At 37.3% G+C, this 72089-nt stretch overlaps 2 protein-coding genes and 1 non-coding gene across 3 annotated transcripts; 2 read left to right on the top strand and 1 right to left on the bottom strand.

Annotated features, from left to right (window-relative positions):
* Window positions 1–4169: 4169 nt before the first annotated feature.
* On the top strand, window positions 4170–4277 carry LOC148546381 (small nucleolar RNA R71). Its single transcript, XR_015902055.1, has one exon. It is a non-coding gene; the product is annotated as a small nucleolar RNA R71 (small nucleolar RNA).
* Window positions 4278–46648: 42371 nt separating this feature from the next.
* On the top strand, window positions 46649–48556 carry LOC107615905 (uncharacterized). The gene has a single exon (XM_016317923.1). It carries the CDS (start codon window positions 46649–46651, stop codon window positions 48554–48556), a length of 1908 nt encoding a protein of 635 aa, XP_016173409.1.
* A 14586-nt stretch (window positions 48557–63142) lies between these two features.
* On the bottom strand, window positions 63143–69872 carry LOC107617707 (uncharacterized). The gene is made up of 24 exons (XM_016319546.3): window positions 69699–69872; window positions 68935–69152; window positions 68662–68767; window positions 68460–68564; window positions 68294–68353; window positions 68106–68184; window positions 67842–67989; window positions 67580–67703; window positions 67272–67452; window positions 67019–67047; window positions 66703–66851; window positions 66384–66486; window positions 66181–66276; window positions 66028–66089; window positions 65826–65949; window positions 65452–65514; window positions 65273–65332; window positions 65021–65182; window positions 64791–64864; window positions 64608–64701; window positions 64371–64507; window positions 64196–64276; window positions 63933–64038; window positions 63143–63405 (listed from the first exon to the last, which is right to left on the bottom strand). Exons 1-24 carry the CDS (start codon window positions 69870–69872, stop codon window positions 63334–63336), a joined length of 2607 nt encoding a protein of 868 aa, XP_016175032.1. The 3' UTR covers window positions 63143–63333.
* Window positions 69873–72089: the final 2217 nt, after the last annotated feature.

Raw genomic sequence — 72089 nt, 5'->3', positions numbered from 1 at the left:
TGGTTTAAAGGGGTATTGGCTTTTTCTGCTTGCTTTTTTTTTTTTGCAAGCTTTTCACTGCTTTTTCTTGCTTCAAGAATCAATTTTATGATTTTTCAGATCATCAGATAACATTTCTCCTTTTCCTTTCATTCTTTCAAGAGCCAACAATTTTAACATTCATAAACAATCAAATTAAAAAATATGCACTGTTCAAGCATTCATTTAGAAAAACAATAGCATTGCCACCACATCAAAATAATTAAACTGTTTTAAAATTTGAAATTCATGCACTTCTTTTTCTTTTTCAATTAAAAACATTTTTCATTTAAGAAAGGTGATGGATTTATTTTCATAGCTTTAAGGCATAGACACTTAGACACTAATGATCATGTAATAAAGACACAAACATAAATAAACATAAAGCACAATTTTCGAAAAACAGGAAAATAAAGAACAAGAAAATTAAAGAACGGGTCCACCTTAGTGATGGCGGCTTGTTCTTCCTCTTGAAGATCTTATGGAGTGCTTGAGCTCCTCAATGTCTCTTCCTTGCCTTTGTTGCTCCTCTCTCATGGTTCTTTGATCTTCTCTAATTTCATGGAGGAGGATGGAATGCTCTTGGTGCTCCACCCTTAGTTGTCCCATGTTGGAACTTAATTCTCCTAGGGAGGTGTTGATTTGCTCCCAATAGTTTTGTGGAGAAAAATACATCCCTTGAGGTATCTCAGGGATTTCATGATGAGGAAATTCCTCATGCTCTTGTCCATGAGTGGGATCTCTTGTTTGCTCCATCCTTTTCTTAGTGATGGGCTTGTCCTCATCAATGAGGATGTCTTCCTCTATGTCAATTCCAACCGAATTGCAAAGGTAACAAATGAGATGAGGGAAGGCTAACCTTGCCAAAGGAGAGGACTTGTCCGCCACCTTGTAGAGTTCTTGGGATATAACCTCATGAACTTCCACTTCCTCTCCAATCATGATACTATGTATCATGATAGCCCGGTCTATAGTAGCTTCGAACCGGTTGCTAGTGAGAATGATTGAGCGTTGGATGAACTCCAACCATCCCCTAGCCACGGGCTTGAGGTCATGCCTTCTTAGTTGAACCGGCTTCCCTCTTGAATCTCTCTTCCATTGAGCGCCCTCTTCACATATGTCCATGAGGACTTGGTCCAACCTTTGATCAAAGTTGACCCTTCTTGTGTAGGGGTGTGCATCTCCTTGCATCATGGGTAAGTTGAATGCCAACCTTACATTTTCCGGACTAAAATCTAAGTATTTTCCTCGGACCATTGTAAGCCAATTCTTAGGGTCCGGGTTCACACTTTGATCATGGTTCTTGGTGATCCATGCATTTGCATAGAACTCTTGAACCATTAAGATTCCGACTTGTTGAATGGGGTTGGTGAGAACTTCCCAACCTCTTCTTCGGATCTCATGTCGGATCTCCGGATATTCGCCCTTTTTGAGCTTAAAAGGGACCTCGGGGATCACCTTCTTCTTGGCCACAACTTCATAGAAGTGGTCTTGATGCACCCTTGAGAGGAATCTCTCCATCTCCCATGACTCGGAGGTGGAAGCTTTTGCCTTCCCTTTCCTTTTTCTAGAGGTTTTTCCGGCCTTTGGTGCCATAAATGGTTATGGAAAAACAAAAAGCTTTAGCTTTTACCACACCAAACTTAGAAGGTTGCTCATCTTCGAGCAAAAGAAGAAAGAAGAGAGTAGAAGAAGAAGAAATAGAGGAGATGGAGTGGGCTCTGTGTTTCGGCCAAGGGGGAGAATTGGTGTTTAGGTTGTGTGAAAATGAAGGAGTGAAGATGGGTTTATATAGGGGTGAGAGGGGGGGTGTATGGTTCGGCTATAAAAGGTGGATTTGGGAGGGAAAGTGGTTTGAATTTGGATGGTGAGGTAGGTGGGGTTTTATGAAGGATGGATGTGAGTGGTGAAGAGAATGGTGGGATTTGATAGGTGAGGAGTTTTTGGGGAAGAGGTATTGAGGTGATTGGTGAATGGGTGAAGAAGAGAGAGAGTGGTGGGGTAGGTGGGGATCCTGTGGGGTCCACAGATCCTGAGGTGTCAAGGATATCTCATCCCTGCACCAAATGGCGTGCAAAACGCCTCTTTCTGCCAATCCTGGCGTTAAACGCCAGGCTGCTACCCATTTCTGGCGTTTAACGCCAGCTTCTTGCCCATTTCTGGCGTTAAACGCCAGCTTCTTGCCCATTCCTGGCGTTAAACGCCAGTCTGGTGCCTTTTTCTGGCGTTAAACGCCCAGAATGGTGCCAGACTGGGCGTTTAACGCCCATTCTGCTACCTTTACTGGCGTTTAAACGCCAGTAACTGTCTCCTCCAGGGTGTTCTATTTTTCATTCTGTTTTTCACTTTGTTTTTGCTTTTTCAATTATTTTTGTGACTTCACATGATCATCAACCTACAGAAAATATAAAATAATAATAGAAAATAGAAAATTATCATAGAATAGTAACGATTGGGTTGCCTCCCAACAAGCGCTTCTTTAATGTCAATAGCTTGACAGTGGGCTCTCATGGAGCCTCACAGATGTTCAGAGCAATGTTGGAACCTCCCAACACCAAACTTAGAGTTTGACTATGGGGGCTCTGTTTGACTCTATATTGAGAGAAGCTCTTCGTGCTTCCTCTCCATGGTGACAGAGGGATATCCTTGAGCTTTAAACACAAGGGAGTCTCCATTCACTTGAATGATCAATTCTCCTCTGTCAACATCAATCACAGTTTTTTTGCTGTGGCTAGGAAGGGTCTGCCAAGGATGATGGATTCATCCATACACTTCCCAGTTTCTAGGATTATTAAATTAGCAGGGATGTAATGGTCTTCAACCTTTACCAAGACATCCTCTACAAGTCCATAAGCCTGTTTCTTTGAATTGTCTACCATCTCTAGTGAGATTCTTGTAGCTTGTACCTCAATGATCCCTAGCTTCTCCATTACAGAGAGAGGCATAAGGTTTATGCTTGACCCTAGGTCGCACAGAGCCTTCTCAAAGGTCATGGTGTCTATGGTACAAGGGATTGAGAACTTTCCATGATCCTGTCTCTTTTGAAGTAATCTCTGCCTAGTCAAGTCATCCAGTTCTTTGATGAGCAATGGAGGTTCATTCTCTCAAGTCTCATTACCAAATAACTTGGCATTTAGCTTCATGATTGCTCCAAGCTACTTAGCAACTTGCTCTTCAGTGACATCTTCATCCTCTTCAGAGGAAGAATACTCATCAGAGCTCATGAATGGCAAAAGTAGATTTAATGGAATCTCTATGGTCTCAGTGTGAGCCTCAGATTCCCATGGTTCCTCATTAGGGAACTCCATGGAGGCCAGTGGACGTCCATTGAGATCTTTCTCAGTGGAGATCACTGCCTCTTCCTCCTCTCCAGGTTCGGCCATGTGAGATGTGGTTATGGCCTTGCACTCTCTTTTTGGATTCTCTTCTGTATTGTTAGGGAGAGTGCTAGGAGGGAGTTCAGTAATTTTCTTACTCAGCTGACCCAATTGTGCCTCCAAATTTCTAATGGAGGACCTTGTTTCAGTCATGAAACTTTGAGTGGTTTTGATTAGATCAGAGACAATGGTTGCTAAGTCAGAGTGGCTTTGCTTAGCATTCTCTGTCTGTTGCTGAGAAGATGATGGAAAAGGCTTGCTATTGCTAAACCTGTTTCTTCCACCATTGTTGTTGTTGAAACCTTGTTGAGGTCTCTGTTGATCCTTCCATGAGAGATTTGGATGATTTCTCCATGAAGGATTATAGGTGTTTCCATAGGGTTCTCCCATGTAATTCACCTCTTCCATTGCTGGGTTCTCAGGATCATAAGCTTCTTCTTCAGAGGAAGCTTCCTTAGTACTGCCTGTTGCTGCTTGCATTTCAGATAGACTCTGAAAAATCATATTGACTTGTTGGGTCAATATTTTATTCTGAGCTAATATGGCATTCAGAGTATCAATCTCAAGAACTCCTTTCTTCTGATTTGTCCCATTATTCACAGGATTTCTTTCAGAAGTGTACATGAATTGGTTATTTGCAACCATTTCAATGAGTTCTTGAGCTTCTGCAGGCGTCTTCTTTAGATGAAGAGATCCTCCAGCAGAGCTATCCAATGACATCTTGGATAGTTCAGACAGACCATCATAGAAGATTCCTATGATGCTCTATTCTGAAAGCATGTCAGAAGGGCACCTTCTGATCAATTGCTTGTATCTCTCCCAAGCTTCATAGAGGGACTCACCATCCTTCTGTCTAAAGGTTTGGACTTCCACTCTAAGCTTGCTCAATTTTTGAGGTGGAAAGAACTTTGCCAAGAAGGCATTGACTAGCTTTTCCCAAGAGTTCAGGATTTCCTTAGGTTGTGAATCCAACCATGTTCTAGCTCTGTCTCTTACAGCAAAAGGAAAAAGCATAAGTCTGTAGACTTCAGGGTCAACCCCATTGGTCTTGACAGTGCCACAGATTTGCAAGAACTCAGCTAAGAACTGATGAGGATCTTCCAATGGAAGTCCATGAAACTTGCAATTCTATTGCATTAGAGAAACTAATTGAGGCTTAAGCTCAAAGTTGTTTGCTCCAATGGCAGGGATAGAGATGCTTCTCCCATAGAAATCAGGAGTAGGTGCAGTAAAGTCACCAAGCACCTTCCTTGCATTGTTGGCATTGTTGTTTTCGGCTGCCATGGTTTCTTCTTCTTTGAAGAGTTCTGTTAGGCCCTCTAGAGAAAATTGTTCTTTAGCTTCTCTTAGCTTTCTCTTCAAGGTTCTTTCAGGTTCAGGATCAGCTTGAACAAGTATGCCTTTATCTTTGTTCCTGCTCATATGAAAGAGAAGAGAACAAGAAAGTAGAAAATCCTCTATGTCACAGTATAGAGATTCCTTGAGGTGTCAAAGGAAAAGAAGAATAGAAGGAGGAGGTGGAGAAGAGGGAATTCGAACTTATCAAGAGGGATAGAGTTCGAATTGCACCTTGATGAGGAGTCTTAGTCCTTTAAATAGAAGGATGTGAAAAGAGGGGAAGAATTTTCAAAAATTAATTAAAATATTTAAAAAAAGAAATTTGAAAATTTGATTGAGATTTTCGAAAACTAAGATTGGGAAAGAAATAAAGTGATTTTTGAAAAAGATTTTGAAATTAGAAAAAGATATGATTGAAAAAAAATTAATTTTGAAAAAGATGTGATTGAAAAGATATGTTTGAAAAGATATGATTGAAAATCAATTTAGAAAAAGAAGAATTTTTTAAAATTAAAGTTGATTACTTGACTATCAAGAAATTAAAAGATATGATTTTAAAATTTAAAGTTTGATCCTTTCTTAATAGGCAAGTAACAACTTGAAAGTTTTGAAGTAAATCTTTAATTGAAGCAAGGATTTTTGAAAATAGCAAAAATAAATATAAAATGGAAAGAAATTTATTTTGAAAGAGATATGATTGAAAAGATATGATTTGAAAAAGATTTGATTTTGAAAAATTATGAAAACTTGAAAAAAATGTGAATTAAAAACAAAATCTTCCCTCTAGTGTCATCCTGGCGTTAAACGCCCAGAATGGTGCCCATTCTGGCGTTTAACGCCAAAATCTCTACCTTTTTGGGTGTTAAACGCCCAGCCAGGTACCCTGGCTGGCGTTTAAATGCCAGTTTTCCTTCCTCACTGGGCGTTTTGAACGCCCAGCTTTTTCTGTTTGATTCCTCTGCTGAATGTTCTGAATCTTCAATTCTCTGTATTATTGACTTGAAAATATTTTTGAACTTTTAATGATGAGAAACAATAAGAATGCAACTAAGATAAAATAAACAATGCATGCAGGACACCAAACTTAAAAATTCTCATATAAAAGACACTAATAAATTGAGAATGCATATGAGAAACAACAAAACACACAAAACAAGAGAATTTAAAGATCAGAGCAATGAAATCATCAAGAACAACTTGAAGATCAATGAAGAACATGCATGAATTCGAAAAATGCAAGAAGAACAGAAACATGCAATTGACACCAAACTTAAAATTAGACAATAGACTCAAACAAGAAACATAAAATATTTTTGATTTTTATGGTTTTATAAATTTTTTTGTGATTTTCGAAAATTATATGGAAAAGAAAATAAAGAGAATCAAAACTTTTAATGAGAATTCCAGGAATCATGCAATGTTAGTCTAAAGCTTCAGTCTAAAAAGATTAGACATGTTTGGCCAAGCTTCAGCAAGACATTACATTGAATAGCTAAATTGATGGGAATCAATCAGCTTTTGTGATGGTAAGAACATCACCTTGAAACTCTAGAATTCATTCTTAAAAATTCTGAAAAGTACCTAATCTAAGCAACAAAATGAACCGTTAGTTGTCCAAACTCGAACAATCCCCGGCAACGGCGCCAAAAACTTGGTGCACGAAATTGTGATCATCAACAATGGCGCCAAAGACTTGGAGCTCTCAAATGTGAATCACACTTTGTCATAATTCCACACAACTAACCAGCAAGTGCACTGGGTCGTCTAAGTAATAAACCTTACGTGAGTAAGAGTCGATCCCACGGAGATTGTCGGCTTGAAGCAAGCTATGGTCATCTTGTAAATCTCAGTCAGGCAGATTCAAATGGTGATGGAGGGTTGATAATTAAAAGATGAATAAAACATAAAATAAAGATAGAGATACTTATGTAATTCATTGGTGGATTTCAGATAAGCGTATGAAGATGCTTTGTTCCCCTTGAACCTCTGCTTTCCTATTGCCTTCTTCCAATCATTCATACTCCTTTCCATGGCAAGCTTTATGTTGGGCATCACCGTTGTCAATGGCTACATCCCGTCCTCTTAGTGAAAATGGTCCTGATGCTCTGTCACAACATCGGCTAATCAGCTGCCGGTTCTCGATCATGTCGGAATAGGATCCATTGATCCTTTTGCGTCTGTCAAACGCCCCACAATCGCGAGTTTGAAGCTCGTCACAGTCATCCCTTCTCAGATCCTACTTGGAATACCACAGACAAGGTTTAGACTTTCTGGATCTCAGGAACGGCCGCCAATAATTCTAGCCTATACCACGAAGGTTCCAGTCTTAGATCAGAAACCCAAGAGATACACACTCAATCGAAGGTAGAACGGAGGTGGTTGTCAGGCACACATTCATAGGTGAGAATGATGATGAGTGTCACGGATCATCACATTCATCAAGTTGAAGAACAAGTGATATCTTAGAGAAGAAGTAGGCGTGAATTGATTAGAAAAACAGTAGTAATTGCATTAATTCATGAAGAACAGCAGAGCTCCACACCTTAATCTATGGTGTGTAGAAACTCCACCATTGAAAATACATAAGAACAAGGTTCAGGCATGGCTGTGAGGCCAGCCCCCAAACGTGAAAAGGTCTATGAAAGTATATGAAAAGTGTGTAAAAGAGATGAAAATACAATAGCAAAAGGTCCTATTTATAGAAAACTAGTAGCCTAGGGTTACAGAAATAGGTAATTAATGCAGAAATCTTCTTTCGGGCCCACTTGGTGTGTGCTTGGGCTGAGCATTGAAGCATTTTTGTGTAGAGACTTTTCTTGGAGTTAAACGCCAGCTTTTGTGCCAGTTTGGGCGTTTAACTCCAGCTTTTGTGCCAGTTTTAGAGTTAAACGCCAGAATTCTTGAGCTGACTTGGAACACCTATTTGGGCCATCAAATCTCGGGCAAAGTATGGACTATTATATATTGCTGGAAAGTCCAGGATGTCTACTTTCCAACGCAATTGAGTGCAGGGAGGTCAGAATCCAACAACATCTGCAGTCCTTTTTCAGCCTCTGAATCAAATTTTTACTCAGGTCCCTCAATTTCAGCCAGAAAATACCTGAAATCATAGAAAAACACACAAACTCATAGTAAAGTCCAGAAGAGTGATTTTTATAAAAAAACTAATAAAAATATAATAAAAACTAATTAAAATATACTAAAAACATACTAAAAATAATGCCAAAAAGCGTATACATTATCCGCTCATCATCTTTCATGTCTTCAAAGATATACATTCAGCAGGTGAAGAAGAGAGGTGCATGCAGACTGAGCCTATTGATCCAAACCTTCAAGAACCCCCTGATGATGTACAACAGAATCTGCAGCTCAAACCTCCTTTGGTGACAATCAATAAAGTTCCTCCTGACATCAAACCTAAGTTTGGTGTCGGGAATGCATCATCCACCAAGGAGGAGGTTCGCAAAAAGAAAAAAGTACCCAGAGGATGGAGAAACAAAAAGATTCCCACTGAAGGCTTCTCCCCAGGAATGAAGGTGGTGTTGACTAGCAATTCAGCGTTCACTTATACAGTAAACAGAATCCTCTCTCTGGAGCATATTGAGCTACTTTATGGGGACACAGGGAGAAGATTCACAGTAAGGGATGAAGAGCTAAGCCCCTATGATCCTCCTCCTTAGAGGAGCTGATCATCAAGCTAGTGACAGCAAAGAAGCGCTTGTCAGGAGACAACCCGATATTTTCGTATCCTTTAGTTTGATTTCTGTTGGTTTGATTTTGTTATTTATTTGGTTTCAGTTAAATTTTTATTATTTTTCTTTTGTTTTACGTATATTTAGATCATGCAAATTTATTAAAACAGAAACAAGTTCCTGAATACACAGTTATGGACGCGAAGCGAAAAATTTTGCATTGAAGGGTTTGCGCCTAACTTGAGGAATCTCAAGTTAGGCACCGTAGGTTACTCATCAAAGACTATTTCACTCGGGAGGGTCTGCGCTAACCTCAAGTTAGGCGCAAGCTGTGAAGATCCAATACAAGTCAAGCGCAGGAAGAAGCAAGTTAGGCGCTGTATGTGTGGAATAGGCCATCATGTTAGGCACACAAATACACAAGTTAGACGCACCAATTATTCCAAAACCGTGACCCCACCCCATTCTCCCCCCCCCCCACCACAATTCCTTTTACATACATTAACCCCCACCCCATTATATATATATAATCCGTTCCCCTCCCCCCTTATATATATATATAAATAAATAAATCAATAAATAAATACCTATATAAAAAAAATATAAAATAAAATAAAATAAAAAACCTAAAAATAAAAATTAATACAATACAAATATATATATATTTTAATTATGTTAACCTCTCTTGTCCTTTTATCATTTTATTATTCTTTTGCATTAATATTTATTTTTACTTCTCCATATATCTTTTTATGTCCCTTTCTGTTTTCAGTTTTTCTTTGCTTGAGGACAAGCAAACTTTTAAGTTTGGTGTTGTCGCTTCGCTTGTGGCTTTTCTGTTTACTTTAATGGCACCAAAGGAAGGCGAATAATCTTCACGGAGGGGCACAACCTAAAGAATGAGACGGCCACTAGGATAACTGAGGTGGTTGAGTTCCTTTCATTCTATATTTTCTCCCGTTCTTATTATGTTATATTCCTGTTTTCTGCTATTTTACTTGGTTTCTGCATGATCCTTTGTTATTTCAATTCCTAGGTTCCAGTTTATTTTGCTATTTTTTTCTGTTGTTTACTCTTAATTCTGAAAAGTGTCTCATGTATTGCTCGCTGAGCTTGAATCCAAAAGAAAAAGAAGAAAAAGATGTATTGCATGAGAAATAGAGTTTATAATAAAGAATAGTCTTCTTTACTTAATTGTGGTGGTATTTTCTGTGATTCTGAATGCATGATATGAACAGTGCATATTTAAATTTGATTAAAGAATGTTCCTGTACAAGAAACAGGAATTTAGAGAACTATTATGAATTCTCTGCAATAAGTGAAAGTTTAATCTTTGAAGCAGAAGAAACAGCAAACGAAAAATAAAAGCAAGGTCCAAGGCTCTAAGCATCAATGACTAGGGAGGTCAGACATGATTAAAAGCTCAAAGAGTTGTTTCCCTGGTCACATGCTTGTGGTGTGGTTGTGTCAAATAATCCTTGAGACAGAACACTAAGAGTCGAGATCAAATGCATTTAACAGAGTATGCCAAAGGCTTTGAGCACCACTGTCTGGGAGTAACTGAAAGGAAAATCAGAACTTAAAGAGAGTTCTCCAGTTAAGTGCTTGTCGTGTTTTTGTGTCAAGTGAAGCTTGAGACAAAACATTTAAAGTCACGGATAGGCTCAAGGTGCAAAGCACCAAAGAAAAGAGAATCAAAGAAAATTTGCTGTGTTCAAGGATTAAATTGAAGTACAAGAGATTAGAAAATTCATAATATTATCCGGATTCTAATTCCGAATGACAATGACATCCTTCTAATTCAAAGGAGAATGGGATGCCAGAATTATTCAGGATTGCAGTTGTAAACCCCACTATAAGAAGAGACATGAGCTTAATCAAACTCTCATTCTCATGCAAATTCACATCCTAAGCCTATATTAGTTTGGTTGCTTGAGGACAAGCAACAATTTAAGTTTGGTGTTGTGATGCGTGAGCATCTTTCCTATCTTTTCCTAGTGAATTTGCATTTAATTTGTTGAGTTTAATCAAGAATTAATTATCTTTTAGCCACTATGGATGTTACTTTGAGTCGTGTGCAATTCTGTTTATTTTAGGTAGCATTTGGCTGGATTTGATGGAGTTTTCGCAGAAAAAGAGAAGAAGGCGAATGATGCTGTCAACCCTGACCTCTCTGCACTCAAACCTGAATAACTCGAGCTATAGAGGTCCAATGGACGTGATTCCAGTGGTGTTGGAAAGTTAATTTTCAGAGCTTTCCAATGATATATAATACTTCACACTTCTCTCCCACCAATTCGGCCAAGGCTGCGCCTAACTTGAGATTTCTCAAGTTAGGCGCAAGACATCTCAACAACACGCATCAATTAGCAAGACTCCAAGTAAGGCGCAGGAACCCTTGAGTTAGGCGCAACCTCACTAACTCAAACTCCAATCCATGCGGCCATGATCAAGTAAGGCGCATGATAACTCAAGTTAGGCGCATGATCTTCCAATTCGAGTGGTCCCAGCGTCCAAGTTTAGGCTGTTCGAAGATTTAATTAATTCTGATTTAAACTTTAATTTTTATTTTAAAAAATAGGAAAATATATTATTTAGTTTTTAAAAATTATAATTTAAATTAATTAGGATTAGATATAAGGAAAAAAGAAACTTCTATTCGGGGATTATTCCACCTCATTCCAATTTACAGTTTAAGAATATCCTAGTTTCCACTCTGAACCATGAGCAACTAAACCTCCACTGTAAAGATTAAGAGCTCTGTCTATTATATGGATTGATTCTATTGTTTTTCTAGTTTAATTCATGTACTGATTTATAATTCAAGAATTGTTTTCGTTCGTTATCTTATGAATTTTGGTGGAACGGAAGTATGACCTTCTTTTTAATTGAGTTCTTGTATAAATTGGAAAAGCTTTTTACTTGAACAACAGCTTGAAAATAATTTCTCCTAAATTCTAATTATCTAGACTTAACGGGATACGTGACATATAATCCTCTTATATTTGGATAATTAGGATTTTTGTGGCATAATAACTAGAATTAAACTTCACCCTCTAATTGGAATTAATTGACCAAGGAATTGGCGGTTGATGAGAGTTAGAGGAGACTAAAAAGGTCTAAGGAATTAGGGTTTAGTCACATATAATTTTCCATGAATTAAATCTTTCATGATTAAAATAGTTAGTAAGAAAAGTCAATCCGGAAAATAGATAACTCTGAAGCCTTAACTGTTTCTCCATATATTATTCTCAACTTATTTACTGTCTGTCTTCTGATATTCTGAACTTACTGTTTAATGCTTTTGAACTCTCAAAACATTATTTTCTGCTTGTCTAACTAAGTAAATTAATCAACCATCATTGCTTAGTCCATCAATCCTCGTGGGATCGACCCTCACTCACCTGAGGTATTACTTGGTACGACCCGGTGCACTTGCCGGTTAGTTTATGGTTATAAAATCCGCACCAGAGTATAAGAGTGATATCTCCTAGGCCTTTCGGGGCCGACTTCCTCTTTTTTCTTGGGCTCTCTTTCTTTCTCTTTTGCTGAGTGAGAGTATCCAGGTTGCCAACTCGGTTCTCGCAGTCTGGCATTTTCCTCCATGTTGATGTACTTCTCAGCTCTCTCTTGCACATCGCTCAGGGAGGTCGGGTGCCTTTTTGATATGGACTGGGAGAAGGGACCTTCTCGAAGTCCATTTACTAGTCCCATGATTACTGCCTCCGTGGGCAGGTCTTGGATTTCCAGGCACGCTTTATTAAACATTTCCATATAGTCCCACAGAGGTTCTCCGACCTCCTGTTTTACTCCCAGGAGGCTCGGTGCGTGCTTTACTTTGTCCTTCTGGATAGAGAACCGCATCAAGAACTTTTGCGAGAGGTCCTCGAAGCTAGTGACCGACCTTGGAGGGAGGCTGTCAAACCACTTCATCACTGCTTTCGACAAGGTGGTCGGAAAAGCTTGCAACGAGTAGCATCAGAAGCGTCAGCCAAATACATCCGACTTTTGAAGTTGCTTAAATGATGCTTCGGATCTGTGGTTCCATCATAGAGGTTCATATCAGGGCTTTTGAAGTTCCTCGGAACTTTTGCCCTCATTATGTCCTCACTGAATGGGTCTTCTCCTCCTAAGGGGGAATCTTCTCGGTCATTACGGGAGCTTCGATTTTTGAGAGCAGACTCCAGCCTTAAGAGCTTTTCTTCTAGCTCCTTTCGTCGCTCTATTTTATTCTTCAAATTTCTCTCTGCCTCTCGTTGTCGTTCTAATTCCTGCTCTAGTTGTTCCAAACGTCCTTGGTGGCCGTGGAACAGTCCCATGAGGTAGGTTGCATGGGGCTGTCCTTCTTTTCCGAATTCGCGGCCTTCAGAGGAATTTGCCTTTGGGTCCTTTAACCCAGATGTGCCTTCTCTGTTCTGGTTGGTCGTGCCTTGGTGAGTGGCCATGTCTGCATTATTTTTCCCGATGTCCAGATTCTCTTGTTTGAAGTCAAACGCCGTGTGGCCATCTTCAGGTGAATTTTCCGCCATTCTGGGTTGATCTCTCGGGTCCCCAGCAACGGCGCCAATGTTACGATGGGTAACCGGAGATTAATGGGCTAGACTCGTTGGGTTGGCCCAATCGTCTGAGGGAGGAAGCCTCCGAGCAGGTTTGCGCCTGGGAGCCTCCGTCCGACTTGTGCGTGTGTAAAGATGGGATGGTACCTACAAAGACACTCCGATGCCTAAGTCAGCAAGGGTCTAAGCAAGTTTAGAGAGTATTGGAACTTAGAGATACCTGAGGGGTGTCAGTGTATTTATAGTGGTGAACCAATAACCACCGTTGAAGTAGTTCCACCTTTTAAGGAGGATAACCGTCCCTTTATCTTAGGGAGGTTGAGATATGGCTCCTGGAAGTGGGTTGAGAGATTTTAGGGGCAGGTACGCATTTGAATGAGTGTTATCTGCCAGCTAACCTTCGTCTCCGACTTCTTTGGACCAAGTTGTTGTTGAGACCGACTTCTTAAGAGAAGGTCAGTGGCAAGCGAGGGCCAATCTTTGGATTGGACCTTTTATTTGGGTCTAGACATTTGTATTAGATTAGAGTATGAACAAATATAATAGAGAAAAAATTGTTTGAGTAAATAATATTACTAAATATATAGTCTGCAACTCTGCGGTTTTTCTGCCAAACATACATGTAAATATTGCCCCAAGCCAAAGTCGATAGTTCTGCCTCCGTTTGATTGAAGTATTCATGGTTGCATTTGTTTGGATTTGGAAAAAAATTGAGAATTAGATCATGAAATTTTTTAATTGGTTTGCGTTGATTTAGATTTGAGGTTTTTTTGGGTGGATCTGAACCAATCTAAATAGATTAAATTCAGATGGGATCCATTCGAATAATTAAGTATCTAATTGAAAATAATATTTAAAAAATTATAAAAAAAAGTGAAAAATTTTTTTATAAATAATATATAACAGTAAAAAATAAGAACAATACATTATCAAATTTATACTAAAATAAAATAATTTTACACATCTTAAAATGTTGTATATCTACTGTTATGTATTTTTTAAAATTAAATTAATTTAATTGAATAATTGGGTTAGTTAAAGTTTTGCAACTTCGAAATTAATACCCGATTAAAGTAAGATTTAATCAGATTTGACTCGATTAACACCCTATACTAACAAAAGAATAATATTCTATTTAAAAAAATATATTATTGTAAAAAAAATTTCAATAACATAGATATCTTATAAGTACAAATCTATTATCTATTAAATTGCATAATCCATAAATTTTTCATATATTTTTTTAGATACTTATATCCTACCTTTTATATGTTGATTAATCCACAAATGTCAATCAAGTTGGTCATATAAATTGAGTAATTTCATATACGCCTCGGCCTCAATCTATATTTTCGACTTGGACTACAACGTAATAGCAAAATCAGGTTCACTCTCCAAGCTCCACAAAATGCAAATGGTATATCTTCAACAAGTCTCTTCCTCTCAGTGCACCACCTCTTTTCAAGCTCATCTTAAATTGATATCTTCAATCTCTACCCTTAAAATTTTTAATAATAAATCTTAACGGCTTTGCACATTGGAACATTTTAGTTCCGGTAAAGTGCCTGAAACATGTGAAAGGCTTCCTAAACTGTTCATATGGCAATAATGCAATAGAGAGCAATACTCGTTTGAATAAAATAAGGGGTGGACACAATAATTGATCGATGAAGGAGGAAATTTGTCACCTCCCTGAAAAATATCTAGCAAAGGCCCGCGGTATCCTAGGCTAATAATGAATTAAGAGCACACATTAATTAGTCACCTCCATTAGCAAATTAAGGTTTAGTTTGGTAAAATTTTTATTTTTTAAAAATAGCTTGTAAAAGTTAGTTTTTAAAAGATGATTTTTTTAAGAAGTGTAGTATTTATATTTGATAAATTAAATTAAAAATGACTTTTAATAAACACAAGCAACAATAATTATGTTTGGTAAAATAGTTTTTAAAATTTAAAAATAGTATAAGAGACATAAATTTAAGCGTTAAATTTGAAAATTAATTGATCTATGAGATTATATTAAACTTTTAAAATTTAAAAAGTACAAGCCAACTTTAAAAAACTCCACCTTAAGTGCTTTTAAAAGTATCCCAATCTTTTAAAAGTTACAAGCATAATCATGATCTTTTTTATTTATTAAATACAAAAAAAAGAATTTATACTTTTAAAAAACACAAACACTTCTTTAAAAAACTTTATTAAACCAAGTTTAATACTAATCAATTTTCGGCTAACACGTTGCGTACTAATTTAATAGAATTGATTGCATAATTTGAATTATTATAATTTTAAGGTGGAAGACGATGGAGTAGGAGGGTATGATGGGGTTGTTGAGGAGGGAAGGATGATGTTGAACAGTGGTAGGGGCGGTAGAAGGGTGGCTGAAGCTGATGGAGTTAGAAGGAATGTTCCTGAGCATGAGGCTGCTGTTGACGAAGCCGAGGACAGTGATAGCCAGAGATCGGAATTGCAGGAACAGTTACTAGAGAACAAGAAGACCTGGGAGCTGGGCAAAGAGTCAGGTGCTATGTTGTTGAATGAAGAGGATGACATCATCGCAATCCTTCAGGCACAAAATGAAGAAATAGACCGTAAGAGAAAAATGGCGAAGCAGAAGGCAAAGATGAGACGGTGCAGGCCTAAACAAAAAATACAACAGGTGTGTACAAAAAAATTTAAATGAATTTTAGTGCATGGAATATTAGGGGTCTACGGGGTGATGGGAAGTTGAGAATGGTGAAGGACTTAAAGAAAAAGTATAGTTTAAATCTAGTAGGATTGATTGAGACTAAAAGACAGGTTGTGACGAAGTTTGATGTTACAAGAATATGGGGACAAGATGCGTTAGGCTGGGAGTATGTAGGCTCTGATGGTGCGTCTGGTAGACTTCTGTTAATGTGGGACGAATCAGTGTTTAATATGATTAATTGCTATAAGGGAGAGAGGTGGTTGTGTGTTGAAGGAGTAATGTTAAAGAGTAGTTTCCATTGCGCTTTCGTACTAGTCTATGGCCCTCATAATAGAGATGAGAAGCTTCAGGTTTGGGAGGAGCTGAGCTATATAGCTGGGTTATGTCAGGTCCCTTGTTGTTTTATGGGAGATTTTAATGAAATAGTACATGAAGAGGAAAGAAAAGGTGCAACTACTATACCTCGGTCAGCGAAAGATTTCAAGAACTGGATACAAGATATGCATTTAGTAGATTTGGAACTCACTGATCGCAAGTTTACATGGTTTCGAGGTCAGTCTTGTAGTCGTATAGATAGAGCTCTGATTAATGTGGAGTGGCTGGAAGAGTTTCCAGAAACTCGTTTACGAGGGGGCCAAGGGGATTGTCAGATCACTGCCCCATAATAGTGGAGGACAAAAAGTTGAGGAGAGGCTTGGGAGAGATACAGTTCACAGAAAAGTTGAAGGCATTGACGATCCCGATAGGGAGATGGCACAAGGCTAATTTTGGTGAGATGGACAGTAAAATCACAAAGTTTGAGGAAGAAATTAAGAGAGTTGATGATATGGTCAGCAATGGAGTATATGATGCCACGATGGAGGCTAGAAGAAGGACATTGGTTACTTGCTGTGAGAAATGGTACGTAAGAAAGGAAATGCATTAGAAACAGATGTCTCGGTCTCGGCACGCGAAGGACATAGACAAAAATACAAGATACTTTCATACTATGGCTTCAGCAAGAAGACGGAACAATAGGATTGATACTCTGGTGATAAATGGCAGAACAGTCAGAAATCAAGCGAGAATTAAGATAGCAATCAAAGAGTTCTACAAGGAATTATATCATCATGAAGCTACTCCATTGATGGGCTTTAGAGATGGTCTAGTGGGGAAGATAGCTGAGGAAGATGCTGTGACCTTAGAGATGCTGCCATCGGCTGAGGAGATCAGGGAGGGTCTTCTAAAGCGCCAGGTTGTGATGGGTACAACATAAACTTCATTAAGAAGTGTTGGGGTGAGATTGGTCCTAAATTTACGGCAACAGTGATGGGGTTCTTTAATTCTTCCAGGTTACCGACTGATAGTAATGTTACTTGGGTGGCATTGGCTCCAAAGTTCGTCGGCGCAAAGGAGATCAAAGACTTGAGACCTATTAGTATGGTCGGGTGCGTTTACAAGGTCATCTTGAAGGTGCTAGTCAGGAGGATGAGATCAGTGATACCAGGGTTAGTAGGAGAGACACAGAGTGTGTTTGTCAAGGGAAGGAAAATACACGATGGGGCATTTATTGCATGTGAAATGGTTAGCTGGCTTAAACAGAGAAATAGAGAAGCGGCAATAATAAAGTTAGATTTTTAGAAAGCATACGACAGAGTCAAATGGAGCTTTGTGGACATTGTGTTACAAAAGATGGGTTTCGGGCATAAATGGAAAACATGGGTTATGGAGTGTGTGACCACTGCATCTATGTCAGTTCTGCTAAATGGCTCGCCATCTAAACCTTTCAAAATGGAAAGAAGTTTGAGACAAGGTGACCCACTTTCTCCCTTTTTATTTGTACTGGTGGTGGATGTGCTGCATCGAATGGTTGGAGAGGCGATCAGGAACGGGCGTATATCACCATTGTTGGAGGGGAGGGATAGAATAGAATTATCGCACCTTCAGTTTGCTGACGATACTATTCTGTTCTGCCCACCAGATGAGGAGACTATTAAGAATTACAAGCGACTGTTGCGATGCTTTGAGTTGATGTCAAGCCTCTGTATTAATTTTGATAAGTCAAGTTTGATACCGGTTAATTGTGACGAGCAGTGGGTACAACGTATGTGTAACCTCCTGGGTTGTAAGGAGGACAATCTTCTAGTTAAATACCTAGGGATTTCCTTAGGAGCAAACCCGAGATTGGTGAAGACTTGGAAGCCTATTATGGACAAAGTGGAGGAGAAACTCAACTTGTGGAAAGCTAAGGTGCTAAACAAAGCTGGGAAGCTGGTGCTTATCAAATCAATATTAAACAGTCTGCCAGTGTATTATTTGAGTTTATTCAAGATGCCGAAAGCTGTTGCTGAGAAGTTGATTTCACTGCAGAGAAGATTCCTGTGGAGTAAGGAAGATGGTAGGAATGGTATGGCATTAGTTAGATGGGAAATGGTGCAGACTCCAAAAAAACTAGGTGGCTTGGGAGTTGGCAATGCTATGATTCGAAACTCAGCATTGTTGTTCAAGTGGTGGTGGTGGTTCGCTAAAGAGGAGCGCCCGTTGTGGAAAAAAATTGTATGTTCATGTAATAATATGAAGCCCAATGAGCTGCTATCAACTCAAGCACTTCCTACAAGAGGAGGCCCTTGGAAGGATATATGCCAGTTAAACATCATGAATGAACGTATAAAAGATAAGATGGTTACAGGGCTGTCCATGGAGATTGGTGATGGGCGATGAACTCGATTCTGGGAGGATGTATGGCTACTATGTGGTTCTCTGAAAGACCGGTTTTCGAGACTTTTCTCTATTTCAAACCAGTGTGGATCTGTTATTGGAGATTGTGGGTTTTGGGATGGGATAGAGTGGATTTGGAAATTCCAATGGAGGCGAGAGCTTTTTCAGTGGGAATTGGAGCTTCTGAATCAATTACATGAGGCTTTGAGACCGGTGAAATTAGTAAACCACAGAGAGGATAGAGCGATTTGGAAATATGATAGGCAAGGTGTCTTTTCAACTAACTCATTTGTGCAGGTGATGCAGGTTGAAAGGCTTCCAGAGGAGGTGACCAGCTACAGCTTCACAAGCACCATTTGGAAAGGTATGGTTCCACAAAGAGTGGAGCTGTTTGCTTGGTTTGTTTTAATAGGCAGGGTAAACACTAAAGAAAGGCTGAGCTGATTTGGAATTATCAGACAGGAGGACACTGCATACGTGTTATGTAATAACGAATTGGAACATGTATATCACTTGTTTTTTGGATGTGAATTTTCTTGGCAGGTGTGGAGTGCTTGGATATCAGGATTCGGTTACCAATGGTCTTATCCGGGTTCGCTGAAAGAGCACTATCTCAGTTGGATAGAGGAACCGAGGAGTAAGGGGAATCGTGAGTAGCGGCTAAGGTGTTTTTGTGCCATCATTTGGAATATATGGATGGAAAGGAATAGAAGAATCTTCCACGATCAAAGCAAAGGTGTTGAAGAAGTTATTAACATGACCGTGACGAGCGTTAATGAGTGGAGAGGTGTTGTTTCCTCTTGTTGTTGATGGCTATGCCGGAGATGACATGGGGACCTTTATATGTTTGGGTTTCTTCATTCTTAAGTAGGTTTTTATGTAGGTTTTTATGTGTTTTTGCTTGACTAGTTCTGATCGCTCCACTTTATTGTGTTGAGCTCTTACTTTCAAAAAAATAAAAATTTGCGAAAATATTTTTATTTGAACAATAAAAATTATCATTCGGTTACTTGCTTAGACAGTTAGTTTATCATCAATAATACAATAGTGAAATTTACTTTTAACAACCACCACAATCACATACATAATGATAATGAACTGATTATCTAATGAAACAATCATACATGAGCTACACACCCATTTTTGGGTTGTACAAATGACACAATACAAATTAACATGGTTCTGAAAACCGAACCGGACCGACCAGTTCAATTGGGTTAACTGGGTAAAAAATCAATCGAACTGGCGGTTAACCAGTGAACCGGTAGAACCGTCCGATTTTTCATAGGGTTTCCGGTTCAGAAATGCATCCTCTAAAACGTCGCCGTTTTGTATAAAAATTAAAGAAAAAACGAAAAAAGGCAGGTGCTGAAGTGAAAACCCTAAATCCCAATTGTCAATTGAAGCCACAGCCACTCATCTCTCCTTTCTTCTCTGAGAAGTGAGAAGCTGAGAACCATTGCAGCCACCAGCCCACCACCACTAGTCGAGCAGCCCACCGCCACCGCGTCCCGCAGCCTCCACGTCCAGCAGCCTTCGCGTCCATTTTTGCAGGCTTCCTCTCCATTCTCTAAGCCATTCCTGCCCTATGAAGCCTGAAACACTTAACACACGGATCACGGCATCGAATGGTATAAAGGAGAATTAAAATATACACTTTATACTTTTAGGAAGCAAGTTTTCAACCATAGAACAAACTTAGGAAGGAATTATAAAATCATGCTATTCATATGAATAAGTGGGTAAAGACTTGATGAAACTACTCAATTAAACACAACATAAACCATAAAATAGTGATTTATCAACCTCCCCACACTTAAACATTAGCGTGTCCTCATGCTTAGCTTAAGGAGATAAAATAAATGAGTAGGGAAAAGTAAGACTCATGCAATGCAATGCAACCTATGTGATTCTGTCTACTTGGTTAAAAGTAAATAAGTTCTTCAAAACAAACATAAATCAAATTCCACTAATTCAAATTATATAGTAAAAACAAGTAAACTTGTAAGAAGATAGCTCATGAAAGCAGGAAACATAGAATCAAGCATTGAACCCTCACTGATGGTGTATATGCACTCTAATCACTCTAGTGTATAGGGTAATCACTCTATCCTTCTCTAATCATGCTTTCTAAACTTTGTTCTTCTCCTAACCAATCAACAAATATTTAATGTACCAATGCAAACATCATGAGGTCTTTTCAAGGTTGTAATGGGGCTAAGATAAAGGTGAGGGTATATATATGGCTAAGTGAGCTATAAATTGAATCTTTGAATGGCTTAAGCTCTTACCTATACATACACTTTTTTATCCTTTTAAGATCATGCCTAGCTACCCAAAATTTTCCCACTTTTGTATCACATACTCATGCATCAACTTTTCTTTTAACTTGTATCACATATGCATTGATCTTTTCCTTAACATAACTTAGTATTGGGGTAATTTTGTCCCCTTATTTATTTACTTATTGAATATTTTTGGATTATTTTTTTAAGTAAGAATATAAAAACAAAAATAACATATCAATGCACATGGAAGTTTTAATTTTTAATTAATTTTTTTCTGTTTCACATGAGTAGGCGCCTAAATTCTAAATATTTTATCATTTAAACATTGTATACTTTCATTAACCCAAGTTCCCACAGTTTTCCCACACTTAATTGGCACACAATCTATATCTTAAGCTAACCAAATATTCATTTGGGGTAATTAATTGTTTTTCCGCTTAAGGCTAGTGATGTGGTAAAATATAGAACAAATGGGGATTTAAAAGGCTCAAAGTGGCTATCAAAGGTAAATGAAAGGGTAGGCTATTTTGGAATAAGTGAGCTAAAACAATTAATGGCCTCAATCATATGCATGCATATAACACATTAAATATTGGACATATAAGATGGAACAAAATATAGATTACAATCATAGAGAAGTAAACACACAGGAATAAAATATTATGGTTAAATAGTGTAACCATGTAATTAAGCTCAAATCTCACAAGTTGTGTGTTCTTAGCTTTTTAAACTATGTTCTAATTTACAATCTTCAAACAAATTTAACAGAAAAGTTTTGATTTAAATTAGTGAAATTTTTCAAAAATAAGGTCCTAAAAAGAAACTTATTATATTTCAACCAAATAGAACATGCATGCAAATAACCTATTACTATGCAATCTATTCTATCATAACCAAAGAAAAATAAATAAATATCCTATTTTATTGGTGTTAAGAAAGAGAAATTACCTCCGGAAGTCAGGTACTGACCGACCTCCCCACACTTAAAGCTGTACCATCCTCGGTGCCATTAGTCAGGAACAAAGGGGGGCTGGTAGCAGTATCTCCACAATCGGGACCGTCATGGCTCCCTGTGCTGGTAAATGAAGTGGAGCCCGGGGTATCTGGGTTTTCTTCAGGTGGGTGGTTACCAACAAGAAGCTCCTTGAGGTATGTGAATCGGCGCTTGTTACGACGCTCCCTTTGCTTTCCCTTCCGGTCAAGCCGGTCTAACTTCTCAAGTATCTGATGGAGCAGTTGGTTTGTTGAAGGTGCTTCTGATGCGGAAGGTGAAGGAATATCTTCGGCTGGTTCTACAGGCCGGCTAGTAGTGGCTGCTGGAGGCCTGATGTACTTCCCGTTGGGGATGTACTGATCATCCTGTGAAATCATGGTCTTGGTGTCCCCAGCTCTGTAGGAGACTCCGGCTGCTGAGACTATATTTGAAATAAGGCGGGAAAAGGTAAGTTGCCCGTAATTTGTACGTGTCCCATAGCATTCCGGATGTGTCTTGGTAAGTTTAGAGGCTGGTCTGTATGGATACACCAGAATAGAACAGCCATGTCTGCAGTGAAGGAGGACTCGTGAGTGCTCGGAAAGACGTAATGGGACATAATCTGTGTCCATACTCGAGCCTCCAAGGTGAGTGCTGAAGCCAATATGCCCTTAGGTCGGGATCGATGGTATCCATAGATCCATCTGCTGCCAGGTTGTGTGATAACTCTGAGAATGGCGTCCCAGTCAAATTGGTATGTCTGGCACTTGAGTGAGGCTTCTTAGAATGCGTCCAATCCTTCTGGAGCAGGGGGAAGATCTAAAGCACGCTGAATGGCCTCTTCAGTTATGGGGACTTGCTTCTGACGTACATAGACAGACTGCATGGTTGGCATGTGAAAATTGGAGTAGAATTCAACTACCCATGAAAGGTTGACCTGCCGTGGCTGTCTCTGTAGGAATCTTCATTGCCTTCGCTCAATGCGGGGGTCAACAAATTCAATAATGTTGGTTGGGAGGATGAGAAGGTACTCATTGTTATAGTTCCTCTCAGCCAGGATGGGGAACATCTGCTCACAGTAGCGGTTAGTGAACCGCGCAGTGTCCTTTGCTGGAAAGGCTTTCTCTTTTTTATCAACCTTGATGATCCTCTTGATTCACTTTGTTGAGGGCTTTACTGCTGTTGAAGATGGCTCTGCCACTAGTGTTCTTTTCGTTCCTTTCCTTGCTAGTGGTTTGGGAGTAGCTTTCTCTTTACCTTTCTTGGTGGCCATCCTGAAAAGGGAAGAAGAAAGTAACATGTAAAGCTAAGGGTTCGAGCAAGGAAGAGGACAGAACACGTGATAATCAATGCACGGTAAAGAAGGATGTCGTTAATACATGGTCACGACTACATGTGAAAAGTTCATCAATGGAAATATAGCAAGTGCATGTGATGGCAAGTATATGCAAGATGTTTGTTGGCATGCTGGCAAAGGCATGAGTAGCATAGATCAAGCATTAAATGCCCATTTTGATTATCAAGTCGTTCAAATGAACAATCTGTTTGTATTGACAATTATTTTTAATTAATAATATATGAAAAGGGGTTTTGTGAAAAATAGGCATTAGAGTAGTAGAGTAGAATAATTTAAAAAGAATGCACAATACCATACGAGCTTTTTCACAAACACTTAGCATGCATGATAAAGATGTTCTTGAAAGTATTAAATTAAACATGCAAGCAACCCTTTAAGAAGTAATATTAATTGTCAAATAGTTCCTCAATAATCCACAAGCAAAATATAGAAGAAAACAATCACCCAATTAAATTTCTAACACCAATCAAAACAATAAAAAGAAAAAGAAAGAAAAAGAAAACATAGATAATGAAAGTAAAAAGAAAAAGAAGAAGAAAATATAATAAAAATAATAATGGAAAAGTAAAAAGGGAAGAAGAAAGGAAAAGAACCTTGATAATGGATGTGAAAATTTAAGGGGGGAAGGTAAAAAAAAATAAGAATGAATAAAGAAGAAAGAAGGGAGAAGGAAGAAATAAGAAGGGAAAAGAAAATATTAAGGTTAGGGAAGAAAAGATAAGATATCTGGCGTTGATCTGGATAAGCTGTGCGGCGCAGGCGACGCGTGCTCGTGGGTGACGCGATTTTTAAGTGACGCGGACGCGTGGGTCACGCGTTCGCGTGAAATGAACTGTGCCATTGGCGCGAAAGCAGCCTCACGTACGCACAACTTGCTGTTTTGATCGCACATTGCCAAAATTTAGGGTGACGCGTGTGCGTGGGTGACGCGCACGCGTGAATGGCCTCTTTTTAAAAAATGACGCGGACGGATGGGGCACACGTTCGCGTGATAGGGCTTGTGCTTCTAGCATCATTCCAGCCCCACTCCATCACAACTCTCTGCCATATACCTCTTTACGTTGATTTTGCAGGGTCACGCGTGCGCATGGGTGACTTGCACGCGTGGGAAGCTGAAGTTTCAAATGACGCGGACGCGTCAGGGACGTGTTCGCGTGGGCGTGTTTGTGCCTAAGGCACTTCTCCAGCCACGCTCCCGCATGACTCTCTGCTTCTTTTCTTAGTATGCAGTATGCAAGTGCGAATGCAGGCTACATGCAGAGATTATGAGAAGAGTCATTAACAAAAAAAAAAAGTAGAATAAAACAAAACTAATACTGAAATGGAACGATCATACCATGGTGGGTTGTCTCCCACCTAGCACTTTGCTTTTACGTCCTTAAGTTGGACAGTCTTCAGGCTCATTCTGCTTCTGTTGGTGGGTCTTCCAAGAGGAAAACCTCCAGTTCTTTGTGATCCTTCATCTTTTCTCCATGATAAAGCTTTAGGCGATGTCCGTTGACTTTTATGAATTTGGAGCTAGAAGGATGACGCAGGTGAAAGACTCCGTATGGCTCTGCCTTTTCTACTCTGTATGGGCCTTCCCATCTTGATCTCAGTTTACCTGGCATGAGCTTCAGTCTGGAGTTATAAAGAAGAACTAACTCCCATGGTCTGAATTCTCTCCTTTTTATGTGCTTGTCATGGACAGCCTTCATCTTTTCTTTGTATCGCCTGGAGTTGTCATATGCTTCTAGGCGAAGGTTCTCTAGTTCTGCTAGTTGCAGCTTCCTTTCAGCACCAGCTTCCTCAAAATTCATGTTGCACTCCCTCACAGCCCAGAAAGCCTTGTGTTCCACCTCTACTGAAAGGTGGCAAGCCTTTCCGTATACTAAGCAGAAGGGGCTCATCCCAATGGGTGTCTTGTACGCTGTTCTATATGCCCAGAGTGCATCTTGTAGCCTGGCACTCCAGTCCTTCCTATGAGGCTTTACTATCTTTTCCAGAATGCGTTTAATCTCTCTGTTAGACACTTCTGCTTATCCATTGGTTTGGGGATGATAAGATGTTGCTACTTTATGAACAATCACATGCTTCTTCAGTAATCCTGTTAATCTCCTGTTACAAAAGTGAGTGCCTTAATCACTCACGATTGCTCGTGGTGATCCAAAGCGACAAATAATATGGTTTCTAACAAAGGAAACAATAGTGTTAGCATCATCAGTACGGGTAGGAATTGCTTCCACCCATTTAGAAACGTAATCTACAACTAACAGTATATAAAGGTAACCATTAGAGTTTGGAAATAGACCCATGAAGTCAATGCCCCAAACATAAAAAATTTTACAGAAAAGCAAAATCTGTTGAGGCATCTCATCCCTCTTGGATATATTACCAAATCTTTGGCAAGGGAAACAAGATTTACAAAATTTAGCAGCATCTTTAAAAAGAGTAGGCCACCATAATCCACAGTCTAAGATTTTTCTAGCTGTTCTTTGAGGGCCAAAATGTCCTCCACTCTCAGAAGAGTAGCAGGCCTCTAAAATGGACTGGAATTCTGATTGAGGTACACACCGTCTAATTACCTGGTCAGCACCACACCTCCATAAATATGGATCATCCCATATATAATATTTAGACTCGCTTTTCAGCTTGTCCCTTTGATGCTTAGTAAAATTGGGCGGGAAAGTATGGCTAACTAGATAATTAGCTACAGGTGCATACCAATGAACTACTTTAGATACTGCATGCAAGCTATCAAATGGAAAAGCATCATTGATAGGAATGGAGTCATCCTTAATGTGCTCAAGGCGACTTAAGTGATCTGCCACTAAATTCTGGTTACCACTCCTATCCTTAATTTCTAAATCAAATTCTTGCAGCAGCAGTATCCAACGTATTAGCCTTGGTTTGGACTCTTTTTTAGCTAATAAATACTTTAGAGCCGCATGGTCTGAGTACACTACCACCTTAGTACCAAGTAAATAGGCTCGGAATTTATCCAGAGCAAAAACAATAGCAAGAAGCTCTTTCTCAGTAGTAGTGTAATTAGACTGAGCAGCGTCTAAAGTCTTAGACGCATAAGCAATTACAAAAGGATCTTTACCTTTGCGCTGAGCCAGCACCGCTCCTACTGCATGGTTGGAGGCATCACACATAATCTCAAATGGCTGGCTCCAGTCTGGTCCTCTCACAATTGGAGCTTGATTCAGCGCGATCTTCAGCTTATCAAATGCTTGCATGCAATCCTCACTCAGCTCGAACTCAATTTCTTTCTGCAGCAATCTGGATAAGGGCAATGCTACCTTACTGAAGTCCTTAATGAATCTCCTATAGAAACCTGTATGGTCAAGGAACGAACGGACTTCCCTCACGGAGGAGGGGTAAGGTAAACTAGAAATGACATCTACCTTTGCTGGATCTATAGAAATACCAGTATTAGACACAACATGTCCTAGTACAATTCCTTGTTTTACCATAAAGTGACATTTTTCAAAATTCAATACAAGGTTTGAACTAACACACCTGTCTAATACTCTAGATAAACTATCCAAGCAAAGGGTAAATGAATCACCATATACGCTAAAATCATCCATGAAAACTTCCATACAGTTCTCAATAAGATCGAAAAAGATGCTCATCATACATCTTTGGAAAGTAGCCAGTGCATTACATAAGCCAAAAGGCATCCTTTTGTATGCATGCGTTCCAAAGGGGCATGTAAAAGTAGTCTTCTCCTGATCTTTAGGAGCTATATGGATTTGAAAGTAACCTGTATAACCATCTAAAAAGCAGTAATGGGATTTACCTGACAAGCGGTCAAGTATCTGATCAATAAATGGCAAGGGGTAATGATCCTTGCGAGTGGCTTGGTTGAGACGCCTATAGTCAATGCAAACTCTCCATGAATTCTGCACTCTAGATGTCAGGAGCTCTCCATGCTCATTCTTTACTGTTGTGACTCTAGACTTCTTGGGCACCACTTGTACTGGACTGACCCATTCGCTGTCTGAGATGGGGTAAATGATATCTGCTTCAAGTAGCCTTGTCACTTCTTTCTTGACAACTTCTAAGATGGTGGGATTCAATCTTCTTTGAGGCTGATGGACAGGCTTTGCTCTCTCTTCTAAAAATATTTTGTGTTCACAAACTTGAGGGCTGATGCCTACTATATCCGCCAAGCTCCATCCAATTGCTTTCTTATGTTTTCTCAGCACACTAAGCAGCTGTTCTTCCTGTTGGAAAGTGAGTTCCCTTGCAATGATAACTGGGAACTTCTGATTATCCTCAAGGTAAGCATACTTGAGGTGTGGAGGAAGGGGCTTCAATTCCAATTTCTGCTCATGGCTAGGCTCTAGATCATCCGGGGCTAGTGATAATGGCAAAGTGTCCTCAATGTGTTCAGAGGGTGTCCCCACACTTGGACCTTGCTCCATGTGCTTCTCTTCCACTTCTTCTTGGTGAACTTCAGCTACAGTTTCATCAATGATGTCACACTGGAAGATAGAATGATCTTCCGGAGGGTGCTTCATAGCTTCATTTAAACTGAAACTCACTGCTCTGCCGTCTATCTCAAAGGAGTAAGTTCCTGAAAATGCATCTAGCTTGAACTTCGAGGTTTTCAGGAATGGTCTTCCAAGCAGGATTGATGATGGCCTTCCTGAGTCATTAGGGGGAATTTTCAGGATATAGAAGTCGATGGGAAATGTGAGCCCCTTAATGCTCACTAACACATCTTCAGCAATTCCAACTACGGTAATAATGCTTTTATCTGCTAACACAAAACGAGCTGCTGACCTTTTTAAAGGAGGGAGCCTCAAAGCATCATATATAGACAAATGCATTATACTAACACATGCTCCTAAGTCACACATGAAGTCAGAAAATACTACACCCCCAATGGTACAATTAACCGTGCATAGACCTGGGTCACTACATTTTTCAGGTATATCCCCCATTAAAGTAGATATGGAACTACCTAATGGAATAGTTGCTAATTCATTAATCTTATCCTTATGTATGCAAAAATCTTTTAGGAATTTTGCATATTTAGGTACTTGCTGAATAACATCAAAAAGGGGAACAGTTACATCAACTTTTTTTAATATTTCTACCATTTTAGGATCAAGTTCCATCTGCTTCCTGGTCTTCCTTGCAAGAAGTGGGAATGGGATAGGAATGGCGTCTTTCACATCTTCAGCTTCCTTTGGTTCTCCATTCCTTGGTTGAACTGCTTCTTCTTTAACCATGTTCTGTACTTCATCTTCCTCTTCAACGTCCTCCACTTCAACCATGTCCTCCACTGGGGCGTGTTCTTGTAAGCTTGGCTCCTCATGATTCCTCTCTTGCAGTGTGGTTTCGGACCTCAAAGTGATGGCATTGATGCCACCTTTTGGGTTGGGTAGGGGTTGAGACGGAATTCCACTAGAGCTTGAAGGCTGGTTGTTGGAGTTATTCATTGATCCAATTTGTGAGGCAAGCGCTTGTATAGCAGATGTCATGACCCAAAATGAGTCATGACCGGCGCTCAGGAAAATAATCCTATAACAAGCCTAACATACTCAATTATAAGTTGAATAAGCAAGTTAAAAATATTTTACAAGTTCTAAATTAAATAATTATATATTTTTAACAAAAAAAATTTAAAATAACTAAAAATGATTGGATCCTGCCTGTGACATATGGAGCATACACTTCTAGGAATTCGACAAAGAATAGGTACTCATTGCAGACCGTTACTCTTGAATAGAAAGTCTCACATAGTCAAATGTTTGTTCCTAAAAAATATTTTTAGAAAATGGGGTGAGTTTTGTAACTCAGTGACTAGACAATACATCTATAATCGACATGAGACCATATAAATATTATTATCAAAGTAATATTAATTAGAAAGTAATAGTTGATAATAATAGGTGAATCAATAAGGGAGTTCTCATACAGAAATCAAATCAAAAGTCCACACATGGGCGGCTCCACCTCTATGGGTAGCCCTTTCCTCTTGTGTGTCCTAACAGAATAACAGATCTAACGTGTGGCCTACACGTTAGGCTAGCAACACCCCTGCTAGCTGGAGTCTGAGTCAGATACATCTAAGTTAACGTCATAACCGCCGTTAACTACGGTTTTCTAATACGAGCCTCCCAAACCAATTCAAAATATATAGTTTCAAATACAATAAATCTTTAATCTCTCAAATATATAAAGTATCGAATCAAATCAATCAGATGATACTTTCTTATCAGAAATCTTTTCAAATCATATTTTCTCAATCATAAAAATATATTTCATAATTTCAAAGTGAGTGCCAACAAATACTTTAATATTTCAAAAGTATATATTCGAATAAAAATCAATATTCTAAAATAATATAAAGCTTTATCAAACATATATATAGTCTCATGTAAAATTTCTAAAGTATGAATTTCATAAAAATAATTATTCAGCTATAATAAATCAATTATTCTAATCAAATCAAAGTTCTTCAATAATAGTTCTATAAATATAATTAAAGACTCATAATAGCATAAACCAAAAGCTTAACGGTTAGAAATGTAAAGCCTACTCACAGCATGGTCCTAACAGACCGAAGAGACCAAACCCAAAGTGTCGAATTCAAGATAATAAGGATTGAAGTAGAATAAAATGAATGAGCACAGAATTTGGACCAGAGTAATGACAGAATGGAGCTAGTGATAGTCCCGGGAATCTAAAACAGGCAAAACTAAAATCGAATTAAAACACGGACAAGATAGATTAAATAGTGGCATAATAGGACATGAAAGCTAGAGCAGAATCAAGGAAAAAGGCTGGACCGGGATAATGACAGGAACAGTTCAGCTTCGGTGGCAACGACGACTTGGTTCAGGTACATCCGAACGGTGACAGGAACAAAGCAGCAGCGGACGGTCCCTCCTTGGCGTTTCTTGGCGGCAAAGACGCGGCGGCCATGGCAGCAACAACAGCGGAGTTTCAACGGCGGCGGAACCTCCCTGCGACCACTTCTCTCTCCACGCGATTTCTGTTTCTCTCCCGGCGACAGATCTGGCGGCGCGAAACGGAGGCACGAACGACGGCGATGGTGGCTGAGCTTGACGGCAACGACCCTTCCCGTGGTAGCTCTGGGTAGAACGACACGTCTTCCCTCTGTTTGCAAACCTCCTTGGACGGCGACGATGAAGACCTCGACGGTGACGACGGCGATACGGGATGGTGACGCGTCCTTCTCCTTGCGCGGCTCTCTCTCTCCCTCGATTCTGGCCTTCCTCGCGATGACACGACAGCGGCGACGGTGGCAGTGACACCCACCGGTGCCACCTCCCTTCCTTCCTCTTCTCTTCCCTCTCCGGTTCTCCCCCTCTTCTCTTTTCCATTTCTGTTCTTTTGTTTTGCTATTGGAAGGGGTAAGGGCGGCTAGGGTTTTGGTGAATATGTGAAGGAGTGTGTTATGTCAAAATTAGGGTTAGAATTTTGGTTTGGAAAAAAAATAGAGAAGGGTATTATAGGGATATTACAGCAGAGGTCAGACCGTTTAAGGTAGAATTAAGTGAATTCTGCATGTCTTGCTATCTTTGTGCAAGGGAACGAAACATCTCATCAGTAGAAGGGGAAGGGGGGTAAGTGATCTGAGGGGGCTGCTGTTGATTATTCTGAGGTGCTTGGGACTGCCTTAGGTGAGGTGCTCTGTAGGGTTGGTTCTGGTTCTGCTGTCTGTTGTTGTTGTTGTTGCCCCACCTCTGATTTCCATTGTTTTCCCTGCCTTCTCTGTTGTCCCTCCAGCTTTGGTTATAGTTCCCACCTTGGTTGTAGTTACCGCCTTGTTGGTAGTATCCTTGATTTGGGCGGTCATAGAAATTGTGAGTGGCTGCCAAGGTGATGTCCTCTTGTTGGAGCTGCAGACACTCATCAGTGTAATGACTATAGTCAACACATATTCCGCATACTCTTTGGGGAACTAGTTGTTGATTATGTTGTGCTGAGGGGTTTGAGATTGTTGTTGGTTCAGATTTATCTGCTTCAGTAGATTGGTCATCTCACATATAGCCTTTGTGAAAGTAGTAGTCTCACTGCAAGAAGAAACTTCTGCAACAGCTTTGGGATGGTGACTCCTGTGTCTAGCATTCCGAGTGGACTTAGCTAAATCGGCAATTAGCTGCCATGCTTCTGTTGTTGTCTTATACTTCTTCATAGAGCCATTGCTTGCAGTATCTAGTGTGGTCTTGTCCTGAGGCTTCATGCCCTGTGTGAAGTAGCTGATCAACACCATCTCATATATCTTGTGGTGGGGACATGAATTTAAGAGGTTCCTGAAGCATTCCCAGTACTCATAAAGGATTTTTGACTCTCATTGGATAATGCAAGAGATCTCTTTTCTCAGTCTGTCTGTAACTTCAGCTGGAAAATATTTGTCTAGGAACTCTCTTCTAAGCGTATCCCAGTTAGTAACCACTGCCTCAGGTTGAGTGTAGTACCACTCCCTCACCTTTTCCTCCAGGGAAAACGGAAAGGCGATCAGCAAAATAGTAGTCTCATCTGCACCATGACGCCTAACAGTAGAACAGGCTGTCTGAAAATCCCTGAGGTGCTTTATGGGCTCCTGAGCAGGTAAGCCATGAAACTTAGGCATCAAGTTGATTAGCGACGTCTTCAGTTCGAAATCTACAACCAGATTTGGGTGACGCGCCTGATACGGTTGCAGGGTGAAGTCTGGGGCTCCAGCTTCTTGGAGAGTAATTCTCCTGGGTTCTGCCATGTTACCTGCACGTGAATCAACTAAATCAGTAGTAAAAGAGCTTGTTTCGCTCTCAGATGGTGGTTCAGATTCGCCCTCAGACGAGACTGGTGAATCGATAACAATCACTTCACCACCCTTGGAGGCTAACCTACGTCGAGCTCGCCTAATACGTGAAATGGTTCTTTCAATTTCAGGATCAAATGCAGCTAAGCTCGGATCAGGCAGTGAATGCGTCATTCAATGAGAAAAACATATAGCTCATGGTAATAAAATAAAAATAAAATATGCAAATAAAAATAAAAATAAAAATATGTACTCTAATTAATAATCTAGCACACTACTGCAACTCCCCGGCAACGGTGCCAAAAATTGATGAGAGGACAGAAGTCGGCTAATTAAGAAATCAATATAGGGAATACGTTGCGAGTATAGCTCTTAACCAACTAAAATCTGCCTCATCAATTTAGAAAGGTGTCACAAAATTTAGAATAAATATACTGGGAGTATGAGTCCCAGGTCATCTCCCAACGAGTTGCTAAAAAGGATGCTAATTTATTAATCAAGAATTTTTGAGAGATTTTTGAGAGTTGAATGACAGAAAAATAATTAATTGTAATTAAAAGAAAATTATATATCCTAATTAAAAAGCCTTGACTGGGGGAATGATTAATTGGAAGTTCTATCCCTGTTGGAATCTTCTCAAGTGTAGTATAAAGAGGTTATTATTTTCACTTAGTTAACCCTTACTAAATAAAGAAAAGTCAAGTGATTAAGCTAACTCTTATTCGCAAATCCTAGTCCTCTCCCTTGGGAAGGTCTAGCGTTAGTAAATACAGGATTAGCCAACAACTTCCAATTTAACTAATCACTTGAGCATTCCAACTCAAGTGTCTCCTCTTAATCAACCCCCATGTCAAGTAGAAAATCTATTCCATTGACATGAATATAACGCTCATAGAAATATAAGAAGAAGACATAATAATTCAAATAAAATAGGGATTGGAGATTAATTAAAATAAAAGTAATCCTTTGCATTAACAATCTATGAAAATAATCCAATTACCACTTTAAACAAGAATTAAGAATATGGAATAAATAAATAAAAGAGTAAGTAAGGAAACAAACTAGAATAATATCTTCAACGGAGGTGATGACTCTTCAATATCCAAAAGCAAAAGCATAAAACTAATAAACTATGAATGTACAGAAAACCTAGAAGGAGAGTAGTCCTCTCTATATTAAGATCTAAAATCTAAAAACTATCCTAATGAGAACATGTGAATGTGTCTTGAGTCTCTACATGTTCCCTGGCTTTATTCTGTGTTTCTGGGCCGAAAACTGGGTCAAAACGCGGTCCGAAATCGCCCCCAGCGTATTCTGTTAATTCTGCAGATCTCACATGTCACGCGTACGCGTCGCTGGTCATTTTGGCGTGTCACGCGTTCGCGTCAGGCACGTGCACGCGTCATCTTGCAGAACTCCAATCCACGTGTTCGCGTCAGGCATGCGCACGCGTCACTGCAAATTCCTCCATATTGCGCGCACGCGTGAGCCATGCGTGCGCGTCGATGCTCGCTGGTCATCTCCTTAGTTTCTTGTGTTCCTTCCATTTTTGTAGGCTTCCTCTCCATTCTCTAAGCCATTCCTGCCCTATGAAGCCTGAAACACTTAACACACGGATCACGGCATCGAATGGTATAAAGGAGAATTAAAATATACACTTTAGACTTTTAGGAAGCAAGTTTTCAACCATAGAACAAACTTAGGAAGGAATTGTAAAATCATGCTATTCATATAAATAAGTGGGTAAAGACTTGATGAAACCACTCAATTAAACACAACATAAACCATAAAATAGTGGTTTATCATCCTTTCATTTTATTTCTCTTTCTCTTTTTCGCTTTTTCTTTCTCTTTTTCTTTCTTTTTCTTGCTTCAAGAATCAATTTTTTTTTTTTTGGATTTTTTAGATTACCAATAATACTTCACCTTTTCCGTCATTCTTTCAAGAGCCAACACACTTAACTTCAACATCAAATATGCATTGTTAATTCATTCATTCAAAAGGTAAAAGTAATGCCACCACATCACATAATTAGACTATTCTTATTATATAACTTTAGTTTATGTATTTCACTTTTCTTTTTCAAATAAATTTTTCTTTTAAGTATGGTGAGAGATACATGGTATATTTCATAGCCTTAAGATATAAACAAAGATGATCATGCACTAGAAATAGGAAACAGATAATAAAACACAATAGAAAGAAGAAAAATAACATAGGCAAGGGAATGGAACGTGACCACCTTAGTGACGGCAGCTACTGCTTCCTCTAGTGGATCCAATGGAGCATTTAAGCTCCTCTATGTCTCGTCCTTGTCTTTGTTGCTCTTTCCTCATAGCTCTTTGATCTTCGCTTATTTCATGGAGGATGGTAGACTGCTCTTGGTGTTCCATCCTCAGCTGATCCATGTTGGAGCTCAATTCCCCTAGAGAAGTATTCAGTTGATCTCAATAATTTTGCGGAGGAAAATGCATCTCTTGAGGCATCTCAGGGATTTCTTGTTGAGGCGGCTCTACATCTCTTGCTATGGTCCATGTGCCAGCTCTCTAATATGCTCCATAATTCTTTTAGTGATGGGCTTGTCCTCCTCAATGGGGATGCTCATTCTATGACAATTCCAGCTGAATTGCATAAGTAACAGATAAGATGTGGGAATGCCAACCTCACTTGGGTGGAGGGCTTTTCTGCCACCTTGTACAGCTCTTGAGGTATCACCTCATGTACCTCCACCTCATTCCCAAGCATGATGCAATGAATCATGATAGCTCGGTCGATAGTCACTTTGGACCGGTTACGAGTAGGGATGATAGAGCGTTGGATGAATTCCAACCATCCTCTAGCTACGGGCTTGAGGTCAAGCCTTCTTAGTTGGACAGACTTGCCTTGAGCATCCTTCTTCCACTGAGCTCCTTCCACACAAATGTCTGAAAGGAATTGGTCCAGCCTCTGATCGAAATTGACTCTTCTAGTGTAAGAGTGTGGGTCTCCTTGCATTAACGGTAGTTGGAGCGCCAACCTTATACTTTCCGGGCTGAAATCCAAGATACGCTCTCGGACCATGGTGCGCCAATTTTTGGAATTTGGGTTCACACCAGTGTCATACTTTTTGGTGACCCAAGCATTGGCATAAAACTCTTACACCATTAAGATCCCAACATCCGGGATAGGATTGGTCAGAACTTCCCAACTTCTTCTCTAGATTTCTTGTTGGATCTCTGGGTACTTATCTTCTTTTAATTCGAATCTGGTCTCTGGGATCACTGTCCTCTTACACATTATTTTATAATAATGTTCTTCATGCTGCTTGGTGTAGAATTTGTAAGGTTTGAAAATAGCTATTGGTGTTGGTAGGTCGTCTTCTTTCTTACTTTTTGAAGTGGGTCTTCCACTCTTTGGAGCCATGGAGTTCGATTGAGGCATAAAGCAAGGCTCTTCCCACACCAAACTTAAAAGTATTACTCGTCCCCGAGCAAACAGAAGAAGAAGAAGAAGAAGAAGAGGAGAAGAATTGGAATGGAGGATGGATGAGGGAGTTAGTGTGGTACGAATGGTATATATAGGAAGCGTGGGGGTGGGTTTCGAAAATTAAATAGATAAAAGATAGTAAAGATATGATTTAAACCTTGGTGAAAGATAAGAAAAATAAGTTTTAAAATTGTTAAAGCATTAAAGATATGAAAAAGATAAAACAAAAGATAAGATATAAAGTATTGAAGATACGAATAAGATTTGAAAGTTTAATAAAAGATATGAAAAAGAATTGAAACAGATTTGAAATTTTGAAAAAAGATTTCAAAAAGAATTAAGAAAGATTTGAAAAGATTTTAAGCTTTGAAAAGAAATTGAAATTAAAAGATAATGTTTGAAAGATTCTTGTTTAAAAGAGAGGATTAAAAAGATAAAATTTGGAAAAGATATGGGTTGAAAAAGTCAAACCTCCCTACCTTTGTTGGGGGTTGAACGCCCAGAATACTATTATTCTGGCATTCAACGCCAAGGTTATGCTCCACATGGGCGTTGAACGCCCAGCCAGTGCTCCCTGGCTGGCATTCAACGCCAGCTTTCCATCGCCCTTAGGGTGTCGAACGCCCAGCCATTGCTCCCTGGCTGGCGTTCAACGCCAACTTCTTGCTCCAAGTAGGGCGTTGGACGCCCCAAAGGGGGTCCTTCCCTGGCGTTCAACACCATCAATGCTGGTCCCTCTTGGGCGTTGAATGCCCATCCTTCCCCTAATTTTTCTACCCTAACCCACCCTCACTCTTCTCCCAGCACTGCGACCCTCATTCCTCAAACCCAACACTTAGTAGCTTTAGAAAACAAAAGAAAGAAATAAAGGAGAGAAGAGAGAATGAAAGACAGAGAAGTGAAGAGAGGAAGGGACGCACCGGCGCTGGTGAGCGTCGCGACTGCCATCACCATTGAACCAACCAAGAGAGAGAGAGAGAGAGCCAGAAGAAAGGAAGAACGGTGTTGTTCAGCCGTTCTTTGTTGTGGCTTAAGCTCGTTGCTGCCGTCATTGTTGTCCGCTGTCGTCCATGGGTGATGCCAGAGAGAGAGAGAGAGAGAGAGAGAGAGAGAGAGACGATGCGACGCGAGGAAGGAGGCGAAGATGTTGCGTCACTGTCGCCGAGTTTTGTCGCCGTCATCGTCGCGAGTGGTGTCGCCATTGTTGTCGAGTCCAGCCATCGTCGGAGCTCCATTTCCGTTGTTGGAGATACTGTCACCGAGCCTTTGTCACTAGAAAATGGCGCTGCCATGATTGAGATCCACTGCCAGTAAGGGTCTTGTTTCTAGTTTTCGTTCTTTTGAAATCCAAAAACATTATCGTCACTGCATGGTTGTTACAATTGCCGTCACCCGATCTTTTGGTCACTGTGGTCGCTTGAGATAGTTGTCTAACCCTCTGCCAAATCGGGTCAAAGGTCACTGCTACTTCGTTCTTTTGTTGCAGTAAGTTTCCCTGCTTGACTACCCTCGTTGTTAGTGTTCTGTTATGGGTTATTAATAATTTTGCAACATTGATGTTTTAGAATTGAGTTATTGAAGTTGCATGTTGAAATAAAAGTTGTTTCTGTTGTTGCGGAAGTAAGCGGAGCGGTGGATGCAGTTGCTGCTGTTGTGGGTCGAGGGAAAAAGGATTTGTCACTGTTTTAAAATAAAAATATTTTGGGTTTTGAATACCTAACAAGTTTAGTATATTAATGCAAATAGATGAATATCTGTGATGTAAATGATTTTCTACTACGATTAAAAGGTTATGTTTGTTGGTGATTGGTCGGTTTCTTAATTTATGGTAGAAAAATTTACTGAATACGTTGATTTTGGATTTTGGATTGAAAATGATAATGAATAGTTTTGAATGACGGATTTGGAAACGTTAAATTGAAAGACTGGTTTTGTTGTGTTGAAGTTGAAAAGAGGGAACCCATGATGGGTGGCAATCTCCGATTTTTAAGGGAGGTGCTGTCGGAAATTTTTTAAGAATTTAAAGTTTTGGTTATGATTCAAAAATGAGTTTGGTTTGAATTAATTATCAAAAGAGATAAGTCTTGAATACTTTTAAGGATTTTAAAGAGAATCAAATTTTTATGATTTGGTTGATTTGTGATTTATTTTAACTTATTTGACTTTTAATAACAACGAAAAGAAATTTGATTAACTAGCTAAAGATTTTAAAAATTAAATTAATTACAAATTCAAGAGTTTGGGGGTAGGAGAGCGAGTTTGAGGTTTTAATGGAATTAAATAAGAGTTGAGAGAAAGAGAGTTATGTTGAAGAATATGATAAAAATTGTGTGATGTTTGGTTTGAAGGTAAGTTCGGTAAATTGTTTGAAGGTTATACTTAAAATTGAGATGTGATTAATAACAATTGGTTTTGATTGAGCCTGGTGGTGATTTCGATATTAAGAGAGAGGATAATGATTAAGTATGATTGAGGTATGGTGATCACTAACGATGGTTATGACTTATGAATAAGAATGGAGTGAAATGTGTGAATGAAGTAGGTTTGAGTTTGGTTGATTGTGAAATTGATTGGTTTGGGGTCATTTATTGAGTTAAAGACTTTTTTGGCTTGTGAACTTTTGGAAAGATTGATAAATTCTGTTTTTTGGTTCAAACTGATTTTTGGCCAACTTCGGCAAGTCGTAACTCAATCCTCGGAGTTAGAAATTTTACAAAACTATATTTTTTTAAAAATTTATTTATCGATCTTTCCAACGGTTCAAAAATGGTTGATAAATGAATTTTACGGAAAAAGTTACGAAGGTTTGAAATGTGGACTAAAAAACTGGTTTTTACAGCATATCAGGTTTCTCCCATTCTGATATGTCATGCGTACGCGAACATGGGCTGTGTACGCGACTTTGTCACATTTACGCTCATGCATACGCGAGCAAGCTCTACTGCCCAAACCTTCTACATATGCGAAGGTTGTCCATGTACGCGAGTTTTGAAAATTTGCACTCTTGCGTACGCGAACATGTACATGCGTACGCGAACATGTACATGCATACGCGACCACCCCTATTTTTTTGAAAAGTGAATTTTTAAGTTCTCAACCATTCATTGAGCCTTTTAAACCTTTATAAATTTCGATACGAGTCTAGAGCCAGTGTAATTAAGGATAGAGGAGTTAGAAATGAGAGTTAATGAAATGTGTTGGTGAATTGATAAGGATGAACAAATTGTGAAGTGGAGTATGATGAGGAATAATTTGATGATGAATGGTAAATAATTATGATAACGGGTGTTAATGAATAAGCTTAATTAAGATTGAAAATGAATTGAGATGAGATTAAAGAGTGGATTATTAATGAGATTGAGAATGATGTTGATAATGAAAATGACAATGAGACTGAGTCTGATGAGGTATACCTGCTTGGGTATATACAATGGTGTGATTCCACTTGTTCTGAGATGTGGTGAATTGTGATTGCCTAGGTAGATACAGTGGTGTGATTCTACTTGCTCCAGGATGTGGTGAATTATGATTGCCTAGGTAGATGTAGTAGTGTGATTCCATTTGCTTCAGATTATAGTTTGAGTCTTCCGGGGTAGACTCAAACTATAATTATGTGATTATGTGGTTTAAAGTAAAGACTTTTTCTATTTTTTAATTAAAATTCAGTTTATATTCGCGAAAGCTCAATATTAAACAAATATAGTAATAAATTAATGGAGTAGAGGTAGGTAACGCCTGAATTTTTAGTGCGATCATGAGGTGCTAAAAGTTAGGGTGTTATAATATTAATTGTAAAAAATTATTAATTATGGACATCATATGTATGAAATTATGAATGTTATGAACACAAAATTATGGATGTTATTAATATGAAATTATGGATATTATATGTATACACTTATGGACTTTATAAGTAAATTTGTAAATTGAATAAATTAATTTAAGTATTTGATATTTTTTTTTCAAATTCAATTATGGTAACATTTGGAAATATCTGTATTAAAAAACTAGAATCATTATTCCACTTTGAAAAATATAAAACAAATATTACCTAAGTGAAACAATAAATTAGTGATTATAAAAAAATTAATTAAAATTAATGACAATTAAAATTTAGATTACTCCAACTTCTACAATATCATGTACGTGAAACAATAAGAAAATAATTAATAAATTAATAATTACAAAGAAAAATTAATTAACATTAATGACATTCAAAGTATATTATTATAATTAGTCTTTAATTGCAATAATATATATGAAAATTAAATTATAAAAAGTCTCACTGCTAGAAAACTAGTTATTACAGATGGATATTTCCGACAGATTTTATCCCACGAAAATACAGACGGAATTTCAGAGAGATTTTTTGTCAGAAAACCAAAAAAATGAATTAGCATAAATTACAGACGGAAAAGAAAATTCCTCAGTAATTCCGTCGAAAAAATTAAGTTTTTTTTTGTAAAAAACAGTTACAGACGAAAAATCCGTCTATAATTAAATGGAACAAAACGCTGTGTTTATTAAATTATTACAGACGAAAAATCCATCTGTAATTTAAAATTTTCCGTCAGAAATATTAAAATAAAGTTCAGCGTTATGAAATCCTCCTCATTTCACATATTCTTCCCCGCACATCCACACCCTCCCCTCCAAATGCTCTATCGGCGGCACTTCTCAGCCTTGCGCCGCCACCACACCTTGCGCTGTCGCCGCACCGAACCTCCATTGCACTGAACTTCCATCGCCCCGTCACACCCCTTCCTGGCTCTTCTATGTGTGTTGCTCGCGTCGTTCCCTTTCAAACCCTAATGTGCATTTCTCCGCCACCGTCTTCGTCGCCTTCGTCTACCTTTGCGATTTTATAAAACTACAACATCGATCGCTCATTCATCGGTACTAACCATAATGAATGGCGTCCGCTGAGCAGCCATTGAAGAAGCGAAATCACGACACTCTCCCAGAATCCCCACTACCACACCATCGCCGCTAGCACCGCCGCCACAATCTCCTTAAACCCTAGCTCGTCCGCCTACTCCTCCTCCTCCGCCTCTGTCACAGGATGAGGTCGTCACCAAGCAGAGGAACAAAGATGAGGTTCGAACCATGTTTGAAAGCTACCGTCGCATCAAGCTCTTCTTGTCAAAGAAGAAAGGTGATTTCATCCATGACCTTGAACAGAGCTTCTTCGCTCTCGTCAATGCTTCCAGAGGTAAACACTACTAAACAACACTTCATAGTTCATTCTCTATCTTTTTGGAGGGTATAAATTTGAAATCAAGGTTAATGAATTTGAGTTTGTTTATACCATTCAGACCCTAATGTACCATTCTTCTCTTCCTCAGAATATAGCGTTTTCTCATATCTTTCTAATTCAGTATTGCTTGCATCACCATTTGCAGATCTGTGAACTAGACTTGATATTCAACTTCCATAGGGTTTGTGCCCACAACTCCATGTCATGATTTATGTTAATAAACAAATAAATTGTAATAATAATTAGTTATTTCCATTGATTCTTCAAGGTGGCCACCCTGAACAAAAAATGCTATGTTTCCCTAATTTCCTTAATCAAATACTGTTTTGTGTTTTCAATGCTTGGTTCATTTGCCATAACTAAATAATCTTATAAGAGTAGATGCTTTATTTGAATTTTGATATGAGCTATCATTTCCTGTGAATAATATTGCCTGAAAATTATTCCCAACTATTAATAATGTTAGTGTCTTGCTTCACGATGCAAAACTAGAAAGAACAAGTTGCTAACATAGATCTTAATCACGCTAACACAATGATCTTCATGGTTAACAAATGGATGCAGCTTCTCAGTGGAATAGAGAATTAGGGGAATAACAAAGTATCTTGATGGTTGTCTATTTTTTTCTTTCATTGAAAACCATAATTTTTTTCTTTCAGGTATGCTGCTATTCCTAAAAGAGCTGTGGTTCAAAAAGTATTTCATGATTTTTCAAATGAAAAATCTAAAGCTAAAGTACAAAAATTAGCAACTATGCTAGTATCATTTTCATGTTCCTCTTCATCCCTATAGCTGCTTGGTTGTGATGCTTTCCCTAGTTTTGATGATGTTTTATAACATAGTTGTACAAGTGTTGGTGTCTGTTTAAACATGTGATAGTTGCGATGGCTGGTTTGAGACGATTTTAGTAGTTTTGATATATGTTGTGACCAAGTTGGACTAATCTTAGTGTCCATGTATAAACATGTGAAAATTGCAGTGCCTGGTTTGTGTTTGTTCTGGGAAATTCAATGTGACTAGGCAAGTTTTGACATGTTCTGTAACTACTATCTATTTTTATTGCTAGTTCTTTAGCTGCATATGGAGCCTATGTGTGCCCTATGCCATATTCGAATGAGGTTGGTTCGCAAATGCTTACAGGTGGAGCTGCCAGGGAGGCTGCAGTGTTAGGGTATCATATTACTCCCTTGTTTTCGTACTATGCGTATCACGGACTTATTTTTAGAGTCTTACTCAGATTAAATCGTGGCAAGATTCATGACAGTAGGTAATGTACTTCTCTACTTGTGTTGCACATTTGATCTTGTTTGTGTTACTCCCTTGATTTGATTTATAACTCATATGGTTATTGTAAGCATTATGGCTATATTGGTTACTGCCACAAATGTGGAAATTCTCATGAATATTCTTGGGATCAACTTGGTCAGATTAGTTGCTCTTGCAGTATGCCAATGGTATATTTCAGGTTTTCCATAAGATTTCATGAAATTTGTTTGTTTGAATCCTAAGTTCCAGATATATTAGTTGCTTTTTCCTATTGAATATGCTTTGTAAGTTATGTAGCAGCAACGAATTTATGTTACGTAACACTTATTTTTACTCTTCCATTCTGTCAGTTGCTTAAATTGTTGACTAATATAACTATTGAAGCTTCTATAATCTTTTATTACTTTTTATTTTCAGTCTGGCAATACATCAAAAAATCCGATCATCAAGCTTGGAAGGGCCTTTCTTGGGGTATGGTAAGTTTTTCTTCCTTAATTTCTTCCTTTTATTATTAATTAGCTCTTATTTGTGTGTATGTGTGTTTTTCTTCTGATTGATTGGTTCTAGGTACCTCTTCTTGGTGGAGCACTTTGTGCATGTACATGACATTTCTTTTAATATACACTATATACCTAGCATGATTGAAAAGAAATAGGAAGAGTCTAAATCAATTTGTAGCCCTTTATTCTAGTGCCAGTGAATGTAGCAAAGTTTGTTATTTATTTGCTTCAATGGAAAAAGAAGAATCAAACTGGAGCTTAGCTTTAACAATTCAGTTTTGAATCAGTGAGAACCAAAATTCTAGATATGAGAATTAAAATACTTGAAAAGTGAAGTAATGTTCTTTTTTTTTTAATTGACCTTTAATTAAAGTTGGTTTATATGAAGGGAAACTGTCATGAAGGGAAAATGAAATATGATACTTCTGGTGATTCAAATAGCTATAATGCCTCTCTTCTTTTGGAAGCTTAGAGGCCTATATCAATGGGACACAAGAGAAGGTAGTTACTGGTTGGTTTTACCTGCTTAAATGAAGCCAAAATAGACGGAATTAAATTATAGAACCTGACTGATATTCATATCTGTGTAAAATCCTCACATGTGAAACTATTATATGCTCTTACACTACTTCCACCTAATAGCTGACATGATTAGCACAATTTAACAATACTCTCCTATTTCAGGACTAACATGACTAAACCAAGCTGTTATCCAAAATTTCAATGCCCTGCACATTTATCTATCTCAATTTTCATCTAGTGGAGGAATAACGTTGTATCCCAAAATGATACCCTAAACCAAGAATCGATTTTAAATTGCAGCTGCAGTCACAGGTGCAGTTCTCTTATGATATGGAAAATTGTACCAAATGCAGCTGCAACTGCCACTGTGCAATATTGTGGCAGCGATTATGGTAATAAGCCCTTGAATGCAGCAGAAGATAAGCAAATATTATGAGGAATGGTATATGAAAATGCAATAAAAAAAAGGGAAATTGGAAAGAAGAAAATGATATTATTAAGTTCAATGGGAATTCCCATTATAAGGGCTTCCGTCCCCGTAGTGGGATACTTCAATTTCCTAGTAGTATGTTTGGATGGAACATAAAATAAATATTTGGATGGAACATTTGCAGTATGTTTGGATGGAACATTGCCAGCCTATCACTTTCACCCTGGATCCGGATCAGGAGCCAATAGTTGGCTCATTGACTTAGAGGTACATTCAAAAAATATATACACTTGATTTTAGCCTCTTTTGCCAGTTCTATTTTGAGTTTGGTCTGTTATTTTTATCTTATAATGATGGCTGCATATCAAATGTAATTGAATGTAATAATTATTTGGTTTCTCTCTCTGACTGACCCATGGTCATATTATTTGCGAAGGCTGTGCATTCAAGCTAGTAGTAAGTTGATTTTCATGTCTTATACCATAAACTTATTTACTTTTTGACTGGTTACAAACTGATCTGGAAGAGAAAAAGGCACATGAAATTGCCAAGTTATTCACTGGAACTAGACCAGATGTTGAGGTGAGCTTCACTTATTCATCTCAAGAATACATTGTATATAGATTATGTTGTCACTATTTTTTTATTTTTGTCAGAATTTGATACTTGAGAAACAGATGAGAAATGGAAAAATATAAGGAGGCAGAGAAGCCTGAGGGAGAGGATCAATTCATGACCCCACTGTTTGAATCAATGGACACAATAATGATGAATGGTTTCTGTACATATGAAGTTCCAATTTTAGAACCTAATTAAGCAACCTTATTGTATATTTTGACTTAATTAGAGGACAATAGTTGATGTATTAATACACTTTGTTGATATATGGTTGTTACTTGTTATTATAATTGATGTATCAATATTTTGTTTATATTTTGAATTATATTGACTTGTTTGTTTATAGTATTTTTCTTTTATTTTGATAATACGATGAATTTGTTTATTTTTTGAAATATTATAAATATTCGAATACAAATTAGATAAAAATTTGTATTAAATTTATATTTATTTTGTATGAAAATAAGTTTATTTTGTAATTGAAAAAAAATTATTTTACCTTACTGACGGATTTACAGACGGATTTTCTGTTTGTAATAAGAGTGTGAGATGATTTTATAATTATAGACAGAAAATCCGTCTGAAAATCTGTCTGTAATTACAGATGGAAAATCTGTCTGTAATTACAGACGGAAAATCCGTCTGTAATTACCGACGAAAAATCCGTCGAAAAGTTCGTCGACTTCGGGAAATGGATGGAGAATTTACAGAGGGAAAATCCGTCGGTAACTGGTAAAAATCCGTCGGTAATTTTCTGACGGAAATAAATCCGTCGGTAAATAATTTCCGACTGGGCTTTTACAGAAAGACAAAATCCGTCGATAATTTCGTCGGTAACCAAAAATCTGTCTATAATAAAGACTAAATTTGTCTGTAAATCTGTCTGTATTAATTCATTTTCTAGTTGTGTCTCATTAATATATGATATGTTGTATTCTAAATTTTTAATAATTAAAAATATAATATGATAAATTAAGTGATAAGAAAGCGAAATAAAAAATTAAAATATAAAAAATTATATAAATAAAATTAAATTAAAAAACTTTTGATTAATTATGGCTGAATTATTTTGATTTTTAAACTTTTTCAAAAAAATATAGCACAAAGACAGATGAAAAAAAAAAAGAGAAAACACAAAAACTAGAAGGAAGGAATTAAGAAAATGATGGAAGAAACATATATTTGGCACGTGCATGCATAAAACTCTTTAATAAAGTATAACGGTAATATTATATGAACAAGTGCTTTAGTAATTAAGTCAAATAAAATTGGTCTATAATCATCCTACTCAAAAAAAGCAATACAAACGTTTGAATCACCTATTATTACTTATTTTTGTTTTTACGTCTTATTTTGTTACTGCTATCGAATTAATTGTACATCATTGATATGATAAAATCATAATCAGATCAGTACCTGAACAACTAATTAGATATGCCTTCTAAAATCTTCAATATATAGTGGTGCCTATTTGCATAAAATATTAAACCTTAGCTCTAGTGAATTTGACAGAATACACACCATTACAAGAGATTCACAATAGCTCGAAGGGGCTAAAGTTTGACGCAGAATTTTTTGGTTGTTAATTTATAGCAGCACTGAATTGTCTCATCAAACCATCTCTATTGTCTTATTTATGAAAAAAAAGTTATTAAATATAATTTTTTGTAGTCTCATTGATGATAAAATTGAGGTATATATAGTGTATATGTAATCCTCAATATTAGAAAAACTGTGTTTTTCTTCATAAATTTTTTATAATACAAAAATAAATTAAAAAAAAATAAAAGAAAGAAGACATATAAAATGAAAGAGGACAACAAAAAGATGTTGTAGAAAGGAAAAGATGCTAAAAAAGATGAAGGAAAATGGTTAAAAGTACTTGATTGGATGTAATTACAAATTGATATGGTCGTTACACCTACAAAGCTCGGCATCACACGGCACACCTCGGCCATAACTCGGCAATATACGTTACAAATATGGCCTTCATGAGTAATAACTCGGCAAAACCGACGTTATGTACCCAAACCGCCGAGTAAAAGGCGACATATTGACCAGATACGTTATCAATCCTCGCCAAGACAGACGTTGAGGAAAAACCGTTACTGATGGAGAACCGATCATATAAAAGCAAGGTAAAAGTATCTTTTTGATATACTTCTTCTGACTTGAATCTCATACTGACTTAAGCATTGGAGTGCCTTTGCATGTACACTCCCCCCCCCCTCCTCTTTTCCTCTTCATTGTCCACGCTTCCGCAAGTTGAAAGGAAAAGCTCGGAACTGACGAGCTAGCAGTGCAGCCTTCCGAGGAGATAGCTCGGCAGACATTCCAAACAAGGAGCCGACTTATTCTACAGGCAAGAACAACTGGCGCCCACTGTGGGGCCGAAGAGATAAATTTTTTCCTCTTTTGGTCTCGATTCCTCCGCCTGTACCTATGGCTGACGCACTGCCTCCTACCCCATCCGAACTTCTCCGGATGGTGACCGAGCTGCAACAAGCAAATCAACGTATGGCAGAAGAAAATCAGAGAATGGCCGCCCAGATCACCGAGTTGAACAATGGCCGAATTGAAAATAACAACACTCGTCAACCTCAGCCAGAGGATGCCGAACATCATTCAAACCCCACTCATGTATCTGAGACCATTCAAGTCGAGGATGCCCAGCCGGAAGACGAGAATGAGGAACCAGACGAGCTTGTAGGCCCTTTCACATCAGACGTGATGAATTTCGAATTACCACGATGATTCACTTTACCATTGACCCTCACACCTTATGATGGGCTCAGAGACCCGAAAAAGTTCATCAAGAAATTCCGATCAATAATGATCGTCAACGGTGCATCTGATACCGTTTTGTGTCATTGTTTTCCAAATTATTTAGACGGTCCTGCACTTGATTGGCTTTGTGCTTTACCTGCAGGTTCAATTTCGCGATTCCAACAACTGGCCAAGCAATTTGAGGACCACTTCGCTGGCTCCGCAATTTATTTGCACGACTCAGACTATCTGAATACAATTAAGCAAGGACAAAATGAGAGCCTGAAAGACTATATGACTCGTTTTACGAAGGTCACCATAAGCATAACTGACCTCCACCCTGAAGTTCACCTTCATGCCATCAAAAGCGGACTTCGACCTGGGAAATTCCAAGAGACGATCGCCGTATCTAAATCGAAAACACTCGTCGAGTTTCGAGAGAAAGCGAAAGGCCAGATTGATATTGAGGAGCTGAGACAAGCTCGGAAGTCCGACAAAACGAACTACAGAGACGAGGAAAAAGTGTATAACAGTAAGAAAAATTTTAAACTAACCCCTCGTTTTGACTCTTATACACAGTTCAACGCCAAACGGGAGGATATAATCAAAGAGATCCTGAACTCAAAATTAATCAAACCACCAAGAAAGGCGGGGACATATCAGGATACAAAATACGTCGACAAATCTAAGTACTGCGCCTTCCATCAGAAGCACGGCCACACAACCGACAAATGTGTCGTCGCAAAAGACCTCTTGAAACGGTTGGCTCGGCAAGGGCACCTTGACAAGTATATTGGAGGACACATTCAAAAATGTACTCCAACCTCTATAGGCAATAATCCATCCAAACAACCAAGCCGAGGAAAGGACAAGCCATCCTCGACCCAGTATGACCAACCACGAGGTATCATCAATTGTATTTCAGGAGGAGGTGCCAGTGGGGGCTCATCCAACTTGGCTAGGAAAAGATCTTTCCGAACAATATACTCGGTACAAGGAGCACAACAGGACCACCAACTAAACCCTCAATTCCCCCAAATGACGTTCACACAAGCAGATTTCAAATCCAATATTCAAAACTTAGACGACCCCGTAGTCATCATAATTCAATTGGGAGATCTACTAGTAAAAAATGTACTCTTAGATCCAGGGAGCAGCGCCGACGTTTTGTTTTACTCTACATTTCAAAAAATGAAGCTAAGCGACAATAACCTGCAACCAACAGGAGGAGACCTCGTCAGTTTCTCAGGTGAACGAGTCCCAATACTGGGATCAGTGTGGTTGAGAACCGCACTGGGTGAGTACTCTCTATCTAAAACATATGATATTCAGTACTTAGTAGTCAATTGCTTCAGCCCATATAACCTTATACTTGGCCGACCTTTCTTAAACAAGTTCGGCCCAATAGTATCCACAGTTCACCTTTGTGTCAAGTTTTTTGTGCAGGACGAACATATCGTAACCATTCATGGGGATCACAAAGAAGCACGGCATTGCTATAACATCAGAATGAAGTTTCAAAACGGACCAAAACAACCTCAAATCAACAACGTCCTCAGCACCGCTAGCAGTTCGGAGCTCGCCGATCTAAACCCTAGAGCGGACTTCCTTGAGAGACCTACACCAACAGGTGAGCTACGAAAAATACATTTCAACAAGGATCCTAACAAATACACCTTTGTAGGTACAGCAATAAGCAAGGACGAACTAGATGCGATAGAAAATTTTTTACAAGCAAATGCCGACTTATTTGCTTGGACGCCCTCTGATATGCCCGGCATCGACCCCCAGATCATTAGCCACAAGCTGGCTATCAATCCTTCTGTCCAACCAATTCAACAGAAGAAGAGAAACCTCGGCGAAGAAAAGAAACAAGCCTCATTAGAGGAAACTCAGAAGCTGATTAATGCCGACTTCATCAGAGAGATCAAATTCACTACTTGGCTCGCCAACGTCGTTATGGTAAGGAAATAAAATGGTAAGTGGCGCATGTGCATCGACTTTACTGATTTAAATAAGGCATGCCCGAAGGATTCTTATCCTTTACCATCCATTGACTCTTTGGTGGATAACGCCTCTGGCTATGCCACCTTAAGTTTCATGGACGCGTATTCGGGCTATAATCAGATACTTATGCACCCCTCTGACCAAAATAAAATGGCATTCATCACTGAATTTGGTAACTATTGTTATAAAGTTATGCCTTTTGGACTAAAGAATGCAGCAGCGACCTATCGACGTCTCATGGATAAAATCTTCACTAAACAAATCGGCCGCAACATAGAAGTCTACGTTGATGACATGGTCGCCAAGACCAAGGTTGGCCACAGCCACATCAACGACCTAACCGAGATCTTTGGCCAGATCCGATCCTACAACATGCGCATGAATCTCGAAAAGTGCGCTTTCGCTGTTGAAGGTGGAAAATTCCTCGGTTTCTTACTAACAAGTAGAGGTATTGAAGCAAACCCTGACAAGTGCCGAGCTGTTTTGGAGATGGCAAGTCCGAAGACATTAAAGGAAGTACAACGCTTAACAGGAAGACTTGCTACCCTAGCAAGATTTGTCCCATGCTTAGCCTTAAGATCTATTCCTTTTTTCCAAACCATGAAAAAGAAAACTATTTTTCAATGGAATGACGATTGTGAGCGAGATTTCGCTAACCTGAAAACAACTCTCTCACGACCGCCGATTCTACAAAAACCCTTACGAGGGGAAAATTTATATTTGTATTTATCAGTTACTGACTGGGCAATAAGCTCTGCTCTTGTTACAGAAAGGGACAAAGTTCAACATCTAATTTACTTTGTCAGCAAAACACTATAAAACGCTGAAATCAACTATCCGAGGATAGAAAAACTAGCATTAGCATTGCTATTTTCGGTAAGACGACTCCGACCTTATTTTCAGAGCCACGTCATCCATGTTCGAACCGACCACCCATTACGTCAGGTGCTACAAAAACCAGAAATTGCGGGCAGGCTTGTAAAATGGTCGGTAGAATTATCCGAATTTGATATCAGATACCAAGCCAGAGGACCGATCAAGTCCCAATTCCTTGCCAATTTCATAGCAGAATTAACAATGCCCACTGAAGACGACCACAAAATACAATGGACATTACATGCTGATGGTTCATCTAACACTCAAGGGTGTGGAGCAGGCATTCGACTTGAGGGCAATGATGGATTTATCCTGGAACATTCAATACATCTATCCTTCAAAACCAGCAACAACTAAACGGAATATGAAGCCCTCGTCGCTGGACTCCGACTTTGTTTAAATCTCCAAATCTCCAGTATCAAGGTATATTGCGATTCACTTCTGGTAGTACAACAGGTAAATGAACTATTCCAGGTAAAAGATCCAGTCCTTTCTAAATATCTCAAACTCGTCAAAGACTTAAGTTCCAAATTCACTGAATTTGAAATAGGTCACATACCATGAGAACAAAATCACAGAGCAGACATTCTTTCTAAACTCGGAAGCACACAAGCCGACTTATCTATGTTACACCAATCCACAATAACATCTTGACAAACCCCATTTGTAGGGTTTATCTTGTATTTATTTTTGGGGATTTTATCACCTTTTACCCATATTTATTCAAAAAATAGCATGGTTTTGTATATTCTCCTTTAATTGTGCTTGAATGTGAAAACATGCTTTTTAGGACTCAAAATAGCTAAATTTAATTCACCTTGATTCTATTAGATGCCTTGATATGTTTGTTAAGTGATTTAAGGTTTAGGAGGCAAAGATTGGATCAAGGGAATGAAGAAAGAAAGCATGAAAAGTTGGAGAACTCATGAAGAAATGGAAGAACCGGAAAGCTGTCAAGCCGACCTCTTCGCACTTAATCGGCCATAACATGAGCTACAGAGGTCCAAATGATGCGGTTTTAGTTGGGTTGAAAATCTAACATCCGGAGCTTCGAAACAATATAAGATTTGCCATAGTTGCTACACGTATGGTGGCGCGCACGCGCAAAGTACGCGCACGCGCCGTTGCTGCCACCTAGTTCACTTAAAGCAAAACGTGGCCAACGAATTCTAAAGCCTTGTGGGCCCAATCCAACTCATTTCTGATGCTATTTAACCCAAGGAGTGAAGATGGAAACATGTGTTAGTTATCATTAGTTTAGTTTTAGCTTAGTTTAGTAGTGAGAGTTAGTTTCTAGAGAGAGAAGCTCTCACTTCTCTCTAGAATTAGGATTAGGATTAGGTTTAGTTCTTAGATTTAAGTTTTAATCTTTGCTTTCTTCCACTTCTATCTCTCAATTCTTTGTTGCTACATTCATCTTCTTCTATTCTTTAGTTGTAATTTCCTTTATGTTGTTCTTATGTTTTGTTGTAGATCTACTATTGTTCATTCCATTTTCTTTCAATTCAATTAGAGGTAATTCATAATAATTGTGTTCCTTTTGATTGTTGTTGTTAATTCATTGTCATAATTGTTGTTAGATTCTATTTTTGTTATCAATTTACTTTGCTTTTCTTTTATGCCTTCCAAGTGTTTGATGAAATGCTTGGTTGGATTTTAGTATAGATTTTGTTCCTCTTAGCTATGGTAGAGTGATTAGTGACGCTTGAGTTATCTAATGTCTTTGTTGATTGATAATTAGAAGTTGCTAATTGGTTTGGAGTGCACTAAAGCTAGTCTTTCCCTTGGGAGTTGGCTAGGACTTGTGGCTCAAGTCAATTCATCCACTTGACTTTCATTTCTTTAGTAAGGGTTAACTAAGTGGTAGCAATGAACAATTCTCATCACAATTGAGAAGGATAACTAGGATAGGACTTCTAGTTCTCATATCTTGCCAAGAGCTTTGTTAGTTGTTAGTTTATTTTCTTTGCCATTTATATTTCTTGTCCAAAAGCTTAAAAACCCCAAATATAATTCACAACCAATAACAAGACACTTCATTACAATTCCTAGGGAGAACGACCCGAGGTTTGAATACTTCGGTTATTAATTTTAGGGGTTTGTTACTTGTGACAAACAATCTTTTGTATGAAAGGATTATTGTTTGGTTTAGGAACTATACTTGCAACGAGAATTCATTTGTGAAATTCTAAACCATCAAAAATCCATTCATCAAAATGGCGCTGTTGCCGGGGAATTGCAATGGTGTTATGTTATTGGTTATTGTACATATGTGAATAGTGTGAATATCTTGCTTTTTGCTTTATTTGCTAGTTGTAGAATTTTATTTCTCTTATTTTCCATTATCTTTTGATTTTTGTTTTCTCTTTCCATTATGAATTCTCATTTTGGCTATGAGTGTGATTACAACTATGTTGTAGGTGATGAGGACTATAATGGAGATGTGTATCAAGGATGGGATAACCAAAGGTGGGAGGAGCCATATGCTTATGATCAATCCTCTTGGCAACAACCTCCACCAATGCACTATGAAGAAGAGCCATTCTATGATGCATATCAATCCAATGGCTATGGTGAATCTCCTTGTGACTTTCAAGAACCACCACCATATGCCTATGAGTCATATCCTCAACATGAACCTCAACCACACTCACAAGCCTATTTTCAACAAACACCTCCATATGACCATGATCCTTACCTACCATACCAACCTCCTTTTGAACCATATGAGCCATACATGGAACCACAATTCCAAGATTACTACTCCCAAGAACCACCTCAATACACACCACCACCTTACCAAGAAGAACCACCTTCCTATAATGAACTCTTTCTCCAAGACAATGAACCCTCTTATCCACCCCAATTCTCAATGGATGAAACCCTTAGCCTTATACTTCAAGGGCAAGGAGAAATGCAAAGGGAGACACTAGAATTTATGGCCACCTTGACCAAGGTAGTAAGCATTTTAGCCTCCCAATGCTTGAGCACTCAAAGCACTCCCATGGTCACATGTAGAGAACCAATTAAAGAGCATAGCATGAAGGAAAGATTGGAAACTCCGGTGGAAAAGGAGGAATGCTACTTTGTGTTAGAACAATTGGAGGAGCCTATGATTATTAAAGAAAAGGAAGAAGTGGTTGAAGACTTAGGAGATGCGGAACCTCCATGGGAAGCTAAAATCAAAGAAAATCCCTCCAAGAAGAGTAAATTTGATGTTGAGGAGGAATGTGCACAACCTCCGAGGCATATTCTATATGAAGACTTGGAGAGAATGAAGCAAGAATTGAGTTCCCTTGGCGATGAAGATCGTGCACCCAATCTTCTTGGTGAAGAATCCTTTGAATTTGAAGAACCTTCTCCCAATGAATTTAAAAGTGATGTGGAGGTAGATTTCTCTCAACCTCCCATTTATGACTTGAGTGATGTTGAAGAGTTAGATGAAATTGATGAACAAAGGATTGGAAGTGAGGAAGCCTATGAAGAGGTGGAGATTAACAAGGAAGAACACAAGGGAGTAAAGCTTGCTAGCACGTTGGAGATACCTCTCCCCAAGCCACCACCATCCATTCTTTCATTCAAGTGGGTAAATTCCTTATACTCAAGCTTTATTATTCCCCTTGAATATGGTTTGCTTGAGACGGATGGTCAACTTAGACATATTTGTGGCTTTAAAAGCAAAAAGGGAATGGCTAGTGGTTGGAAACATTATTCTAGGCTCATTATGGTTGCATGTTCAAAGCTTAATTGCAAGGTTTGGTGTAGAGCTAGATTGTTTGGGTCTAGGAGAATGTTTGGTTACTTTATTGAGAATTCTAAGGTCATGCCACCCAAATGGAATAATGATAATCAACTTGAAGATGGGTGTGGAAATAAGATATGGGATCCGGGAATACATGAGGATCAATTTTGGGAGCCCATGGTTTGTGAAGAACTCCATCAAGGCTTGAAGATATTAAAATTGACGAATGGAGCTTATTGGAGATTCAAGCATTGGTGGATGTTCAAGGATAGCTTCAAGCACAAGCCACCTTGAGAGGAGCTCCCCATAAGTCCAACTTAAGGACAATAAACAAAAGTGCTAGGTGGGAGACAACCCACCATGGTAAAATCCTTTCATTTTCTCTTTTGTATATATTGGTAGAATTAGCTTAATTTCATGTTTTGTTTAGTTAGTTGAGTATGTTTGGTAGTTTAAGTATGTTAAATAAGGTTTTATGGTGTTTTGGTAGCTGTTTGGAGGTTTGGAATGCTTGGATTGGTGCAAAAACATAAAAAAAAAAAAAACATGAAAAACAGAGCACCATCCACGCGTACGCGTACATGGCGCGTACGCGCACTTACAGCATTTTCGACCATCTATGCGCGCGCGCCATGCGTGCGTACGCGTGGATTGAGAAGTTCCAACCTCCATACATTTTCCAGAGAGTTGTGCCTGCGCCGCGCCAACGTTGTGCCTCTGGCACAAACACCACTTGCGCACACGCGCACATGACGCGTACGCGCCACTCTCGAAATAAGCCAACGACGCGCGTGCGCCATGCGTGCGTGCGTGTGGATGCCCTTTCTTCCATCCATTTCTTTTCTTCTCCTCCTTCCATTTCTCCCTTTTTCCTTTCTTTTTCCCTCCTACTACCCCTCATCTAACACTTCCAAACACCATTGACAACCATTTATTTTAGTTAACAAATTAGTTAGTTAGTTAGTTGATTAGTTAGTTTTAGTTTAGTTTTCATTTTATTTTCTCTTTTCATCATAAGTGTTGGAGTATTGACCTTGTTTACTATACATTGCTATATCCCTTATTGCCTAAATGCTATTTTAGCATGAATGTTTTTAGATAATCTTTGTTGGATTCTATGATTGAGGTTATATTTTGTTACTTGGTTTTGAGTTTTTCATGCTTACCTTTTGAAAACTACCAAGTGATGAGAATTGCCTTTGAACTTGTAATTCTTTTGAATTGCATGATTTGGCCACCATGTGATTTGAACCGTATTCTTTGATTAGGCAACCTCTTGATGGATGATGTTGTGCATTTACCTTAATGCATTGTATTTCATGATTATATCCATCCATATGTTTGACTTGAATGCTTTCATACTTCTCTAATGCTTGTCTTACCTTACAAGCTTACTTAAAGCATCTCAAGCACACTAGGATAAGTGAAGTGCATGCTTCTTTTGTGACATAGCTTTTATGCTAATGTGTATTCTAAACCGCGCAATTTAGAATTCACACACCTAATATTTCTTAATGTCACACTAATTCACTCACCTCATTCTAGTGATTTACCTCATTCCAACAATGTATGCTTCCTTGCTTTTATATCTTCTCATCTTATGGTGTTATATTTTTATTTTTCATAACGAATGCACCACAAGCAACCATGGAAGCGGAAGAAAGAACACATAGCAATCCGGAGAGTCGCCGTACCCCCTTGCTCATCTTTGAGTGCACCGAGGACGGTGCAAACTTTTAAGTGTGGGGAGGTCGTCCGACCGGTCGGCGATTTTGGGTGACAAATTTCTAATCCCAACACTTTTGCATTTCATTTTAGGTTTTTGGATTTTTGTTGCATTTTCTTATTTTTGCATATATATACACAATAAGCTTAGTCAAAATAATGAAATTTTCCAAGGATTTCTATCTATAGGGCACCAATTGATTTGAGTGGAAAACTTTTCATAGAACTTGCTTGAATTATATACATTATGGATCATGTTTTGAGCTAAGAACACAAGCTTGTGAGACTTGAGCCTAACGGTGTGGTTACATCTTATAACCACTTATTTTTCTTCTTGTGTGCATTATTCTCTTCCTATGATTGTAATCTTTGATTTGTTTGATTCTTCATGTCCATTATTTTGTGTATTCATGCATTTATGTGATTGAGGCCATCATTTTATTAGCTCACTTACCCAAATAGCCTTACCTTTTATCTTCCTTTGTTAGCCAATTTTGAGCCTACGATTAACCCACTTATTCTTATTTTAGCACATTACAAGCCTAAGGCGGAAAACCAATGAAAAGTCCTTAGTTTGGATCTTTGATTAGCTTAGGCTAGTGTGTGTGTGTCATTTAAGTGTGGGAAATCTTGGGACATTGGGAGAATAAAAGGGTAGTTTTGTAATTTTTGTTGTAAATATTGGGAATTGGGTACATGCTCATGTATTGATTAAATGTATAGACCTTATGCATTGATGTTCTTGTATATAGAAAGAAAAAAATGAGAAAAACAAAAGAAAAAGAAAAAAAAATAATATGGAAAAGAAAAAAAAAATAGAAAAAAAAAAGAAGAAAAAAATAATAAAAAGGGGACAAAATGCCCCAAGGCAAGGTCCAATAAAATCAATGCATAAGTGTTGTGAAATGAAAAAGAAAATGCATGAGTATGTGAAAAGGTGAAAAATGGGTAGTTAGATTAGAACTTAATTGTATAGGATGTCATAGGTTAGGTGGGAAGTTTAAGCTTATCAAAGATTCAAATTTCAAGCTCACTTGACCAAATATGCATCCTACCTTGACCCTAGCCCCATTACAACCAATAAAAAGACCTCATGATACTTGTATGCATGCATGAAATAAATGTTGATTGTTAGAAGAAAAACAAATCTTGGAAAGCATGAAATAGAGGAGAATTGAGTGAATCAACCCTAAACACTTGAGTGAATAGAGTGCAAACACATCCGGTGAGGGTTTGATACTCAATTACATGTTTTCACCTATGATCATCATTCTTCATGCAAGTTTGTAAAAATATTTAATAACTCAATTCAATTGTGGATTAGACTTGCTAGTCCTTAGCCCTTGTGCATATATGTTTCTTGGGAATTGATTTATTTTGACCAAGCACTTGCATTCATTTAGATAGTTGCATATAGGTAGATTGCATTTAGTTAGTTTCCATTGAATAAATGCCATACCCTTACTTCATTCTTGGTTTAAGCATGAGGACATGCTTGGTTTAAGTGTGGGGAGGTTGACAAACCCCATTTGTAGGGTTTATCTTGTATTGATTTTTGGGGATTTTATCACCTTTTACCCATATTTATTCAAGAAATAGCATGGTTTTGTATATTCTCCTTTAATTGTGCTTGAATGTGAAAACATGCTTTTTAGGACTCAAAATAGCTAAATTTAATTCACCTTGATTCTATTAGATGCCTTGATATGTTTGTTAAGTGATTTAAGGTTTAGGAGGCAAAGATTGGATCAAGGGAATGAAGAAAGAAAGCATGAAAAGTTGGAGAACTCATGAAGAAATGGAAGAACCGGAAAGCTGTCAAGCCGACCTCTTCGCACTTAATCGGCTATAACTTGAGCTAAAGAGGTCCAAATGATGCGGTTCCAGTTGGGTTGGAAAGCTAACATCCGGGGCTTCGAAACGATATAAGATTTGCCATAGTTGCTACACGTATGGTGGCGCGCACGCGCAAAGTACGCGCACGCGCCGTTGCTGCCACCTAGTTCACTTAAAGCAAAACGTGGCCAACGAATTCTAAAGCCTTGTGGGCCCAATCCAACTCATTTCTGATGCTATTTAACCCAAGGAGTGAAGAGGGAAACATGTGTTAGTTATCATTAGTTTAGTTTTAGCTTAGTTTAGTAGTGAGAGTTATTTTCTAGAGAGAGAAGCTCTCACTTCTCTCTAGAATTAGGATTAGGATTAGGTTTAGTTCTTAGATTTAAGTTTTAATCTTTGCTTTCTTCCACTTCTATCTCTCAATTCTTTGTTGCTACATTCATCTTCTTCTATTCTTTAGTTGTAATTTCCTTTATGTTGTTCTTATGTTTTGTTGTAGATCTACTATTGTTCATTCCATTTTCTTTCAATTCAATTAGAGGTAATTCATAATAATTGTGTTCCTTTTGATTGTTGTTGTTAATTCATTGTCATAATTGTTGTTAGATTCTATTTTTGTTATCAATTTACTTTGCTTTTCTTTTATGCCTTCCAAGTGTTTGATGAAATGCTTGGTTGGATTTTAGTATAGATTTTGTTCCTCTTAGCTATGGTAGAGTGATTAGTGACGCTTGAGTTATCTAATGTCTTTGTTGATTGATAATTAGAAGTTGCTAATTGGTTTGGAGTGCACTAAAGCTAGTCTTTCCCTTGGGAGTTGGCTAGGACTTGTGGCTCAAGTCAATTCATCCACTTGACTTTCCTTTCTTTAGTAAGGGTTAACTAAGTGGTAGCAATGAACAATTCTCATCACAATTGAGAAGGATAACTAGGATAGGACTTCTAGTTCTCATATCTTGCCAAGAGCTTTGTTAGTTGTTAGTTTATTTTCTTTGCCATTTATATTTCTTGTCCAAAAGCTTAAAAACCCCAAATATAATTCACAACCAATAACAAGACACTTCATTACAATTCCTAGGGAGAACGACCCGAGGTTTGAATACTTCGGTTATTAATTTTAGGGGTTTGTTACTTGTGACAAACAATCTTTTGTATGAAAGGATTATTGTTTGGTTTAGGAACTATACTTGCAACGAGAATTCATTTGTGAAATTCTAAACCATCAAAAATCCATTCATCACATCTCCAAGTGTTACTCTAACTGATGTTGTGAGTGTTACACAGGAAACAAATTGGCAAACCCCGTTTATACATTATCTGCAAACAGGGAACATACCAGACAATATTAAAAATGCAAAACGGTTTCGTCGACAAGCTTCCTTTTTCACTTTAATAAATGGCTCCCTATATCGCCGAGGATACTCCCAACCACTCCTGAAATTCCTCAACAGAAGTGAGGCAGAAATAGCATTAGCCGAAGCTCATGAAGGAATCTGCGGAACCCACACGAGGGCTCGAAGTTTGGCTTCCAAAATCCTCCGAGCAGGTCTGTTCTGGCCATCCATCAAAGAAGATACCAACAATAAAGTAAAGACATGCAACAATTGCCAAAAGCATGCGCCACTAATACATACCCCAGCTGAACAGTTACATTACTCGGACATTAGCTGGCCCTTCAACCACTGGGGGCTCGACATTCTCGGCCCATTCCCAGTGGCACCAGGTCAGGTAAAATTTCTTGTTGTTGCAATTGACTACTTCTCAAAATGGGTAGAAGCCCAACCTTTAGCTAAAATTACTTCACAACATATGACATCTTTCATTTGGAAGAACATTATTTGTCGTTTTGGTCTCCCTAGACATATCATTACTAATAATGGTCGCCAGTTTGTCGATTAGAAATTTAAATCTTTTTTGCAGAACCTCAAAATCAATCATCACTTCTCATCCGTTGAACATCCACAAACTAACGGCCTCGCTGAAGCAGCAAACAAGGTCATATTACACGCCTTAAAAAAGAAGTTAGACGACGCCAAAGGCCTTTGGGCCGAACTCATACCAGAAGTCCTTTGGGGGTATAACACTACACCTCAATCATCAACGAAAGAAACCCCATTCAGGCTCGTCTATGGATATAAAGCAATGATCCCTTTAGAAATTTCACAAGGCTCGGTCCGTACACAGATTTCCGACCACGAAAAAGCTCGGCGAGCCAAGTTAGACATCATCGAAGAAGTCATAGATATGACAAGCATCCGACTCCATGCGGCACAGCAAGCCATAGCTCGGCGACATAATAAGCTCGTCAGAAGCAAATCATTTTTCCCAAACAAAAGGTTTTGCTTGGAGAGGTTTTAATGAGGCTAGCCTACCGGCACCTTTGTAAATAAAGGTTCATCAATCAAACCAAATATTTTCCAGATATTCACTCCTATATTATTTGTCAATCATTAACCGAGTTAGCAATTCGAAAAAGCTTTTCAACTCAAAAGGAACAAGCATTTTCATCAAACAATACTTACAACTCGGCAAACCATTCCACATCTTACCAAGATGTCTCTATCAATAAATCTACTATTGTATTCCATGCATTAGACGAATACAACTTACAAAAGCACAAATTACCAAAACAAGGATTTTAACTTAATCCATCTCAAAATACAGCGCCATTTTTTGCCTAAAAAGCAAACAAGTCCATAACACAAATGTTTCAACATACAAATCCTAAACAAAATAGCAAGCTAAAAACGTCACAGAAACAACAGTTCATTTCAAATAAAACTAAGTATTCTTAGCTTCATCCTCCGCAACACCATCATCATCAACTAGTTTACCATCTCTGACAATCTTCCCAGGATCCATCTCAGAAAAATCAATTTCAGGAGCCATAAATTTTGCCTGAATTGAAGCCCTTTCAAATCCTTCAACAAACGAATCCAAGATTTCATTTTGTTTCTTTTGTTCCATGTCTTTCAACTGAGCAGTAACCTCAATTAACCGAGTCTCCGCACTAGCCAAGTCGGCTTCCTTTTTCTTTAAGTCCTCCACATCCTTAGCATAGCTGTCTTTTGTTTCTTTCAGTAGTTTCTCAACATCACCCAATTTAGTTTGCAACTGAACAACCGTACCTTTACTCTGGGCTAACTGCTCCTTCAAAGCCTCAACCTCCTCTCTCTGCATTGCTAACTTCTTATATTTCACCTCTTGACTACGACCTAAGCTCGCCATACGAAATCCAACTACCTATAGGTTAAAACAAAAACCTAATTCAAAATAAGAATCACATATAACTCTAAAATAACAATTCAAAACGAAAAATATTTACCTGCATATACTGCCCGACGGCTATTTCCCCAACCTCATTGGCCAATGAAACATCGGCCGATGATTGGCAAATATCATCGGCCACAGCCATATACGGAAAGTCACCTCCCCAGACCGATAACCCGTCGCTATGTTCAGAAACTTCATGAAGTTTCTTCTGGTTCATTAGAAATGCACGGATTTCTTCCAACGAAACATCATCCCCCCCTTTGACTAGATTCTTCGGATAGGTCAACAACTTCACCTTTTCTCTTCTTCACAAGAACTTTCCTCCGACCAGTTACAGGCTTACTGACCTCAGCAGCAATAGTAGTCTTCTCCTTATTGGATGAGGACACTTCTTTTTCCAGATTCTTATTCTTGAACCTGGACCTTAAGGAGGCAGCTGAGACACTAGGATATATACCCCCTGTATAAACATACAAAACGAAATCAGCAACACTTCAAGCAAAAATAAAGCAAACAAAATAACAAAACTCACCCAAATATTCTATAACCGAATCCCTATTTTCCTCCCACTTTAAAATTTCAAACATAGATATCAAATCCTTCCGATCAATTTGCTCCATGAGGAACTCAATAATGCACACATTCCTCGGAGTTATCACCTCAGGTCCGAGTATATTTTGAGGCTCTGAGCACCACCACAGTGGAAACCTCTCAGCTACAAACTCGTCCATATAAAAAGGAAATTGCTTCTCCACACTCCTCACTTTCAAATACATCTCTTTGAATTCTTTAAAGGAAGATTTATACAACTTGAAGATACCAAACCCAGGAGTACTATTTAGATTAACCCACCCCCCCTTTCCAAACCCCTTTTAGCCGGAAACAAGGAAAAAAACAAATCCACAGAAGGCCTTTCCTCAAGAATTTCCATTAGTATCTCAAAACACCTCAAGAATGCCCACTCATTAGGATGCAGCTGTGAAGCAGCACAATTTAGTTGCTTCAGAATTTGGCACTCAAAATCAGTAAAAAGCAACTTAACCCTCAGTTCTTCCAAAATGCAACTATGCATATAGAAGTACTCAAACCCCTGACCCAGGTGATAAACCCTATCTTCCATACTACACGGCAACAACTCCACTTGCACCCCAGAACTAACCCTCACAACCTTACCAGCATCAATCTCCTTAACAGCCGCTTCATCACAAAACAAAGATACCCGAGACTTAACATCTTTACTAACCCAATCATAAGACCAATCAATACTCTCCTTTTTCTCCTTCTCAAAACCCATAAGAGAACCCAGACAATGAAAATAACAAAAGAAGAAGGAAATGAGAAATCAGTAAAGGATACAAAGAACATGCATACCTCTTTTACTCATACTATTTCCAAAGAAGCAAGACCAAGGGTCAGGGGTAACCAAACTGAAACTTAACCCTCAAAACTCAATCACATCAAACGGTACAGTTTGTTTTGGAAACGTAAAAAGCCATTTAATAAACAGAACATCTTTCTCTCTCCTCACTAATGGCTTGACACGACTCCCCACTTTTCCCACTAACATTCTTTTTAATGAAGAACGTTGAACTGGGGGCTCCATAACTAATCAATCTAACCGAGTTATAACTCATCAAGAAGCTCAACCTCCTTCATTAAAAATTTTTCTCAGGCTAAACTTCGGGGCTGTGATATGGTCGTTACACCTACAAAGCTCGGCATCACACAACACACCTCGGCCATAACTCGGCAATATACATTACAAATACGGCCTTCATGAGTAATAACTCGGCAAAATCGACGTTATGGACCCAAACCGCCGAGTAAAAGGCGACATATTGACCAGATACGTTATCAATCCTCGCCAAGACAGACGTTGAGGAAAAAACGTTACTGATGGAGAACCGATCATATAAAAGCAAGGTAAAAGTATCTTTTTGATATACTTCTTCTGACTTGAATCTCATACTGACTTAAGCATTGGAGTGCTTTTGCAGGTACACTCCCCCCTCTTTTCCTCTTCATTGTCCACGCTTCCCCAAGTTGAAAGGAAAAGCTCGGAACTGACGAGCTAGCAGTGCAGCCTTCCGAGGAGATAGCTCGGCAGACATTCCAAACGAGGAGCCGACCTATTCTATAGGCAAGAACACAAATATTAATGTTGTATTTGTTTACAGGGATTAGATATTGAAACAGAGACACAAAATCATGTTTGATAGGTGATACATGGACAGAGACATTGTGTTCAGATACACTGAATTAATATATTTTGTGTCATCCTGACAGGAAGGACACAGAGACACTAACAAGGGATACAACTTATTTTTTATTTTTTTTTGTATTATTCTTGTTAATTTTTTATAATTATATTTTTTTTACTATTATATATTTCTTTTCAAATTTTTTGGATGAAAAAATTGAGAATAAATTGAATTTTCATAATTTATTCTTGTTTATCATCAAACAAAATACAAAAACACAAAATATTGTGTCTCTGTCTTTTATGTCTAGTTTTCAGTGTCTTGTCTTAACCTGTTTTGATAAACAAATGCAGCCTAATTGATCATCCATTATTTTCGAAACTCCATTGTTTATATGACTATTTGCACTGAAAATATTGTACATGCAGAAGTTCGTGTACAATTACAAATATACTACTAAGTACGAATTTATCAAGGAACATACGATCATGATATTATGTAATTTTTTTAACAATAATATATTTTATTTCAGATTTTGGAAAATCGAACCATTTGTATTGATAGATTTTGTAAATTAGTATCTACTGTTAGGCCATTGTTTTGATATAAAGGAATTGATCTATGCTTTATCACATTCATTTTTGTGTTTTGTAACTCACTGATTTCAATTATTAGTTTTCGTTTTTAGTATTGATTTCATGGAGAGATGGTATGGAGTTGAAGTTGACGAGGTAGAGCTAATTTTAAAATTTTATTTTAAAATTAATAAAAAATTAAGGTTTAAATATTTTTGTTACACAAAATTTATTTTTTATGGGTATAACGTTAGTTTTTTATTTGATAAGTACTTTTGTCAATGTTTACAAATTTTATAGATACAAATAATTATTTTTTCTAATATTTTTATTCATCACAGAAAGCTTACATACCAAAAACTATGAAAAATGACCAAATAAAAATTACATCTTTATTTTTAGTAATATGAAGTGCAAAAAAGGAAAAAGCAAAATCATCAATCTACCCTTTGCCATTTGTCAAAAAAAAAAAAACTTGCAATATGGTATGCTATTATGTGTCATGGCTTGTTCTTAACATGCTGAGGGCCAACTTCTGTATGGATCTTTGAGTGTATTGGTGTTGCCAGGCCGTGAGAAAACCATCTACATGCATAGTACATAAATGAAAGCCAATTAAATTTAGTTGATGCAACTCTCACTCTATGAAACATATTCAAATTATGATTAATTTTATTCCTTAATCCTTATCCACGAACCCTATTTTTTGTTAATAAATAGTATTAAGGGTATAAATTTCAGCCATATAAATATCATTTTAATTAAAGAACACACAATCTATTATTTTTTTTTTTCTAGATTTAGGATCTAGGTCTAGATTCATTTTACATCATTCCACAAACCAAAGTTCCATAAGTGAATATTTCTCTTGGTGTGGGCTTATTGGGATAATTAAACAGCCCTAAGAGGCCAAAGTTTCAAGTTGAAAGATTAAAAATTTGGTCACAAGATATAAGATTTAATTTGGATATATAACGGGATATATTGCTTAACTATATGACTAATCATGCCTTGCGTTTAATAGATTTTTATTATTAGATTAAGTTTATCCTAATACATCATAATATTGTCTATAGTACCATAGTAACTTGGCTATGAAATATAATACGTACCTGGTAATCTCCAAGTATTCGTGACTTAAAACCTGCAGCACAATAATCAAAATAGTATTCCCATGTCCTAATAAACTTTTCATCGAACCCAAGAGCCAAAACTTCACTGACAGAACAAAGAAAATTTTTAAATAAATGTTAGTGTAAGAAGTAATAGAAGAAGAAGAAAAAAGAAATTAAAAATAATAAATTTCAACAACTAGTGCATGGTGAATATTAACTTCAATCTAATAAAGTATGTTCCAATCAAATTAATGACATGCCTCTGATTTTCCTTAAAGCTCTTTCTCCACCACCTTAATGTTTGATAGTAATGGATTCCAATATTCTCAACATGCTCCACACTATATTCAAGAAAGTTCATTTCATCATTAAGAAAAAAGAAGAATGAAGGGATGGTCATGGTCATTGAAATCAGAAATAAAATATAAATTATACCATAGTCTTGATGCAGCTGCCATGGCTGATGTTACCCTACTTAGGGAGGGTAGGCATCCCCCTTGAAAAATATATTCCTTTATAAACCCACCACTACGCCTGTGCTCATCATAAGACTCATCCGGACATGATATGAACTATGTTGTAAGATAACCATATTCAAAAGTTAGTACAAATTTAAATACCAAATTTTATAGCAGCTAGTAGTAAGTATTACTCCCTAGAACTTTATAATACCTGGAGAACTAGAAGGCCATCATCTGCTAATATTGATTCGCAACAACCGAAAAAATCTTCCATATATTCATGACCAACTGCTTCTATCATTCCACTAAAATACCATACTACATGTTATGCGATGTGTTGAAAAATATTGCTTTTCAATGTAAGTTTGCAAAGTTAAAATGAAAATATGCTCACGCAGATATAATCCTATCATATTTGAATGTCTTTGGTAGTTGACGATAATCACACAGTAGAAATTTGATATTATCCTGAAATCATGAATTCACAACACTTAGCATGAGTAGTATTCATGAAATGATCTCAATAGTAAAATGAAATACCTAAATATGGCTTGTATTTTCACCTTGTTATGTTATTTTATTTTATACTAAGAAATTAATTAATCACATTAGCTTTTCATATACCTGAAGTCCAGCATCTCTAACTCTTTTTTCTGCAAATTTCAGTTGCTCCTTAGACAAAGTGATGCCAGTACATTTGCATCCAGTTCGTTTGACAACTTCAATGGCAAAACTTCCCCATCCGCACCCGAGATCAAGAACTTCATGTGTGCTGTCTATCCTAGCCTTCATATATTTTAAAAAGTTGATGTTGTCAGGTCATTCACAATTTACCAACCACAATACATTGATAAAATTACATTCAAAGGTACTCACTTTCTCAATGAGAAGAGACATTTTTCTCAGTTGTGCATCTTTCAAGTCTTCATCTTCATTCTGTGTTAGAAATTCAAATAGACTAATAAGAGAAAATGTGAACATGGGCTATATCAGAAATTGAAGAAATATTCTTTACAAGAAAATTGGACTCAAGCATCAAAAAGTCATGGTCTTGCCTTGAACACTGCACATGTATATGTCATTGTTTCATCCATGAATAGTGCAAATAGTTCATTGCTCTAGAAATAAACCAACGAATAAGTATAAGACAAAGATATTTATGACCAGTAAAAAGTAGGCACTTGAGATATATTGTGAAAACAAAATAAAATAAATAAAAGGAAAATAGTTAATCATTCCACTAAAACATCTTTATTAAGTAATGATTGTAGCTGATATAAAGTACTTTTCTAACGTAAAAGTTGCAACTTATGCATGAAGTTCTTTTCAATTCTAGTTACAGAAAGTTGTAAGAAAGTTCTTTTATTGTGTATCTTGTGTAGAATAATCTCATTGAAACTTGTAACTTTGGTAGTTATTGATGTTATACCAGATCATAGTGTCTAGAGATATTGCGACGAGCTTGTGCAAGAGTATTTTTCCTAAAGTAATGCTTAAAGAAGAACTTTGCAGATGCTAAACCAGCTGTAAGGAAAATTGGTGTCCACCAACCCCTGAAGACATAAAAAATCAGGAAATATAAAGGTTGAAAAAGAATACAATTACAATTTCAGTACTTTCTATCAACTTACCTATTCTTTTTTAATTTTGAGTTTGAAGCATTTGATGAATCTGTATTTGATTTGATGAAAATCTGTAGCACAAGTACAAAAAAACATGGAAGTAAACACTAAAGTCTGATATGCATAATTATATGTTAATTAGATCCTAATGAATATGTATACCAGAAAAAGATTCAAAAGACCGTTATCTTTATCATCAAGGGAAAAGTCTCCATTAATATATGCATCTGCAAGACCTAAATCAGCTTCTGTCATAACCTGACAAAAACAACAAAAAACGTTAATTATCATTATCTTAGTTTCATTCCAAAAAGTAGAAATGAAAATCATTAACTTCATTTCATGCATAAATCTAAAGCACATACCTTCCAATAAAATTGAGGACTATGGATTCTCATAACACACTTCAAAGAGTGCTTCATATTGTTTCCTTCAAAGGTAAACATTGTTCCTCCCTCTTCCAATAAACTGTAAACTCCTCAAGACAAGATATAAAGTGAGTCAAGAACTAGAATACAATTGATGCTAAAATCTTCCAGATAACATGATTGTTTCAAGGGAATAACATTATTTTAAGAAACTGTTATTCCAATAGTATTATTGTGTATGAATATGATACTTCCAACTTGAAGTGTAAAAAGAGTATATTTATAAATGTCTACACACTTTGAAAAGTGAACTTACATTAAACATCCAGTAGTAATATAGGAATTTAGGAATCTCGTCACGAAATGACGTGCTCCGAGTTCCTTCCAAGAAGGTTCCATGTGTTTTGGATTGGTCCGAAGAGAACAACATCTTCCAAGAATGCCATATGCAGCAACCATACCAGCCTAAAATTTTGGAAATAAAATATTTTCACTAAATGAAATTGGCAATTTATATTGGATTTTATTGATGTAGAAAAGAGGCTCGATTGTCTCATCTACGAAAAAGCATTACTTTTCAACCAAAAAAATGTTTGTTTTCTTCTCATTTAAATCAAGTTTGCTTTTACTACCTTCAATCCATCTTCATGAAATCCACAACCTGAAAAGCACAAATATTTGCTTAATAATCACATGTGTATTTAATGTTAATCAAAATCTTTCAACATAATAATGTTTGTTTGTGAAAAAGAAAATATGATTAGATATGCCCAAGTTATTTCAGCTATCTAGAATTTCACTATAATATTTTTGTGTATGTTCTTTTTGTTTTGTTTAATAATTTAATTAATGTTCAACTATAATTTAACCAAGTCAAGAACAGACCCTGGTAGGCACCGCAGAACCAAATTCTTCTTTTTCCTTGAATACTTTCAAGTTCTTGTACAGCTTTGAATGCAGCAACTGATGGAATTGGATGTCCAGTTGACCACTTGAGCAAGGTATTTTTCGGGGTATGGTCTGGATTCAGAGTTACAAGAAAGGGTAATATTGTTTTATCAATATTCTGCAAATCAGAATATAAGATCAATCAAAAAGTTTTATTCATAGTTCACTTATTAAGTTTGAATCACTTGCCTTCTAGAATATTTTGCTTATGTACAAATGCCTGCACTATATAAGTTATTGCTAACCTGAAGAATGTTGAGCCAATATGTCAAACAAACTGTACTGTTCTGAAATCCAAGAAAATTCATTGCACTCCAAGCTTTTGGGTTTTTAGGCATTAAACTTTTGTCACGATGAAGAAAAATATCACTGCCAATAGAGATCAACAATACTTGTGAGCATCATGATATCCTTTGTTGAATTTGACTACTTTTAAATATAACTATTATAAGCTCCATTGTCATGTTCCCTTTGTGGAAGGTAGTAAATAGTTAGGATGAATTCTACCTATATACATAGTGAAAAGCACCAAGAATTCTTCGCTCATCATATGTCGCTTCATCTCCTAGTAATCTTAAAGTGTCTGGTGCATGTGTTGCAATTATACAGCTTTCGTATATTTCTCTGGAACCATCTTTGCATTGCACAACACACCCTGCAACAATATTTCTAGACTTGTTACTTAATCAGTGATTATCATTCAATGTTTGACAAAAAGATGTGCATGAATAAATATCAAAAGCTTAATAAGGGAATGGACAAATCAATCACCTTTTTCTGATGATGAAACCAATTCAACCTCACAATTAGCTATTACTTGAACACCTCTATCAAGAAGCTTTGTTTTGACCTGGTTATATAACAAATAATCAATTTCAAAATCTTGATTTATAGCCTAAACTAAAAAATATCTAGTATAAGTTACACTAAAAATTTTGCATAGCATTACAAATGACTACCTTCTTAATATAAGTGTGCGAGCGACCTTTAATAGTTAGCCACTGTGGTCTTCCAAAGAGCTATAGAGATAAAAAAAAGGATCAAGTGCATCAAAAAAGTCTTATTTTATTTAAAATTATTTCATTTATTATTGTATAAAATTTGAAATAGAAATTATCTCCTTACTAGCTGAAGATGTTGGAAATTGCGACAGAAGGAGAGAACTGACAAAGCAGGAAAGCTCATAACCCTTTCAAAAGAGCATGGCCATATAGAACCACAAATTGGAATCTACATGCATTGCATGTTATAATTAATAATCATAACTTACTAAAGGAATGATATTTATAGAAATCAAAATAATTTAATAAGATGGAAATGAACTCACAAGGTAGGCCTTCACAAATAATTCAGAATAACCCTTTGACTTTATGAAATTTTCCAAGGTCTCATTGCGGTCCATATCCAATTTGTTGTCAAGCATATCAAGATAGCTGCATTTATAATTGGAGAAAGACAGAACAAACTTAGCATTACTCTTTTGCATTATTAGTCCCTTGCTAAGTGTATGAAAACGATCCTTGTTATTTATATCCTCACATTAGTGAAAGAATGGACTTAAGCAAAGAAAAAGTTTAGATACAGATAAAGAATAACTTGCCTTATAACATCATCTTTGAATTTAATAATTTCTCTAACCATTTTCCAGAAGTAAGGGTTGATCACATTTTTCTTTTGCGCAAACAGGCTAGAGAAACCATCTCTGCTGCCCCATTCGTAGCCACAGCCACCATCAAGGCTCACAGCGAATGACATGTTTGATAATTCCATGTCAACTCCGAGATTCTCAAAGAATTCAATCATATTAGGATAAGTTACCTGTTCGATAACCCATGTTACATTATTTTCAACTTTCTATAATCTAATCTATATTAATTTCAAGTCACAGAAATGCCTTTAGCCACTAAAATTTCAACTACATATATTATTGTAACAAATTTATTTAAATCTTAAATTACTGTTGCTTCTACATAATCGAGGTTGATGAGTAAAGTCCAATAACATAATAGGGTGAAATTTAATTAATTATTTAGTGAGAGTAAATAAATTTTATTACTATATATTGTTTAAATATTTTTTAAAATCCACTGGGCACACTTGGCCCATAGCCATAAACGTGAATCCGTCCCTTAATAATAATAATAATAATAATAATAATGCAACATTCCTTCTTGTCTCGGCTATCTCCTTCCTTACTGTTTCGGATAATGTGGGCAAGACTAATTTGTGTGTAAGCATTTTGAGGCATACCAACAAAATGAGAGAACTAGAGTTAAAGGCATACCAAAACCTTTTTGAGATGAAAGTGCAACAACTAACATAAGAAGAAGAATGAAAATTGTATGTGTAGAGACTTAGAATTACCGGGTTGAAGAGCATGAATCCAAGGTCCAAATCAATACCATCAACATTCACAGTTTTTGCATGGCCTCCCAAATAATCTTCTTTCTCATAAAGAGTCACATTCACTCCTTCTTTGGCCAACACATATGCTGAAACCAATCCACTTATTCCACCACCCACCACTGCCGCTTTCATCTTCTTCTTTTTCTTACCCCTTAATAATACTATATTATTCAACTATTATTCTTCTATGAAATAAATAGAACACGCGAATTATTTTATGAAAAAATTTGCATGAACGCCCTATATTTATAGTGGAGCATTTTGTATATGCACGTTATCCCTACTGCTCTATAGGGGATTTTGTTTCCTAAATTCTATGTATGGAAAACCCAATTGTATGTCCACACATAGAAATTTACTGTAGAGATTAATAAATGGTTTAATTTGTTAGGCAAGTAGAACTACACGTTGCAAGCAAGATTCTTCTGCACTTACCCTTTGGAAAAAAAATGCTTCCTCTCATCAATTAGAGCCTAATTATAAATTCATTAAATTTTGTTAAACTTATAGCAAATAAATAGTTGTAAAATAATTAATGCAGACACGTTGGACAGTGGACACGCTCCCTCAAGGACAGAACCTATATAATAATAATAATAATAATAATAATAATAATAATAATAATAATTTAAAGGCTCGGTTAAGAAAGAAATAAAAAAAACGTTGAAAAATCGAAATTTTATATCTTTAATATATTAGAAAAAAATTATAAAACAAAATCTTTTAATCAACAATTAAAGTAGATATCAGTTCGATATACGAAAATTTTTTTATTCAATTCATATTTTTGTTAAAAAACTTAAATTTATTCTATATTATATTTTATTTTATTGAACAGATATTCTCAAATTAAAACATTATTATATATATATATATATATATTCATATGAATATTTTTAAATAATATTTTTCATAAATGATGTTGGATAGAAACGTATAAAGACTTGGCATGTCAATATGTGCTATACGCTTTAAAATAAGAAAAGTGTTAAAAGACTTAAAACTCAGTAAATTTTGTGATTTATAAATAGTGTATTTATATTTAATAGTATAAGATTATTTAATTTTTTTTATTAGTTAAGTATTGATTAAATTTTAATAAAAATTAAGTATTAGTTTTTTAAATTTTTTGTTTATTTACTTTTTTTATTAATTAACTACTGATCAAATTTTATAAAAATATTGAACCCTAAACTTTCTTTTCAAATAATATATATATAATGATTGAATATTTGATAAACAAATATATACATGGATAAGAAATATATTAGGCTGTGTTTGTAAGTATATATGAAGCAAATTAAAAGAATTATTAATCAAGAAATTAAAACCTACAAATATTAATAAAGTAAGTATGCATTGGAATGAAAATGTTTAATATAAATGGATACTTTTTATTTAATATTAGAATCTTGTAACTATTAACAAACTTCACTATAATTAATTATTAACGATTAACAAATATATAGTATTATTAATATATATATAACAATTTTATGAATAATGTTGAGAGAATAGAGTAATTTTTCTAAAGAAACAACAACAAACAATGATTTGTGCAGTAAAAGACAATGAATTGAAAATAATAGCAAAGAAAAAGTATTGGGAATCAATATTAATTATGTACACACAATTAAGATTAGTATTTAAATTCATTCACACTATGTACAGTTATTTCTAATTTTATCATAACCTTCAATACACATCCAAAATTCATCGTCATTTTTTCTGGTTCTCACCTCGCATCACTGAATTTCTCCTGGCCATACCGAGGGCGCTGCATCCTCCCACCGACACTGTCCTCACCTCCGCCGGTTAGCCCGATGCGCCTCATCCTCCGACGCTCAGCCTAACGTTGTTGCCGCTGTTTTCGTGCCTCTCTTCCAAATCGCCTTCGCTTTTTCCTATTCCTTCAAGCCTCTTCTCACCGATGATACCACCATGCTCTTTTTCTTCGGATTCAAGCATGGTTAGCTTCTTTCATAATTTGAGCCCTATGCTTCACAACAGTGCCATTTTTGTCATGACTAGTCCTTTAAAATTATGTTTCACCACAATAATAGTTTCTTCTGTTTATTCATCTTCTTCTTCTATTTTAATGGTCAATTTAGGATGGTCATTTTAGTAGGTATGCGGATGGTTATTTTATTTTTATGTAGATGATTATTTTGATTGGATTGAGTTTAGTTATATATAATTAAAATATGTTAGATGTTCAATTCATTAGGTATATAGATGATTATTTTTATCCTTAAGTGGATGGTTATTTTTATTAAGGGTGAGTGGCGTGTGGCAAACCAAGTAGTGACAGTGAAATGGGATGATTATTGATGAAGGTGGGGTGGCCGC

This window comes from Arachis ipaensis, chromosome B9 (genome assembly GCF_059453495.1).
Source record: "Arachis ipaensis isolate K30076 ecotype BB chromosome B9, ASM5945349v1, whole genome shotgun sequence".
Classification (NCBI taxonomy): domain Eukaryota; kingdom Viridiplantae; phylum Streptophyta; class Magnoliopsida; order Fabales; family Fabaceae; genus Arachis; species Arachis ipaensis.
This window is presented reverse-complemented; position numbering and strand designations above follow the sequence as displayed.

Coding starts and splice junctions, on each gene's coding strand:
- LOC107617707 (XM_016319546.3), bottom strand. CDS start 69,872: ATGAAAGCGGCAGTGGTGGGTGGTGGAATAAGTGGATTGGTTTCAGCA. Junction 68,354..68,459: donor ATTTCCAACATCTTCAGCTA/GTAAGGAGATAA, acceptor TTATCTCTATAG/CTCTTTGGAAGACCACAGTG. Junction 64,277..64,370: donor GCAGCTGCATCAAGACTATG/GTATAATTTATA, acceptor TCTTGAATATAG/TGTGGAGCATGTTGAGAATA.
- LOC107615905 (XM_016317923.1), top strand. CDS start 46,649: ATGATCGTCAACGGTGCATCTGATACCGTTTTGTGTCATTGTTTTCCA.